This window comes from Elaeis guineensis, chromosome 5 (assembly GCF_000442705.2).
Source record: "Elaeis guineensis isolate ETL-2024a chromosome 5, EG11, whole genome shotgun sequence".
Classification (NCBI taxonomy): domain Eukaryota; kingdom Viridiplantae; phylum Streptophyta; class Magnoliopsida; order Arecales; family Arecaceae; genus Elaeis; species Elaeis guineensis.
Window position 1 is genome coordinate 28,433,178 of NC_025997.2, and position 72,089 is coordinate 28,505,266.

General features: G+C 35.1%; 1 protein-coding gene across 1 annotated transcript; it reads left to right on the plus strand.

Annotated features, from left to right (window-relative positions):
- Positions 1 to 6,958: 6,958 nt before the first annotated feature.
- LOC105045259 (nuclear cap-binding protein subunit 1) lies at positions 6,959 to 40,933 on the plus strand. Its single transcript, XM_073257811.1, has 19 exons — positions 6,959 to 7,168; positions 8,054 to 8,113; positions 10,534 to 10,590; positions 12,504 to 12,575; positions 13,146 to 13,208; positions 15,171 to 15,347; positions 16,122 to 16,247; positions 20,710 to 20,776; positions 22,462 to 22,661; positions 27,760 to 27,830; positions 29,200 to 29,284; positions 31,262 to 31,330; positions 31,979 to 32,097; positions 35,748 to 35,886; positions 36,626 to 37,126; positions 38,867 to 39,166; positions 39,776 to 39,954; positions 40,044 to 40,155; positions 40,645 to 40,933. The coding sequence occupies exons 1-19, from the start codon at positions 7,085 to 7,087 to the stop codon at positions 40,753 to 40,755; spliced, it is 2,592 nt and encodes an 863-aa protein (XP_073113912.1). The 5' UTR covers positions 6,959 to 7,084; the 3' UTR covers positions 40,756 to 40,933.
- The last annotated feature ends 31,156 nt before the right edge of the window (positions 40,934 to 72,089 follow it).

The following is a 72,089-nucleotide window of genomic DNA, read 5'->3' on the forward strand; positions in this document are numbered from 1 at the left end:
ATCACCATTGTGACTTGCAAGCAACTTACTATAATTTAGTATCAGACTATCTGTATTTCTATTATAGTGACGGAAGGCTACTGGGTACAGTCAAGTACTTGCGAAGTCTGTATGTGAGTCAAGATGAGATTGATCTCTCTGGATTATAGGAGTTAATGCATCACTGTATTTTAATTTAGTAAAATTTTGATCAGGATAATTCATTTGATGGATTTGAAAGGTTGAAACACAATGTGGATGACACATTCAGAGTTAACAGTTAAATCCTAAGTCGTCCTGAGCATTTAGGATCAAAGAGATGAATTATATGGTAACCATATGTCTAGATTCTTGAATGTTGCTTTGCAAATATTCGATCCATCCAGACATCGAAAATCATTGTTAGATGGTAACTTCGATTAGTACAGAAAATAGTTTCTATACTACCGACTTAGTGTTCAAACCTATGGAGTCATGTACAAAGTCAAACAATGCATAAAAGAATTGACCTAACGTCTATGTGTTCTATTTGAAAGTATGTGACTTGATTGAACAAATAGATTTACTTAATTGAGAATTAAATTAGAGATCATACAGGATTAAACAGTTGACTATGTCTAGCTAACACTGGACATGAGGTGCAGGTTTAATTTCGAGGATAAATTTGATTTGATCAGTGATCCCACAAATTTTTTGAGAGATTGAATTTGAGTTTTAATTATTTTAGATTAGATCTGATTTAATTGAGCTTAATTGGATTAATAATTCAAGTTAGACTTGGACTTGAATCCTAATTAGATTAAGATTAACAGCCTCTTCGAGTTTGGTTTGAATCAGGTTCGAATCAAATTCGAATTAAGCTAAATTTGAATCAGATTGGATTAGATCCATAAAGTCCTAAAATCCTGAGATTCTCTCTCACTGTTGTCGATCAAAGAAGAGAGTGGGACTGATTTTTTCCGCCCCATATTCCTTTTGCGCGTGTGAAGAGAATTCATGCACAAGGTTGGCATCATTCCTTTCTTTCTTAACGTCCTAGTTGGATAAGAATCAAGAGTCCTAATCCTTATGGGCTCTAATTAGATAAGGAGTGACACCTATAAGAGGGGAGGGTTGAAACACCGTTGGTTATGATTTTTTTTGTGCGACAAAAGGAGAGAAAGAAACATCATTGTGAGATTGAGACCTAGTTTCTGCATGGAGTTTGTTTTTGTGGGACAAGAGGGAGGTTGTGAATCAGATCTTGGTATGAAGATCTATTCCTAGGCATGGAGTTCTTTGGCACTTCTCCTCTTGACATGAGGAACATCTATCCAGGCCTTCCCTTGCTGAGAGATCAGATTTCAACCATCCCTTCTTCCCTTCTGAAGGTGCAACACCCCGAGGATTATCCCTCTTTCCTGTGGTGCTTGGTGTGCATGCGAAATAGAGGATCTGCATATCCAGATCTCCTGAGGCATCTAGTTTAAGAAACCCCCAGCATCTTGATTGAATTTGCTAAGCATCAAAGGTAAATATAATTGTTATGAAAATTTTAAAACAGAAATCTGTTCAAATCTTCCCTGGTGATCTCATCTAAATCAGATTTTTTCCTTCAAAATTTGTGCCTTGTCATCTAACCTCCTCAATATCTCTTACGAAGAAATAAATTGAATCCATATAGATCTTAATTATTCATAGTGCAAAAATCATTTCAGGATATGTATTTAATAATCCAGATATTAAAAATTCTATGGTACTTGAAACATTTCTTGCATTAGTAAGATCCTTTGATCAACTTTGCTCTCTAAACGATGTTGTTGTTGTTCAAGAGATAACAAATATCGTGAAAAGAGAAGAATTATTTCTTGTCAATATAATGACTATTAGTATTTCTCATCCCACCTAGTAATGAAGATCACAGTAAGAGATAAATTCAATTGTAAGTATCTCTGAAAATTGATTGTGGCCTTGCACCTTAGTTTTCTTCATACCCTCACAAATTTCAAAAGAAAATTTTTCCATACCCTCACAATTTTCAGAAGGACCCGCCTTAATGGTGACTCTGTACTTAAAATCTTGTAGTAACTCATTTGATCTAAACATTATTTGCTTCTAATGTGATATAAAATCTCATTAGCTTAACATACATAATAAATGTACAAACTCTTAAAAGTTTATTTTGATATTACTTGGGGATCCATAACATTTACCATCATACTTTTCGATCTCTTTCCTACACATAAAGATTTTTCTCTCTCAGAGAGACTCAACTGTATGATCACCTCCCTATTGCCCCGTCCATGCTCAATATCATACTTCTTTCTCTGTCTATAATACTCCTTTGTCCCGTAAGCCATGAGAGGATATGCATAAGAAACAACGACGGATCTATGTAAAGAAACTCAAATATCTTCATAGTACCATAACTATATATAGAACATTCCAAGCCAAATAATTAAGTGAAATAAATTAGGAATAATAATAAGATTACTTAAATATTATATAAAAGTTCAAATCTGAAGAAATGCAAGGCATCCTTGTAGATGTTTTACCTTTCCAAACTGCATCTTTAAAATATTTGAAATGAGAAAATCTAAGGTGAATTTTGCCCAATTATATGTACGAATACAATTGACATCTTCGACCATATTTAAGTAGGAAATAAGAATATCAGTCCTTGTGCTTGGGACAAGAAAGCTCCTATTAGTAAAAATATGAACTTTCTTTTGAAATGTTCATCTCCATTATTGCTATTTTTGATACATGAAATCAAGTAATTTATAATCTGTCTTGTGCCACTTACAACAGCATACATGTCCACTAGAACTTGATTGAGTTTATGTTTTTGACTCAATATCTCCTTTTCTTTATCACTCAACCCTATTATGCAATGTAAATCTTATTCTGTGATAGAAATATGCATGTTGTTGATCAAGATCGATCTTTTAATGGGATCGCATCTTTTTAACAATTAAGCCAAAACCACTGGATGGAGTATACCGCCAAATCCTATCTCTTTCGTTGCATCCTTTTGTGCACTATTTAAATTATCAATTATACTGACTAATCATCTCAGAGAGCACCTTATATCTGTTGCTAAATCAATATCTTGCATTAAACTTGTATCTTGCATGAAACTTATTTCCTACATAGTTCATAAATAAAGATTAATTTATTTTATACCATGATTCTATTGTGCAACTATTTATTGATAGAAATTTTAACCTAAAAATATCAAATTAGATGAAGATACCTGAAAATGTGCCATTTGAAATACATAATGTGTGTGTTGATGTGCCACTTGAAAATTCAAAATCCAAGAAACTCGTAGGCATGAAAGATTCAAAATCCAAGAAACACATAACGTTTATTTAACCATTTCATACCATCGCTCAAAAAAATTTAATTATTTAATATCTATGAAATAGTTATATTTATAGTAAGATGGAACATACAAACCAAAACAAAAAATAGGTTGCCATTTAAAATCTTCCTTTTGTATCGAATGCCACTTATTCTTTATGTATTTCTTACACAATTCTATTAAAACATTCGGACTCACACTTTGGGTTATACCATATTACTGGGCTGTATTGTAAGATAGGGTACTTAGCCTTTCTTAATTATTTATATTATTCCAGAAGTTTCTCTTCAATATGGCCAGCTGAAATTTTAGGAGCACCCCTTGTAATTGCTCTAATATATTCTGACATGTGGTAACTTTGGGTTTATGAGTATCTGGTTTAATTGGGGGTCAGTATCTCATTTAAGTGAGGGGGCAGCAAGTGACTTAATTGGCACAGTTATCCAATTCTACATTAGTTAATTTATGAAACTGGTTTGCTGTATAAACCATATAAATTTCTGCAAGTGGATTGAGTTATATTGATATTTATCAGTTTTCTTGCTCACTAGAAATATTGGAATCACAATTACCAATTTTCTTTTTCTATCTTGATTTTCCTACTTCTAGACAATCTTTGACAATATTTTGAATCATAAAAAATATCTTGGCCCTGAGTACCTGAAGATATGAGTTTGGAAGCTCAAGATCAAATTGACAAGTAAGAAATGCCTCTTCTTATGATTTGAGGTTAAAAAAAAAGGGTATGCAAAACATAAATTTTTCTTTTTTTTTATTTTTTTTGGTAAAGCAAAGGCATTTGACCACCATGCAAAACATAAAATAGATTCCCCTAAATCCTAGCATATCAGAAAAATACATACGCACCAAAATTTTGCACAGTAAGAGAAACAAAGAAATAGTAAGACTTTATACAAATGACTACATTTAGTACAAATAAATAAAACAGAATAAGATAAAAAGATCTATCAGCTGTAACAGTGAGTAAACTTCCAAGCTTAAAGCAGCAGGGGTGGGAGGTCTGAAAGGATGTACCGCATCTATTGCAGTCAACTAAAACAAAACCGCAACATATTCGCACAAAACAATTTCACTGCAATCACAAGCATCTTGAACGTTTTCTTCGAAATGTATCCAAGGATAGCAAAGATAGTGCAGGTTTTGTTATCCGAAACTCGGATGCCAGATTGTTGGTTGCAGGGGTTTTCATCTTTACGATCCATCTATCTCTGGTACGGAACTCTATGCTACTTGAGCAGGCATCATCTGGACGAGAAAGGAGCTTTGAGCGGAGAGAATCTTCGTGGAGAATGACTCTGCCATTGTTATTGGCTGGATTTGGAACGAGACGATGCATTCGGAAGTTCATTCACTACCTTGTGACATCTTGAGATTCCTTCGTATCCCTACGGTGACGTTTGTTTAGCACATTTTTCGGAAGGTGAATAGAGACGCGGATTGGGTAGCATTCTTTATCGCCGAACATGCTGGTGATTGGATCTGGCGCTAAGGTGACGACTGCCTATAGATACTTTGTGTTATATTGTATTTTGATTTTATGGGTTGTACTCATCCTAGACTTGTGTGATCGCCCATTTGTATCCAAAAAAAAGGTATTCAAACGATAGCAATTACATGAAGACATAAACTAGCCAAATAAATTAAAAGAATTTTATAAGAGACCACTTATTGTTTGATGAAAGAACTAGGGGAAATATTGGTCAGAAAGTGGCTTGGAATTTCATTGAATAGATGGTTTACAGAAAATAGGAGAGGGTATTCCTTGGATGATCGGTTGATCGGAATAGTGCTCAAATATGAGAAAAGATATCCTTTGGTGGAGAAGATCAATATGGCAATGATCTTATGAATTCATGACATTATGACTACTACCGCACGCCACCGACGAACACCAACGAGAAGATAGCATATCCTCCACAACCGCCAATAAGCACCAATTTTTGCTTCCCACAATCTGGCACCTCCTTTTAAATGCTTATCGGCAATAGGAGATGGAGAAGGTCCGGTCATGGATTGGAAAATGAGAAAGAAAATGAATTAGAAAATAATTAGAAAGTAAGAAAGAATGTGAGTTTGAAAATGCCCCTAACATTTTCAATAATTACTGCACCAACCATTCCAAATTTGAAAATGTCATTAGATTTTGAAGAAATTACGTAAAATTTCCAGTAAAACATCTCTTGCCATTCTTTCTTAACCGGAAGGTTAGAAATTTTTTACATAAGAAATAACGCAACTGCCCTTTGAAGCACCGTAGTAAAAGCCTTAGCATGGTCTTGGAGAATGATCTTAACTCTAAGTAAACTGCTATAGTTTATGACTTTAATCTAAACTTACCCAGCAACATGTTTCAGGTAGTGCTTTTGTCACCTATCATTAAGCCTTGTGAAATGCCTTTGTAAGTTACTATTAACCCTTGTAAAAGGATCATACTATGCATCCAATGAAAATCTTGATGAGGCTATATATATTTCAAATTTTCCACAACAAAGAAAGATTTATAATGAACCCAATATGGCTTATGCCTTGTTTGTGTGCAAGCATGCACATGCAACAGGTTTTAAATCTTCTTCTCGTTGTCTCATTTTATTGCTTTGCTTAAAATGATGCAACTTCTTATAAAAAAACACTCGGTAGCACAGTGACTGTATGAATGCACATTCTGACTTCTAAAAAGAATACTTAATGGATGACATATTTTATGATTTGAGAGTGGCAAAATATTATCTCCTTCAACTCAAATTGGACCAGAATATTAGCTTATCATTGTGACATTCTTAGATTATTGATGATTTGGGGGTGGCAACGAATGCAAAAAAACTCAATTATCCAATATTCTGTCAAAATTTATCCCTTTTTCAATCAAAATGATCGTTAAAGTTAAAGTTATGGGAAAGGGAAATGAAGATATACCCATGATAAATTATTTTTCATCCAAAAAATCAAGAATTTATCTCCCTAGGAGAAGAGAGGTGTGATCTTTGGGGCACTGCCTATTTCATAATTATCAAATCTGAGAAAGGATTGATGACTTTGGAGATTCAGGTAAGGAAATTTATTTTTAATATAAGCCATCCATTTTTGTTTTATTTTGTAAAATGTTATATTTTGGATTTTATTAGACTTATACTCTTCCTCTCGGATGAATATCGATAAATAAAGTTTTGTTGATTTCATTTTGATAATGGATGCACATATTGTTCAAGTTGAGATCACTTCAAAAATACTTTTATTTATATGGATAGGAAGATAATGGTGAGTAAAGTGAGAGAGTGTCCTTAGGAATACATGCTAAAATGGCCCATTATTACAAAATCTAGACTAAAGTGGACATAAAGAATTCAACTTAAACTAAAGGAGCCTGAAAGATAAAAAAGAAGAAAACTGAATTGTGTAATTGTCATTTCATCTGAAGTCCTCCAATGGTTAGCATTCTTGGTCTGCATCTACCCATAGTAATCTTTATTTTGCACAAGTTTGCAAAAAGGACCAGAGATTTCTTTCTTTCTTTATTTTTTCTGGCGCGCCTGGAAGGAATGCAATGAGCGGTATCTGTAGGACCCTTCTGATTTGGGTTTGGTTTCATGTAACATCCGAGCTGAACCCGGCCTTGCGGGGATTGGCTTTGTGGACTTACCTCCGCTTAGCCCTCTTTATAAGAAGCCTTCGGCGCCCTCCGGAGAAGCCTTGGTCCCCCCTCGCTAAACCCCTCCAAACCCTCCCCTTTCGCCGGAAGCGATGAGCACCTGGCGGACGCTTCTGCTGCGGATCGGCGACCGGTGCCCGGACTACGGTGGCACCACCGACTTCAAAGAACACATCGTAAATGCCTCCTTCTCCTTCTCCTCTTCCATTTTTCTTTAGAAGTTTTATGTTTTAGCCTTTGTTTGGTTCTATTCTTGCCCTAGTTCTTCGAAGCTGTGGATTGCGGTAGCTTGCTGCTTTCTCTTATATAGTTCCGCTGTTGTCATAGTTCTTGGATGCCCTAGGTCACGGGAGCTTGCTGTCCCAAATCTTGTAAGCCCTAGACTATAGTAGCTTGTTTATTTCTCCTACTATCTCGAGCACCATTTGAGGTGAAAAATTGGTGGCACAGAAGGGTTTGCTGCCATATTTCTTCTTGACTCCGTGCAAAGGGCTCAATTTTAGCGCCATTTTTGAAATACCACAAAATAAAATTGAGTAATAGCTTTTTTTTTTAAAAATAACTGACAGCTCTTCAGTGCGTGCGGCTTATGTTAAAAAAAAAAAAAGTAATCTTCGGCGTTGCTTTTAGTTTTGCACGACATCAATAAGCTGAGGATGTTACTGTTAAGGCCTGTTGTTTCAGATATCATCATTGCAAATATAATCGGTCATATGTTACGCCATAATTGGCCTCTGCATTTTATTGTACATTTACCTGTTTTCTAGTTTTTTTTTTTTTTTTGTCTGTTTCTTCCTTTAAAGTCTTTTTCTCTTGGTGACCTTGTTTACTGGGGAGAGGGGATGGGTTTAATTGCTATGTTGATTGAAAACCTTTGCAAATGGATCCTTTGTTAGTATTTAACCTTATTCTAACATAAAACCATGAATATTTCATACTTTCATTGTTATCTCCATCATGTGAACTTTCTGTTAGTCTATTGGCTGTATTATAAACTCTTTTTCTCGTGTTCTTATAGCAGTTGAATAAGTTCATGATTGTCACTCTCTCTTGCATCACAGGAAACATGCTATAGTGTAATATGGCGAGAATTTGAGCATTCCAAAGATGGCATCTTTGAGGTAATATTGATTAAGTAAAAAACTGTTTTCTAATGCATGCATAAAGACCTGAATTGCATCATTCTGTAGATTTGCTCCATAACTTGGAAATTTCCTTATCGTGCTACTTACATGTCTGCACAATTCTTTAATAAGAGCACATGTACTTGCTTACATAAGGTGATGTTGAGAAAAGAAATTAAGCTAAAATGTAAAATAATACCAATTAGGTGGAAAGTCTCAACTTCTAGGGTTTGGTTTTGGGAGCCTCCTAAGACATTAGCATGTTCCAGAAATCTGGATGGTACAACCATATTGAAGGAACTTTGCTTTTGAACTATATAACTAGTTCTCAATTCCCACAACTTGCATAGAATAACATCATCTTTTGTCTTTGTCATCTTTTGATAATTTGTTTTCAAGCAATTCATTTTCTCTCTTTTCATGCCATAGAGCACAAAATGCCCAAATGTCAGCGGTGCCTAATTGAATTAATTGGCCATTAGAGAGGCAACTAACTTACATGGTTAAATTTCTGAGGAAGCACCCGTTGAAAGCAAAATATGTTACTTTGAATGATCTTTTGGCTAGCAAACTGCTAAAACTTACTAAAATTGCAAACCTTTGCTAGATTTCTCACAAGCTTTGATTAGAATTCTGCAACAATATAGATTATAGATATTGGAAAACTGAGGTAACTTCATTAGGTGATGCCTATTATGCTTCTTTATCACATCTGTAATGGTTGGTGGTTTCTTTTCAAATTCATGCAAGTTTTCTTGGTTAACATGTCATGTTACTCTAATAGGTTGTCAAACAAATGTACATGTGTCTTTTTGGCTTATATCTTAGTTTATTTAAATTCTTACCTCTTTTTTTAGTTTTGTTGTTATTTTTATATATTTATGATTCATTAGCTTTTTATTCATATAATACAATTTGCCTTTACCCCACCTAAATGGCTGTCTTCTGCTTAACTATATGGCAGTGTTGTTAAAGGCCCTAGTCGCACCTAGGCGCTAGGGGTCCTTGGAGCCTAGGCACAAGGCGCAAGGCGTAGGCGCGTGCTTGAGAGAAGTCAGGCACCAAAAATAGAAAAACAGAGAACTAACTATAGGCAAGAATTCCAGCAAGTAAAAACTAGCATCCTGTTATTAAAAAGTAAAAATAGAAAAAGATCTAGCTATTAGACAAGAAGTCCAGCATGTAAAAACTAGCTCTAATCCAAAAACAATCAAATAAGTGCTTTCTAAATTCCTAATTGGCTAATCCTTCTCCTCATCATCAAGCAAATCTGCTTCATCATTTTCTTCTAGTTCCTCTTCAGTATCTTTCTCATACTCATCATCTGTCTCCTCTGGTTCATCTACAAGTTGCACTTAGGATGGTTTACTAGATTTTGATCTTCCAGTCAACCACTTATTGCAATCATCAATATTTTTTAATGGTATAGGGTCCATGTGATTTGTCTACCATATCGATGCATCAATGCTGATTATACTTAACGAACACCAGATGATTCAAACGATGTGGAGCAAGCCTGGCCAAAAAACAGAGCATAACATAGCATGTTAGAAGAAGAAGAAAAAGAAGAAGAGGAGGACTGGAGGAGAGATGACTTACATGGTGTTAGGCGATGAGATGAGATGCAGGTGCTTCTTAGGGGATGAGATGAGATGGAGTCTGATGGAGACGCTTCAGCTTCTGCCTTCTGATTTTTTTTAGATGATTCCAAGAGTCTCATGAGGTTTTTAAAATCCGTTTGACTTTTAATGATGCCTTTCCAATCCCTATTTACAATAACTGACCTTTTCTATGTACTATAACCGATCTTTCCTATTTCTTAAAAACTAAAACTTAATACTTGTTGGAATCTTGCGCCTTTGAATAATGCAGAGGTGTGCGCCTAAGCTGTGCCTGAGGGCTGTCACCTCACCTAAAGGTTACAGAGGCGACGGCTCTTGCACCTAGCACCTTTTGCACTTGAGATGCGCCTTTAATAACACTGCTGTATGGTCCCTTGGCCACTTAAATATTGCAACTATGTTAGATATTTCATTTCTACCATATGAATATGTCTTCTTTCAAATGTTACCAGCTTGCAATAGCTTGAGAAGAAAGTATTAGTGAAACAATTATGATGCCTCTGTAATGCTTGATAGCATGTATTCGAGTGTGGTATCTTTCTAGGTGTGATCATCCATATTCTTCATTGTAAAGTAGTTATCTCTCAACAAACATGGACTTAGCTTAAATCCACCAGAAGGTTTGATGTTAATAATGATTGCTTGTAATTTGTGCTTGTTGTCATGAATTTCAATCTTTAGAGAAACTGAAGTTCATAGATATGTTAATCTACTTCATAGCCTTTGTGTCAATAACACTATTCTGAAATTTGCTAACGTTTGAAGTACTAATATGGGTCCTGTGGATTCAAACAGCTCCTTCTTCAATGTGCTGAACAGCTACCGCACAAAATTCCTTTGTATGGAGTACTGGTATGGTATTCTTTTTGTTTTCTTTCTCAAGTGTTAGAAATTAATCTATAATGCTTTTTTAAAGATGCTTTTAATTATTTTGTTTTACATATATGCAGGCTTGTTAAATGTTGTAGTGCCCCAGGATATTTTTATTGCATTTACTTCTTTGAAGAGTATGTTATTTTAGCAGTCCCTTCATGCATGTAAGATTAGTGATTTTTTCCAATCAAAATATGCATCTTTGATGGTCCTTTAATTAACATGCAAGACAATCTGTTCCATAACCTTAATTATTATATTACATTGGGATCCTTAGGCTTGATTGTGCATTTAGGGTTTATTCCTTGATTATTTTTCCCCAAGTAGATTTGTTTAAGTGTGCAATGTGTTTAATTTCTTTTGTTGATTTTAGCCAGTTGTTGGTTTCAGTACTTAAGGAATGTCTCGTCTTAAATCTTTCCTTAGGTTCTTCTTGGACCTACCAGCGAGTGACTTTCTTAAAAGCAATTTTCAAGCAATCCTACTCATGATTATGGTTCTCCTCACTATCCATTTCATATCTGTGGGTATTCCAATGCATGTCTTTCATACTCTTCCTGCTTTGCCTGCTAAGTATGTTTGTTGTGTTTTGAGGCCCAAAGGTGCTTTCTAATTGCTGTCTAGTTGATTAGCCCCCTCAAACCATGCGACATTTGTATACCTCTCTTCTTGCACTTGCAATGTGTTTCTTTAGTTTGGAAATTACTTTACAACTAAAGCAAATAACCATCATCTAGATTTTCAATGGAACTTGGCCCCTGCCCATGTGGCTATGATCCTTCCATGTTTCTCTATCTAATGGTTGAACTTGTAAATGTTGGCAACAAGTTTTTAGGTGATAGAATATGTGAATACTAAAATTTAAGGCTAGAAAAACAAGTAGAAAATGCTTGATATGAGAATGGAAAACCTGTAATGTGCACTTCAGCAGAACCTAATTAAGCTTATAGCCCTTTGCATTTGTTGACGTGGTTATTAACATGATAGCTAAGTTGATTATTTATTATATTTCTACTAATTTATCAAGACTGTTACTTATTTACTGCCTTGATGCCCATGCATGTTTCTGCAGGTCATTACACACTTTAGTAGCTCATTAATGGATAATGATATGAAAATGTAATCATTTTTTTTCCATGATGTTTATTCTAATTTTATAAATTCTTATCAGAAGTCAGTTTTATTTAATCTCTAGTCGAAGCAAGAAACTTAAAATAATTACTTTGCAGAGGAAATTCAAGTTCTTCTTAAAGTAACTCTAGTCTCACCTTCTTTCAGGCATAGATGATTGGATTCTTGCTTAAAAATTTGGATTTTTAAAATGATAGATTAAGATAAGAGCCAGAAACACCTAAACCTGTTTTTACCTTTTCCTATATCTTATTGGTCTTAGTTGATATCCTTTTGTTCCTTTGTTTAGTAAATTAAAACTGTGGATTATGTTGTAAATGTGCTGAGGGGTTTGTGTGGAGGTGCACAATCCACTCTAACTGCATGAAATACATAAATTCAGGTAGTTTCTAGTTCAACTTCTTATATACATAATTTGCATACAAAATGCACCATGTTGAGGGCAATGCTGTAGTGTTTTGCAATGGTTTTCTCTGGTGTTGGTAGACTAGATAATGTGCCACTATTATGTTGGCATTGTGCGATTCAGATGTCACTGTACATTGTTTCAACTTGTGAACATTGTCAAAACTATTGATTGCTCATTTGTGAGAAATGCTTGGTTTCGCTGTCCTATTACAAAGGGGTTTATTACATGTTAACATTTTATTTGTGCAACTAACCTTCTTGTTTATGTCTGTATATTTATGGCAAGAGTTAAGTGTATGGCATAGCATACTAAGTTTTGTTTTATTTGCAAATTTTAACTTCTTTACCTTCAGGTTGGTTTGATAAACTTAGAAAATGAGGACTTTGCTAAGAGGGTGGTAGATACCACATGTTCTAGCTTCCAGGTAAATTTGCTGCTTCTTGGTATCTCTTACCTTTTGTAGTAAATGTGTGCTTCCATTTTTTTTCTTCCAATGATTGCTTCATGAAGAAAATTAGCCACTTGCAAAGAAGATTTGAAACCAGTGTGATTTCAGTCTAAGCATAAATTGTGCATCTTGATTGGGTGATTTTTAAAGATACCTGGTTTTACTTTTTTGTGTTTTAGTATCTCAGATTGAGCAATCCACAAGTGCTGCATTAAGATATGCATTATCAATTACATGAAGCAGCATAGTTACCAAGGTGTGCCATACTGTACGAAATCGGGTGGTATGGGGTGTACCATACCGCTTTGGTACTCATACATGATATGTGGGGGGGGAGGGGTTACTGACACTCGGTACGCCAAACTGCTACCGTATTGGGGGTACCAACATAGTGACAAGGTGGCACTAGTATGGGGCTTGATACTGAGATGGCTTACCTTGATAGTTACAGCTCAGTTCCATGTTTTTTTTAATGTATTTTTTCTCAGAAAAATTAACAAATATGTTAATTTTGAAATTTGGCAATTTTCTCTGCTATATTTCCAGGATTCATTATATTCAGAAAATTATAACAGGATTCGTCTTTTGTTGCGGTTTCTCACTGGACTGGTAGGTTCTCTGGAGCAAGCTATTTCTGTTTTGGTCTTTAACAGTAATTATGCTGTTGCTGATTGCCTGCAGCATTCCTTTCGTTTTTTTTCTTCTCCTTTGAATTAGCATCATGTTGCATCAATTTGCATCAACTAGGGTTTTTTTTTTTAACTGGTGGCTGTAACATGTTTTTTTTGTTTGAAGAAGTGTCGTACTACATTTTGTCTAGATGATTGTTTGGGTCCATTAAAGAAGTATATATATAGTTAAATGAAACTGTTTTTTTTTTTTCCGTTAGATTTACACTGTAACAATAATTGCCTTTGCTCAGCTGGTTATTGTTACGATGTCTTCTGGCTACTGCTTGGCTCTTTATTGCAATGAAATTGGATGTTTGTCTCTTACTTTTAGTTTCTTTTTTTTTTTCAGAAATTACTGTCTCATGTCTGTTTAACTAGAAAGTTTTGCTGCCTAAAGGGATAGATCCAAGTTTTTTTCTTTCCAGTTATGAGTTGCTTACTGATAGAAAATGTTGATGTCATCAAAACACCACTCTAAACTAGTTAGTTTGACCGGAACTATATGTACATTTTCATTCATGCATAAATATACGCATACACATACATATGCATGCATGCATTGTACATGTATTTATGTATGTATGTGTGATATGTGTATATATACATGTACATATATGTATGTATACATATATGGATACATATATATGTATATGTATGTATGTATGTGTGTATCTATATATGTATAGATAAATAGATAGAGAGAGATATATAGACGCATACATGCATGTATGTACGTATGCATGGATGTATGCACACATGCTTGCATGCATATATGTATATGTATAGATGCATGCTTACATGCATATATGTATGCATGCATGCATATATGTATATTCATGTATGTAAATAGATGGATCAATATAGATAGATAGCTACGCACACATGGGTTTCTATATTGAAACTTCTGGAAAAATGATGCAGTCCAGTGGTTCATATCTGGGACCATCTGGAAGTTTTCAGCCTGATGGTTCCCTAAGACATTGTGGATTGAGTTCTTGTGGTACTCACAGGCAAATTAGTGTCCAATCAAATCATGTCTGCAGAGATTTCATGACTTAAAGTGGATTTTTAATGCTTCCTTGTCTACCAATTTCAATTCCCATAATGACTATTAGTTATTATGTATCAGTTATTACATATTAGTGGTTGCTATCTACTCTATGCGATAAGATACAGGTAAAGAAGCTCGATGCAAATAGGGTCTTATAAATGCTTTAGGCGCATTATATTAATATTTTTGTCTACTTAAAATTATTTGCATGCCAGTTACATAATGTCTGTTAGATATCAATCAATGTAAATGATAACTGGTACCCTGAAAACCATTGTGCATTAGTACAGCCATGCTATTTGCTTTGTTCTTTAATTTGATTATTGTTATCTTTTCTACTGTTATGCTTATCTCACTTTTGATTGATTCTTGATTGCATAGTATGTTTACAAAATATTATACTAATCCGAACTCTTGTAATTTAAGTCAGTTTAATAGGACGAACCTGCTGCTGATTAAGAGAAAATGCCGGGCCAGCAACATTAGTAGTTTACTGCTTGTTTTGTTCTGAACCAATCTTGTATAAAAACATTTTGATTCTTATATTTCTCCTTCATTTTCTCTATTTTATTCTAATCTCTTCTGTGCGATAATTTCCAAACCAAGCTGCCAGTTGTAAACAATCTATTAGGAACATTTGCTGACTTGATTGAACTATGGGGCTTTAGGGATGTTCTCTTTCTTTGTTTTTTTCCTCCTTTTTTTTCCTTTTTGTCTTTGTGCATGTGAGCTATTTGGTGTCTTATTTTCTTATTGCATACATTTATGGTATTAATATGCTTAAGCTGGAAATTGCTTTGGTACCTTTTTTTTAAAATTCTATTATGACCATTTATTTTTGGAGCGTAGATGTGCAGCAAAGTTATCTTGCCTGGTTCAATTATTGAGGCCTTTGAGACACTGTTGTCATCTGCTGCAACAACAGTAGATGAGGAGGCAGGAAATCCTTCTTGGCAACCACGTGCTGACTTTTACATCACTTGTATTTTGTCCTGCCTTCCATGGGGAGGTGCAGAACTCATTGAGGTAATATTGATTTGGTGCCTGGAATGTTTTGGATCTGCATAAATGCTTCTAGGTTGTAGAGCCTTTTTTTTAAGCATAATAACATTATATTTTAAATTTTATATTTTTGATTACTCTTTGAGTTAGATTGTTTTTGAAAAATGTGTTGTGGTGTTCTCGAACTCCACAATTGTTAGTTGACTACTATATGTACGTCAGTTTAGTTTATCTGTCAATAATCTCTCTTTTGCGATTACTTATGATGACTATTGAATTTGTGAAAAATCTGGAGAGTTTTTATGACTCCGCTAAAGGTGTCTCTTTACTCCTGGCTTTTTTGTGTCTGGGCTCTTTCATGGTTAAATTGGATTCTAGAATTGTTTAAGTTGTATTGTGGGGTTAAATTTGGGAGCACCTTCCATATTTTGCGCATTAAAATGGTCGTTTGCTACACCCACTGTCAAAGGTGCTCTTGTGGTGAGCCATTATTCTATTAGTGGTCCACTCTCTTGATTTTAAGTTTTCAAGTGGCATTTGTAATTGATGGGAGAGATATAACGTTATTCCGCATATGCCTTCTTGAAATCTTATTATCTATAAGAAATGCTTTGTTACAAAAAGTATAATTATCTATTTGCTTCTTACTAAATTATTTTTTGTTTGCAATTAGGGAAAAAATATATCAATAGTCTACATCTTTGTTCTATTTTTTTATTGATAATACTATCCTAAACTTATCCCCCCAAAAAAAAAAAATCATGTATTAGAAAATGACTGTAGGATTTTGTATTGTAGCAAGTTCCAGACGAGTTTGAGAGAGTAATGATTGGTGTACAATCTTATATAAGCATCAGAAGGCACACGCAAGACATTGGTTTCACAGTTTTTGATTCTGATGAGGACAAATTGCTTGAGGAAAAGGTACAACTTTATAAGTCAACATATGATTGCAAGTTATTGTTTACTTGCCCCAATCTAATGTAGATGCTTCAATGTAGTTATTATTATTATTATTTAAATTATTGTGATTTCTAATTCTGCTGTCTTGCTTTTTTTGGATTTACATTATGTAACTCTTCCTGTTTATATAATAAGTAAGAAAATTTTACGCATCCTCAAAGTTGATTAGACTAACATTATCTTAATGGATTCCTAAGATCCATAATTACACATCAAGAATTTAAGACATTTCGTATAATTAAATTGGTGAATGAAAGGGGGAGATGCATTTGAGATGTTATGTGATTGGCAAATGGCTTTGACTGTCCACCTGAAAAAAATCATGGGACTTTAAAAATGCCTTTAATCTGTTCAGACAGTTGGGCAGCAACGAGTTTTGAGCACCTAAGTATGATAGAAATTAGAATGTTGAAGAGATGTTTGTACAATGAAGAACCATGGTTTGAGGGATGATTGCATGAGGAGAAACTTGTAAGTAGCACCAGCTCAACACAAAGTGGTAGAAAACCAAAAAGATGTTATGATGTGCATTTACTGTTGAGGTTTATGGGGTTCTTAGTAAGATATAGGTTTATATTTTGATTGAAGCATGGAATGCTGGACCGCCTCGAGCTAGGCAGTTGAGACGTGTCAAACCGTACTGCGACCAACTGGTGCAGCTTGAGCATTCAATTCGGAATGCCAGTGAAAACGTATAAAGGGAGAAGGAAGGAGAGGAAGATAGAGATAGAGGAGGAGAGGGAAAGGCTGGTGGTGGCCCTTCGAGGTTGCTGTGGCCATCGGACGGTTGAAATCGATCTTGCATACACTGTGGGTTCGAAACAGTGGTGACATTGTATTTTTTTAACATGATGCCCCTCTCTCTCTTCATCCCCAGCTCTCCCTTGTTTCTGTGTCAGTTTGGGCCTGGTACGGTTGGGTATGGGGGTGTATTGACTCATACCGCTGGCCAGCCGGCATAGATCCAGTTCCGAGTCAACGAACCTTGGTTTGAAGGGTTAGGATAGAGAATGTAAGGCCAAAGATAAAATTATAGAAATTGGAAACATTACAGCAAATTTAGATCCTAGTGGGAGCATATGGAAGAATAATCTGTAATAATATGGATGAGTGATGAAGATGATGCAGTAAAGCTGGGCCGAATGGATGGTATACAATGGCTTAGTCACAAGCACAGGACTGTTGAAAAATATTATGTACATGCATGCATTCATACTAGCACATCTAGCACATCGTATAGCTACTACAAATTGTTGTCAAGCAACATGGCTTCAGATCTGTGATGATTCTGTCTTTTCAGTATTTGATCATAGGCAAAAATCTTCCACATTATGTAAACTGATAAAACATACAATAATGAATATTATCTCTCAATGTTGTTATCAAAAGCTGAATTCTTGTGTGTACTGGCCCTGTACATGCCGGTATGTACAGGAATGAGTTTGAGCCAGTATGATTGAGGCTGGTATGCACCACTTTTTGGTGAATTGAGCCCATATCATGCTATATCAAGGTGTACCAACTCTTCACCAGTCTGGTACCACTCAATGCTTTTTCTTATTTTCATTTTTTCTCATGATTGTGGCTAGGCGTATCACCCCCATATCGCCCTTGTACCAAGTGTTGTACCATATTGACTGCCATCTCTTTGATACTGACCCTTGACATTAAATCCTTAGATATTATGGTTCTATAGGCAAAATTAATTGAGACATGCTTTAAGACAGCTGGTCTTGTGTAAGGCACAGCTACTTTGCATTTGACATCTTTGTTGATGAATATTGATGCAATCAGCACTGACATGGTTCAGAGATCAGGGCTTATATTTTTCAGTATTCATCAACAATCTTGTCTTAAAGAAGTAGAATATGTATAATATAGAAGTCCTATAAGGCTATGCATGGGCCGGACTTGGTAAAATTTGGTCCTTATGAACTTGCTTTTCATGTTGCAAAGTGTTCCCATTGGACATAGAAATCAATTCTCTCTATATTAGTAAATAAAATAGATTATAATATTATTCTTGATATGTTACTGCTCTTTTGTGTTATCTGGGCATTTATGACGAACTCGTAGAATCTGTTCTGGATGCGTATCCAAATAGGATACATGTCAGACACTTGGATACTTATCAATTTTTCTTTAGTTTCAGCTTAGTCATTGATTAGGAGTCAGACTCGTCAACAATTAGTTTAACCACTATAATAGTGTTAAAAGTAAGCTTTTGTTCGTTTCAGATATTGGTCAAGGATGTGGGTATCAAGATCACTTTGTATAATTCCAAATTTTATCCAAATCCTTTAGCTACCTAGGAAGTTTGCATGAGATATATATGTCAGGAGACTTTACAAGTAATATCTTTTAGTGTTTCTTAAAATATTTAAATTTAAAATTATAATAGTTTAAATTATTTTTTTCTATGTTATCCTCTTGCATCCTTTTTCCCCTTTTGCCAAGTCAGACAGTTGGATATATGTCCATCTGATTCTAATGACCAGGTCCATGCAACATTATTGATCTGGCTGTTATCAGGCATTTGGACACAGAACCAATATATTTTTTTATTTTTTTATTTTTGTGTTTTCTTGACTATTTTTGCCTAGATGTTATCAAGGATTCTTTTTCTTTATTTCATAGTGGACAGGATTTAGTTGTTGTCATATGGCAAGAATGTAGCAGCATGTTACTAATGATAGGACTCTGACATCAGTTTTGATGCCTCGTGTTTTATTGTCCTTGCATGAAAATATCTTTGGAGTTTACAGTTGGTTGAAGAATATAAAATCCATCAGTAATTTATTTTTTTTAAAGGTGAGAAAGTATGTCTATCAAATGTTTATCTCTAAATTGTGTATGGTTGGATCTTGGATGTTTGACAAACTTCAATGTTCAGTATCAAATTGATATTCTTATCTTTTGTTTTGTGCTATAATCATATAATTTATACAGATGGACTATTAATGGTGAAAAATTTGATTGGAGTTTCATATTATTGTAAAAAAAGGATGCTCCTTTTAGAAGATTGCTTCGGAAATTCAAGCCAGTTTTTCAGTTAAACTTCTACCATATGTTTATTCAAATAAAAATTTTTGTGAATTGGGGTGTGGAATATCATGATTCTTGTTGGGAAGCCGGTGTATGCAATGAACTAGTCAAAGCAAGAGAGTAGGCAACTAACGAACCCAAAGAAAATTTAAAATAAGGCACCCATCACCTACCACTGGTATATTGTCATACAGAACAAGGTCTCCCAATTGTATGGTGTTGACTCGATGAATCAAATTTTGGTGAATTACTGACACTGTGGATGCCAATTCTTGAAAATGGGTACAATTGTATATCTGAATTTTTATGAAATCATTAGATCAGTGGAAGGGAGCTTCTGCCAACTTGATACCCTTCTTAATTTCTTTGGTGGCTTAGGATTGGAGCCAATATAACCTAGAAGATTGATAGTAATGCAGGGAATGAGGAGACAGCGAGAGGTGTGAAGGGAAATGCTAAGGGAGGAAGAGGTTAATGTTTATAAAGAGACATCAATTTGGAATGAGGGGAAATCAAGTACTTCTGCATTACATTCTCATTTGAAATGTTGTCCACTTTAATTAGTTTTTTTTTTTTGGTCCAAATCAATCTCTATATTCTACCGTAATTGAAGCTTCTCCATCAAAGTTTGTTAAGTCTTTGCTGTCATTTTGATTTCGGTGGCTCAAATTTAGGATGTGTACCATGCTTTATGTTAAGGGAATTGAGTTACTTCTTAGCAACATATGATGTGCCTACTGTGTTGTAGCATATTGACTGTGTTATCATGATCATGTTTCTTTACTCTCTTTTAGTTTTTGTGATAGCTTGAGCCTTATCAACCACACTTTCTTATTTTGATCCTGTGCATTGTCTACTTTGATAAGCTTCTTGTTGCTTGATAATTATATTTATTTAAGCACATAGATAAATCCTAAATTTGCTTCATAAAGAGTCTTTGCTGTTGTATTCTCTTCTATGTTTTTATAATGCTCCATCTTTAGCAAGTCATTGTTTTGTATTCATGTTGGATAGGAGCATTGGAGCTTGACTTTAACTTCATCGATATCTTTTTTGGTCACCAGATATTTTAGAGCCTACCAATATCTCAAATTGCTTTGGGCTGTCAAAGTTTCATGGAAACTTTGTTATGCTAATTGTAGTAGATGTTTCATTATTGTTACTATAGTCAAAAATTCATGTTGTATTAAGCTGAAAACAGTTCATGCTGGAGGGTATTATGCGTATCCTTTTGTTTACATATGTAAGTCTGTAAGTTTATCTGCACATTATTTAAAAAATTTTTCAAATACATGGAAACACTGACATCTATCTCAGCATACAAGTAGAAATAACTTTGCCATTGTTTTATCATCATTCTACCTATTTATCTATTCAGGATTTTTTAGAAGATTTATGGGACCGTATACAAGTTCTTTCGAACAATGGATGGAAAATTGATAGTGGTATGTGCTTTTGTTCTTTCTTTTCTTAATATCATCTTAAATTTAACAACAATTTTTATGTTAAGGTGTTTCATTTTTTTATTATGGTAGTTGAGTAAAAGGCTTTGTGATTGTCTGCCTAATAATTGTGCTAGTCTCCTAGTTAGTATTGTTGAATTGGACTTTTTTGTAGGACTTGGTTGTTATTGAGAAGTTCCACTATATTGAAGCTAAAAAAAATACATATTATATTTTTTATGTACATATGTATATTTGTATGTATACATGCATATACATTTACATATATGCATGTATATGTATATATACACATGCATATGTACATGTATACATATGTATGTTTGTATGTATACATGCGTATACATATACATATGTATTTGTGTATGTATACATACATATTTGTACTACATATATGCATAGAGCATGGATATATATGTACGTGTGCGTGCATGCAATGCATGTATATATTTGTATATATAGGGTGCACAAGGGTCCGGTTGGCCAAATTTGATGTGTGGTTCTTGTTAGGTGAATTGAGAGGTGGGGATCCAACACTAACCATTCGAGCTGTTGGATGTAATCTACCACCTGTAAATTGCTTATAGACCAAAAATCTGGTGATTTGGAGCCTCTTAGCCTATACATACATGTAGGGAGAGGGTGGGTTGCTCATGGACGTGGTTATCACACTCGTGTACTATATGTAATGGGTACTTTCTGGACTGGGCCATGCAAAGTTGGATTCCAGCAGTGAATCCCCATAGGACCCTTGTATTAGTTATGCTTGATCCCATAAATATGATACTCTTTTTCCTTCTTTTAAAGAAAACATCTCTCTCTCTCTCTCTCCCTCTCTCTCTCTCTCTCTCTCGTACAGCAGCTTTCCTTTCTAGAAATATCTCTAGCGAACTTCTCTCTCTCTCTCTCTCTCTCTCACACACACACACACACACACACAAATACGCTCTATCTCTCACCTCTCCATCTTTTTAATATAAAAATACCATGCATTGCACTTGCAAAATACTAATTATAATGAATATATGATTATCTGTGTGTACAATGCATATGCTACAAATCTTTTAAATGTGGGTATTGTTAAAAATGATAAACTAACATCACACCTCATGAGAAAACCTGAAACAATAAGGGTTATGCCTGTTTAGAGATGAAGGATCATGTGCCTATGTATGACGAGCAGTTCTATGCGCCCTAATTCTGATTTGCTTAGCATTTATTGTGAATGTTGATGTTAGTTTGCATGGCCCTTATATTTATACAGGTTTAGGTTATTGAATTTTTAATTTAATTTATATTCATCATACTTATTTTATTGTTTATGTTACTTTCTCTACTTCTTTTTTTTTTTTTTTGTTGGGTATATGTATGTTCCTTGAGGACTCCTTATTTACTGAATGGTGATATAACCTAATTACAAATGAACATATGCTTGTCTGTATCTTTTCCTTCCAGTTTCTCTGCACACAGGCATTTTTTTATGTTTACTTTTTTCTTGGGGGGAAGGGGGTTGTGGCATTGAGTTTCCAAGTGTGTTCTGTCTGTCTGTTTTTATCTTTTGAGTACATTAATTGAATATTTCTTGCAATTCTGCTGACTCTTTCTATTTGCTTATGTTTGGTGGTTACTAATCTGGTTACTAATCTAGTTTCTCTTATAACCTCTTCCAGTTCCAAGACCTCACCTATCTTTTGAAGCACAATTAGTAGCAGGAAAATCTCACAGTCTTTCTTCTATCAGTTGCCCTGAGCCACCTGAACCCTTAGATATACATTATACAGCCTCGAGAGGAAAAGAAAAGCATCAAGCCTGGTTGAAGTATCCTCAGAGGCTTCGCAGGCTTAACATATTTTCTTCAGATAAAACTGAGGTAACTTCCTTGGATTTATGAATGTTTTGTCGATTGTCTCTTGTATTGGACAAGAAAATTTTCTTTAAATGAAAAACCTTACTAGAACCTTACTAGTTTTGAGTTTTCATTTCCCCTACATTCTTCTCTATATCAAGTGTAGTTGAAGCATAAATTGGTCAAATAAGGTGTGGTTTTTCACTACCATATTTTCATAGCATAGGAGTTGTGCCTTGAGGTGGAAGATGTCACTTTACCATGTGATCTGAGATGGGAGTTCTCAGAGTTGTGCTTTCATGATAATGTATTTGTTTGGCAATACTTGCCATATGCAATTTGGTTCTTCTTTTATAAAGTTTTGTGAGCAAATATAAGCAGTAAAGCTATTAAATACATTATAAGTAAAAACTCATGCAACAGTGCTAACTAGTGTGAAGAAAATTAGGGGTCTCATGAGACATGCAAGAATAACCTGTTAGGATCTTCCTTGACTTTCCCTTGGACCGTGGCTCGCTAGAAACCACCAACAAGGGCTGTGGAGATGCGGAAACACCAAGGACTTGTTGCTGAAAGTTCTGGACGGATTTTTAGGCAGCAGCTTTTATAGATCTCCTTGTTTTTGTTCCCAATCCTTATAGGATTGATGTGGAACGCCTCCTAGACCTCTAGGACTCCTTGGAGATCTGAAACAACACCAGCAATTTGGACGTCCCCAATGTCCAAGAATAACCAGGAGATCAGGTTTGTGGCTGCAAGGCTGTCTTCTCCTAGTCCAAGTAGGACATGGTGATTGGCAGCATAAAGGAGTTTCCTTCACTTGGGCGGCACCTAGGGTTTGGAGAGAGCCCCTAGGATGTGGAAGAGAGGAGAGAGAGAGAGGTTAGGCTTTGGGAGAAAAAGATTGATTCGTTCCATCCTAAACCAGATAGCATATACAAGTATTTCTATACCCCGAACAATGGGTCTAAATTCAACTCAAAAAAATTTTCTAGGCTAACCCATACATGAAAGCACTCACCTAAGTCCAAGACTTGCATGCTCTTATCCCCATGGACCTAAACTTGATCTAAACCATGGATTAGCCACCCTTGGAGCTCATAAACTTGGGCCCCAAGCCCCTAGGATCAAAGTGCAATCCTAGAACCCATGGAAGAAGCTGTTCTCGTGTAAACCGCTCCTGATGGTGCTGGCTCCCTTGCTTTAAGATACCTTCACCTAAGCCTCTTCCTTGGTCTCCTAGGTCTTGCAAACGCTGCACCTGAGCCTCCATCAAATTTCATAGAGGGCTGAACCTCCATCCTAGCTTATGGCTACGCCTGTCATAGTGAACCTGGAGCCTATAGAACCGGCTCCACCTGTGGTCACCTCCAAGGCTATGGGGCACCACAGAATTCCTACAATCTCCACCTTGGTGCTTCCAAAGCCTTGGCAAGTACCGCTTTGCATCGAGCTTTGATCCTCTGCACGATCTGGTCAATCTGGAAAGAAGCCAACAATGCAGATCTCTTCGCCATCGTAGTATATTTCAGTTCTGAAGCTGTTCGGGAGACTGCCACCGCCTTACGGTTGAAGATCTCATTCTGCATTTAGATACTCTCATGTAGATCCTGTCATCAGTGCTTGTGCCCATCGTTGATCCAGTTGCTACTCCCGCTGCTACCTCTGCGACTCCATCTGTCACGCCTCCAGCGACTCCACCTACGACTCAATAGTCGCAGCTCCAGTGACTCTGCTCGTCGCTGCTCTAGTGGCTCTAATCACCATTGGCTCAACGGTTCTGACCACCGCTGCTCCTGTGGCATGTTTTGCCGCAGCATCGGATAATCCAGGAGTGACTGCGGCTCCACTCTCCTGCTTTCGATTCGTCGAAGCCTTCTCATAGGTCTCTAGGTCCTCCCTGCATCCTGTCGCTTTCATAGCATCTAATCCCGATGCATACACCTGGAGGCCCTCTTCTGGTGTCCGTTCACCACTGCCCGAGCGATTGGGAGACACCTCTCTCTGCACCTCCTTGTCTAGAGCCCGTGCCATGGCCATGGTTTTCATCATCATCCGTGAAGGAACCTCTCTCTGATGCTCTTCCACGTGTGGACGCACCTGTCCCTGGTGCTCCATCTCCTTGTGATTCGGTTATCCAGCAACATGCAGATCCGATAAACACCATTAGCTATCCAATCTGCACCGATTGAACCTTCTGCTGATCCTCCATGGCTGAAACAATCACCTCAGTCTTTTCAGACAAAACAGATCCCTCATCTGGTACAGACAACTCAACCTTCTCCCTCTCATCACAATCCTGTCATCTTTGGAGACATTCAGCACCCCTGAATTGCTTCTGAAAATGAAGTCTTTTTCTCCAAGTGTTCAAGTGATATTACGCTCCTCAGATCTGGTACATGATGCACATCTATCAAGGTCCGCACCCTCTCGTCATACATCTTCAGTTTGATGGAACCCACTCCTGCTACACTATAAGAGCTCCCATCTCTTAGTATCACTCGCTGCCCCTCACCCACTTGTGTGTGAGAAGCGAACTACGCCTGATGAGGTGTATAATGATAAGAGCTAGCAGGGTCTAGTACCCATCGATCTGTCTCCTCGTGTTTAGTCGATAACATCAGAAGATCATCTGATCCATCGCTCTCAGCCACTGGACTGGATGACTCCGATCTGGAACCTTCTCCCTTCTCTCTTCCTATGTGGACAATCTCTTCATGTGCCCTAGCTGCCTGCACACGAAATACCTTACCTCCCTGATACCCCTTGGGGACCTTTGGCTCCCTACTGCCTCGCGTCTATCCTTCTTCCTCCTAGGCCTTTCATTGGCCACCATGGCATCCTGTGGAACCCTCGTATTACTACTCACCATTTGTTCTCTCTGCTCATTCGTCTGAAGGACCAACATTATCTTCTCATAGACTAGTATCTTCTTCCTGTACAACAGAGTTGTCATCAGTGGATCGAAGCTTCCGGATAGTGAGCACAGCAATAACAGAGACTTGTCCTCCTTATACCACACTCAAATTGAGTAAATCAATACTTAGCTGGTCGAACTGCTGAACATGTTCTAATATATCTCTATCTTTTTCCATCCGAAAACTGTAGAGTTGCTTCTTCAGCATCAGCTTGTTGCATATGTTCCTTCCCCTGTACAGGGTGTGCAACTTTTACCACAATCCTTAGGGTGTCTTCTCCTCTAACACGCCATACAGCATCGAGTCCGCCAAACACCACTTATTCAGCGAGCAGGCCTTCTTCTCCAGAGAATTCCAAGCCCGATCTGTCGTCCCCTTTGACTTTTCCTCCAAAGCCAGATCAAGCTCCTGCTGAACCAACAGATCCTCTTCCCTCATCCTCTACATCGAGAAGTTTTTCTTTCGGTCAAACTTCTAAAAATTGATCTTCATCCCGCTGCTCATGATGTCTTAAAACCACAACCACAAACAACACAGATCTGTTTGAGAAAAATACCTTTGACAGAAAACTTTGTTGAAATTTCTGCGCGATAGCCTTTCTGAAACATCTTTGTTTCCTAATCCACCGAGGATTAGATTGGGGTGAAATCAAAATAGTAGAGGCTTGAAGAACATGAGGACCTACTATTTTGACGTTTAAAATTAATGGGACTTAGGCATGGAGACCAGCAACTCGTAGAAGGGACGTCTAGAACCCTTTGCAGCAAATTTCAGCACCTGAAGATCTTCAACCTTTGGCGTCTCCTTCCTTCTCCACGCAACTCGGGCTTTGATACCAATCGTTAGGATCTTCACTTCCCCTTGGAGCATGGCTTGCTAGAAACCACCAATAAGGGCTGTGGAGATGCGGAAACATCAAGGATTTGTTGCTGAAAATTTTGGGCGGATTTCTGGGCAGCAGCTTTTATAGATCTCCTTGTTCTTGTTCCAATCCTTATAGGATTGATGTGGGACGCCTCCCAGACCTCTAGGACTCCTTGGAGATCTGAAACAACACTAGCAACCAGGTTTTGGGCATCCCCAATGTCCAAGAATAACCAGAAGATCAGGTTTGTGGCTACAAGGTTGTCTTCTCTAGTCCAAGTAGGAGATGGTGATTGGCAGCACAAAGTAGTTTTCTTCCTTCATTTGGGCGGCACCTAGGGTTTGCAGAGAGCCCCTAGGATGTGCAAGAGAGGAGAGAGAAAGGTTAGGGTTTGGGAGAAAATGATTGATTTATTCCACCCTAAATTAAGTAATATATATAAGTATTTATATACCCTGAACAATGGGTCGAAACCCAATCCAAAAAACTCCCCTAAGCTAACCCATGCATGTTAGCACTCACCTAAGCCCAAGACTTGCATGCTCTTATCCCTATGGATCCAAATCTGATCCAAACCATGGATTAGCCACCCTTGGAACTCATAAACTCGAGCCCCAAGCCCCTAGGATTAAAGCCCAATCCTAGAACCCACGGGAGAAGCTGTTCCCGTGTAAACAGCTCCTAATGGTGCTGGCTCCCTTGCTCGAAGATACCTTCACCTAGGCCTCTTCCTTGGCCTCTTAGGCCTTGCAAACGCCACACCTGAGCCTCCATCAAATCCCGTGGAGGGTTGAACCTCCACCCTAGCCTAGTCATGGAGAACCTGGAGCCTATTGAATCGGCTCCACCTGTGTCACCTCCAAGGCTATGGGGGCACCACAAAATTTCTACATAACCACCATTTCTATGAACATGATAACCTTTTTTATCTAAATTGTAAAGGATATCGTTGGAATTTCCTGTAATTTGGATGCTTGGGTCATATGTTGGACCATTGGTAGTGAAATGGAACTTTAAACTTAGTATACCTGCGGCTGTTTGTATTTCTTCTCTATATACTTCTGAGTAGAGGGAGGATCAAGTTTGGTTGGGTTATTTGCTTTGTCATTATTTTCTTCATGCCTTTTGTTTCACATAATCTTTTTATAATCTCTGTGTTGCTTATTTGAACATTCAATGATCTTTAGTATCTTCTTAGTTGATGCATTTTCTGGGATAACAAGCACATGCTTTGCCTCATCAATTACAATATTCTATCCTTTTTTTTTCAGTCTTGAATTATAATAATCATATCTTCTCTTTTTTGGTTAATATTAATGCTTTTTTTTGTGGATGGCAGGACATGCAACCAATTGATCGTTTTGTTGTTGAAGAATATTTGCTGGATGTGCTTCTTTTCTTTAATGGATGGTTTGTAAATACCACTTCTTTTTCATATTTAACACTATGGCCTATGCTTTCACTGAAATTTTAATTTCCATCTCAATTTTGACATGTTAGCTCTAATCTTTATTATTGGTGTACAAAATAATGCTAAATTTTATAGTCAGATCATTGTCAGCTAAATACTTGATCAATAGCTCTAATCTTTATGAGTACTAATTGGTGCACATAATAATGCTAGATATTCTAGTTGGAATTCCTTGTATATATTTTAGGTACTAAAGAGTTTTTATTTTGTTAATTTTCTGAGCGCTGCTACAGTTGTGACAAATGATATGAGGCTGATTTTGCTTAATGGCCCTGATTGACATGAACAGAATTTCAAGGAACATGCCCTGTTGAATATGGTTTATTTCATATCCCAAATACTTCCAGCACATGTAATGCACATTCAAGGAATTTCTCTTCTGCCTTGTACTTAGTTGTTAGAATAGGTCTTTTCTGTAGTTCCTACACCTGGCTCATCTTGATTTGCTAATTTGGAAACTGAAGAACAAAAAATAAATATAGACAGGAAGACTTCAGAGTCCAGCACACATGCTGGACTTGGGAGTTTTCCCATTATATGTAGGGATAAATTGATTGGTTTTTTTACTCGTTGATTTCTGGTTAGAGCTAATTGCAATAAATGTACCATACTGCGACACAAGTCTGATTTTGTATATGCACTTGTTTAAATTTTTATTTCTTTGGGGATCATTACCCATCTTTTTAACAGACCTAAACAGATGCTGTTCAAGGATTTGATATCTTGTAGAACATTCTCTTTTAACTTCATTTCACCTGCCACCATCCATATTTTAGTGGAAACTTTGTCTAGGTTTAGCTCTGCCTGACAACTTAGGTTAACATCATTTAGAAATAATGTTTTTGTACTGTGAGGTATGCAGCATTAGTTGATGATGCATATTTCTTTAGAAAATATATTTGGTGTGTCATTGCAATCTCTCCCACTGTTTCTTTTATTTGTCATGTTTAGCTATCTACAATTACCTTTTCAATTCCATAAATTTTTGTTTTATTTCTTCTACCATAGGGATGTCACATGTTTCCTGCTAGTGTGAGAATATTATTAATAATATCCCTAGTAGCCTATCATGAGATGCCAAAACAATGCGGGTGGTAAATATCCATGCTTGAATTGGCATGACAATGTGATGCATCTTCTTGACCATCAATGAATAGCTTTAATCCTTTGGGGCTGAGTACCAGCAATATCACATTTCATCGTGGAACTTATATTGTTCACTTTTATTTTTTTGATGAGTTGCTGCAATACATTTTATGGATACATATAATTTAAACCGTTGTAATTATCTGCTTCTTGGAAAGATAGCCGAAAGGAATGTGCTTCGTGCATGGTTGGTCTGCCTGTACCATTCCGCTATGAATATCTGATGGCAGAGACTATTTTTTCTCAGGTACATCTTTGTATTTTCTCATATTTACTCACTTCTAGACGTGGTTCTTCAATGTCATTGATTGCCCAAAACATTTCTGATTTCTGTTTATGTTTTTAGAAAATTGTCTGTTAATTTTCTTAGAAAATTCATTTTAAATGCACCATATCTGTCTCTGTCGCAAATGCAGAAGGGTTAGGACTGCATTACCACTTCATGTGCCTAGTGAAAATAGAAGAAAATCAAATATGGAAGAGGGAAGAATGAAGTTAAGAAACAGAAATAATAAGAAAAGTGTTATTTGCAGATTCAAATACAAAATAAGAATTCATTGTGGCATTACCTTAAGGAAAAGCATGCTATGTTTTCAACTCAATCAATGATATAACATAAGGTTGTTGTCCGTAGTTAGGGCTATATCTGTTGATAGCATTCAGGTCAATGTTCTACAAGAACTTGACAGTGTGCCAGGACTTCTTCAACCTGTACTGGCCCATAAGAAGACTTGCAACATTAAGAGAGTTTTATGAGGTTGAGAACATTAATAAGAGTCCGGCAGCTCTTTTCCTTAACCTTCCTCTAGCAGAGAGGATCCTAACTAGTGTCAAAATTGGTGCAAAATCTTAGCTGCCTGTCAGATATCAAGCTAGATTTTGAGGTCCATTATTGTGAAACCGAGACTTGCGACTCTTTAAGTTAGCTTCGAGATTGCTTCTTACGAGCTAAAACTGATGTATAGATACTAGATCAGTCTCTAGTATGGCAGCTAGCTTATTTTCATCAGTATTCCGAAATTTAAATTGCATCCACAGAATTGTAAGAATAAGCTTGAGCACAATATTATAGTCAGTTTTTGAATAATTAGGATTATGGAAATTGTTTCATACAAATTTATTTTTTTTTATTTTCCATGATATATGATTAAACCGGTTTTTTTATAGTATTTGACCACCTTTTAAAACCGAGTGTGTTATTATATTTTACTGATTTCCATATATGAAATAACTGTAAATAGCGAACTGTAGTTGAGTATCACATTATCCAGTTTTCTTTTACTGTTAGCTCAAATGATAACTCATATTTTGGCTACATAAAACTTGGACCATGCTCTGAGAGGCCCTTCTCATGATAATATGATGGCACAATTAGCTGTTTTTCTTTTTTTTTTTTTTTTTTTTTTTTTTTAATATGTGATGGATTGAGATGATGAGAACTGTCTTATTGGAGGAGATGCTTGATTAAGTGATATTAACCTCCTCTCAAAGGAAATTTTTCAATATCTTCCTATGGGGCCAATCCCCTGATGCCTGGTTTGCACAGAACATTTGGCTTCCTTAACATCATGATTTCTTTTTGAGAGCTATAGCCCATGTACCAAATAATGGAAACCAACTACAAGAACATGAATGTTGGAAATAGTGTATTTAGAGAGAATTGATGAAGAGATATTTTGATGAAATTGTTTTTTTTTTTTGGGGGTCAACTAAAGGAATGGACTAAACAAAGAAGCCATCTTTTTTGGAGCAGTGCCTTCTTTTAACAGTCAGTTTCCTTTTTTTTTTTTTTTGAGCCCTATGTTGAATGTTTCTGATTCTTCTCTTCATATTTAACTTGACAAAATTATTCTCAGAAAAGACAAAAGGTATTTGCAGAAGATGCTCTCTAGTAAATATATTTGCCCCATATGCCAGTTCAAGCATTCCATTATCCATTTTGGGATGGCTGAAACTTCAAATCGTTCTTTGATTTGTATTTGACACATATTAGGATTAGATATGTTACATTATGAGAGTCTCGGTGACCAAATACAATAATGTTTTTCAACTGTGGAATTTATCCTGCATTGCATGTATGTATGTATGCATGCATGCATCCTGTCCAAAGCATGTAGGCATGATAACTGAAATCCTCACTGATCTGGATAATTGTATTTTGTGCATGCTATGTTAGTATTACATGTAATTTTGAAACTTATTGTTAAATCTTGTCATCTTGCAGCTACTATTGCTGCCGCAGCCACCATTTAAGCCAATATACTATACACTGGTTATCATCGACCTTTGCAAGGTAATTTTATGCTTAGCAAGTTTTTGAGACTATGACATGCTACTAATCAAAGTTTTTGGAACTTCCCTCAAATTTGCTTTGATGCCCATCTTTCTCACTTCTGCTTTGATTGGTATAATGTAGTGGTGCGTAACCCCTTCCAAGGAATACTTTCTTGAAAATTTTTATATTACCTCTTCTCTAAATTCTTTACTTGATTACCGACCTTGGCTCATAATTTTAAGCAGTTTTCTCATTAATTTACTATGTTTAATGATTATGCTCTCTTCCATGTGTTTTTGTTTGCCTTCTCTTTTCTCTTATCATCTTTTTATTTCAAAAAACAAAATCCTTATGATTTCTCTATCTATCTCACATGCTTCACCTAACTATTTTTCTTATAAATATTGCACCTTTGTGGTGTGTATCCTAGCCATTAAGTTGAATTTTCATTATTATATTATTATCAAGTGTTTCTTTTATAATGCTACCAGCGTGGGTCAATGGACACACTGTGGGCTGAAAATTATTTTATACCATATAGTTCTTTATCAATGACTAGGCTTTTTTTTTTGCCTTTTTTAGATATTTTTTGAATTATAGTCTGTCTCATTGGGGAACTTTTGATACTCAAAAGGTTGATTTCTGTTTCTTGTGGTATTCTTCTAGGCGCTCCCAGGGGCATTCCCTGCTGTTGTAGCAGGAGCTGTACGTGCTCTTTTTGAGAGAATTGGTGATTTGGACATGGAGTGCCGCACTAGGCTCATTTTATGGTTTTCTCATCACTTGTGAGTCTGGTTTCTTCTTGAAGCATCTAATTTGGTGAATGGCATTGGAAATAAGGCTGAATTGTATTTCATTGTGGGAAAATAATCGAGGACCCTTTCTTTTTGATTCTTATGCCTTATATTTCTTTCATTGAGCAGTTTTTGAACCTGTGTGGTAGATATGTTGTTTTGTGCATGTGTATTTCTTTTTATTTATTTATTTTTTTTGCATATTTGGCATAATAATTCATAAGATATACACAGAAATAAACGAAACTATGATTTTGCTAGTATATGTTGTAGATTATTAGCCATTATCTGCTACAAATTTGAAAATGTTGGTTGAGGATCTAGTGCTCTCACTCCTTGCTGCTTGTTTTTGATCTAAACTTCCAATTTAATGATGACAATATTTGTAGATTTTGTAGTTTTGTAGGATGGTTACGAGTTACAATATGATTATATGAAATGTGCCGACCAATTTTTTGCCATTTTCTCTTTGTAAATTTGTTTTATCTATTAGAAGTTAAACTTATAGGTAATAGAGCTTTTCTTATTCCCAATGTTACACTTGTGAGTAGAAGTTACCACAGGATTTTTTGTCCTCACAATGTTCATCGCAAAGCTTTTGGTTAGTTGGCTTGTTACAATTCCTTGGCAGCATGATTGCAAATATCTTTCTCAAATAAAGTTGGAACCTAAATTAATTTTCGCAAACTTAGCTATCTAAATTACTTCATCATTTGTGCCATTACTAGCAATTTCTATTTACTTTTTCTCACTATTAATGGGTCTCATCCATAGTCAAAAGTTCAGTATTTGGGGAATGATTCTGCGAGGTTGAGAAATTAGGAGTTTGGTGAGAATCTTAGAGTCGGAAAATTCAAGATAGTCAAAAAAAATAAAATTTAAATTATATATGTGTGTGTGTGTATTAGAGCTAACATGTGGGCGTTCATGCAATAGCCTAAATAAGGTTAGTCTTGATTGGATGACCGGGGCCCCAGGATTCATGATCAAAGCTATTGGATATGATCTATTATCTCTTTACTATTTATAATCAAAAAATCATGTGATTTGGTGTAAGGTTTTATGTCCCAACGAGATAGGGGCATCTCGGCCCTCCTGTCTTGTTTAGGGCTGGGACTTCGAAACCCATCCATGTCGGGAGGGGGGGTGGAGGAAGAGGAAAGAAAGAAAAGGAAGATGAAGAAAGGGACAAAGTGAAAGGAAAGAAGAAGAAGAAAAAAGAAAGAAAGAAAGAAAGGGAGAAGAAAAGGAAAGGATGGAAAGAAGGAAGAAAGGAAAGAGGAAGAAGAAAAAAAGGAAAAAAAAAAGAAACAGAAAGGAAGGGATAAGAAAAAAAGAAAAAAGAAAGGAAAGAAAAGAAAGTAGAAGAGAGAAAGAAAACGAAGGAAATAAAAGAAAAAGAAAGAAAAGGAAAGAAGGGGAAAGAGATGGAGGATGTATCAGGATGCATGACTAAGATTGCTATTGGGATGGATAGTGGGGCAGCCCATTCCATGGAGATATCGGGACACCTCCGTCTCATAGGATTTAAAATCTTAATTTGGAGATCTCTAGCTTATGCATCCGTGGACAAAAATATGCATTGTTTGTGTTATTTAAATTGTTCATTTTTGACCACCAGATGCATAAGTGATGCATATGGTAGGGATCACAAAATTATATGATTTCTTAATAGTAAGCAGTTTAAAGATAGTAAATCATGTCCAGTGATGCATATGCTAGGGATCACAAAATTATATTTCTTAATAGTAAGTAGTTCAGAGATAGTAAATCACATCCAACAGTTCAGATTATTGATGTCAGGTCCCTGTTCATCTAATTAGGATCAAACATATTTGCGGTGTGTGTGGGTGTCATTTATTAGTTCTATTCATGTATGTATATATGTACATATACATGTATGGATGCATGCATGTACGCATTGGATGTATGTATATATGTATTTATGCATGTATATATATGTGTATCATGAATGCATGGATGGATATATGTGTGTATGCATGGATGTATGGATGCATGTTTGGATGTATGTGTGTATGTATGGATGTATGTGTGTATGCATGGATGTATGCATGCATGTATGAATGGATGGATGGATGGATGTGCTGTAAACAGGAGTTAGATTTTTAAAATTTTTGGTTGTTGGGAAGAAAAGAAACAGGATGTAGACATCTACACATCAGGAAGAAAAGAAATATGGGGAAGAGGGCACAAAAAGACAATGAGAGAGATTCAATTGGAATGGTCCCTTGGTTTCCCATTCCAGGAAAAAGTAATTTTTTAATATATTTCTAATCCTAATCCATAAGTTCAAAAATCCTGTGCCATAAAAAAAACTCTATATGCAGCCTGCTGCCTCAAGGATTGAGGGTGCATGGAGTTGTGGTGCATGAGCTTCTCTTGCTTGCACCGAGTAATTCACAAATCCATGAATTATTCACAAATGTTGGGAATTTGATGACATATCAAATTTGATTCCCAACATATAGTAATTGGTCAGTTTACAGAGTTTCCAGGGTAACTTGCGAAAAATTAGTCGCAGATCATTGAAAATATTGGCTTGAGCATGGACTATCTGGTTTATGTTGCACAATAACTTGAACGTTTCCGACTCCAAGGGACTGCTGAATTTGCGAAACAGGAAGTATATCTCTCTTATTCCTTTAATGAAAATTAGAATTCAAGTTGAGGATAATTGTTTTTAGAAAAACAGGGACAAGTTGTGATGGAGGTGAACTTGAGGAATCTCGTTCAAATAAATAGACAGCCGCCTAATATTAAGTTTCTAACTCAAAAATATGAACCTCTCCACTAATTGATCAAAGACTTCTCATACGTGCTTTCTTCCAAAAGAAATGAGATAAACTCCTGTTCTCCCAACCCTTCGGGGCACTTTAACTAACAAACTATGATAATGAAAACAAACAAAAGTCTAATTCCTATGCAGCACATACAAGGAGGCATGTAAAAAACCCCTGATATACACTTTCGGACTACAGGAAGTGCTCTAACTCAACCTGCAAACTTAATTATTAATTTCAATGCTGCCTGGTGAAGATGGGATCCCAAGATCAAACATTATAATAACTTGATGTGCCCTAAATTTTGTAATATAGGAATCCTGATTCTATTTAATTAATTAGAAAGTATAGGGGTTTAAAGCTTAGAGCTCCTTAGAAGTCAAAACTTTGCATGGAAGTCTCATATGATTAGACTCCTTTTTCAAGAATTCCTATGCGAGCAACTTCTATGTGGAGATAGTTTCCTAATTTCTTGTGTGATGAATTTGGCAAAAGCTCTGAAGCTGCGCAAGCTTTTTGATAAATTTTGTGAAAGCTAAGAGTTATTATTATTGCATATTTCTTGGATTCTACATTTTCTTCTTTTTGAGTTAGCTCCTTGTCTGAAGAGTATTACAGTTATTGATTGGCATAATAGGCTTTATGAAATTTGATTATGGCTTGTTTAATTGTTCTACAAGTTGTCAATGAATCGGATAGTGTTTGTAGGGTTGCATTAGACAATAAGGTGCAGTTAGTCCACTTGTTCTGAAAAGTTACTGCATCTTTTATTGTTTTTAGTGTCAATGACTGGAAATTTGTGGGTCACTCTCTTGATTTAATAATTTCATGGTGCTGCAGATCAAATTTCCAATACATTTGGCCATGGGAAGAATGGGCGCATGTTAAAGATCTTCCAAAATGGGCCCCACAACGGGTTTTTGTTCAAGAAGTATTAGAAAGGGAAGTTCGTTTGTCATACTGGGACAAAATCAAGCAGGTAATTTATCATTACTAAATCACTTGTACCAAAAATGACAAGTTGGTTCATGTTACAATGTGGGAGGTGGCCACTCGAGTAAGGTAGAGTGCTGCTGGAATTCAGAAGCCATTTGTCATCTAAAGTAATGCCAGTAATGTATTGACAGCAGTCTGTAGATAATTGCACCAACCTTAACCCCTGTTTTATATTTTTGGTATGTCTGTTCTGATAATAGTTGCATTTTCGATGTTATTCACAGTCATCTCTATCATGTTATTCAATTTCAGCAATTTATCTTGTTTTGGCAATGCCACTACCTGTATGTAAATTTGATGCACCTTCTGTATCGTTTAAATGACTGCTGAAATCATTTTACATTCATGCTGTTTGCTGGTCATCTAATTGCTATCATTCTATTCTTGGAGCTGGTCAATGAAGTTGTTACAGATTGGGATTCTATGTTTTTGCCATATTGGCTTGTATGGCTTGTATTTGAATTATGTCCATCTGTTAGCAACATGTGGAACACTGGTTGGTCTGTCTATGCAAGGATGAAACCATGATTGCAATTTTAGTTCCTATGACTCTGGATTTATAAATGTTCGGGATCCTTGCTTTTCTGGTTTTCAACTACTGACAGTTGTAGAAAATCAGATGTATACCCATGCATTGCACCTGTATCCTTCTGTTTAAAATTATCAGGCACTGCCATGGTGTAAATGTACTTTCTCTTATTATATTTTCTTATCTTTTTCAGAGTATTGAAAATGCCTCTGCTTTAGAGGAATTGCTTCCCCCAAGGGGTGAGCCTAACTTCAAGTATAGTACTGAAGATAGTCAAGAAGGCATGGATGGCTCCACACTTTCTAAGGAGTTTAGCAGCATGGTTAGGGCAAGGAAGACTGCTCGTGAGATTACTTTATGGGTAGAGGAGAATATAATTCCAGTGCATGGCTTTAATGTTTCACTTGAAGTTGTCATCCAGACTCTTCTTGATATTGGTTCAAAAAGTTTCACTCATTTAATCACAGTTTTGGAGAGATATGGTCAAGTCATAGCTAAGTTATGTCCTGATCATGATAAGCAAGTTTTGCTAATAGACGAAGTCAGTTCGTACTGGAAGAACAATACTCAGATGACTGCTATCACTATTGACAGAATGATGAGTTACCGACTCATATCCAATTTGTCAATTGTTAGATGGGTTTTTTCTCTTTCTAGTGTCAACCAATTCCATATTTCAGATCGTCCATGGGAGGTATGCTTTGCATCTTAGTACTTTTATAATCTGTTACAGTTTATTGGTAAGGTTCATGACTTTGTTGCATTTTGTCATAGAAATTGGCCAGCAGTATGCTGTAAGTTTAACAACCATTGATCACCATGATTTCCTTCAAGATTTGCTTTGTAATAATTTCCACTCAATAATAGTCGTTTTCCCCAAATCTTTCTGCTGTTGTGTTTGGACCCATTACGAGAAACCATTGTAGTTTGGTTACATTAAGAATGTTTATTATTATTATTATTATTCAAAAACCTTGCTGAAAGTGCTAAGCTGAGTTGTTTAGTGATGTGGACTCACCTGATGTTGTCAGTATATTGCCTGCCCAGTAGTTTTTAGCTTAACACTTGCATGAAAGTCTTAGCCAATTTGTGATTGTCCAATGTTCACATTTTTTTGGATTTTTTTTTTCTTTTTCGTGAAGTTAAGGGAATAATATTTGTTTGATAAAATAAGTTCTATCTGATTGAAGCTTGTTTTTATAAATGCAGATCAACTTCAGGTTTTGGACATATACTTGACTAAATGTAAGAGAACTATAGTATATTTTGGAATTTAATTATATTAGTGCTAAATAAAAAAGGGGTTTGAATTTGTTTCAAGTTGTAATGAGTCAAACTGGAAACCATTACTACTAAGGTATTTACAGGCATGTAACATTTGCATGACTTTCAGTTAATGAAAATTAACACAATTCTTTGGTGTAGTTCTAGTAAATTATCTCCATAGTATATTTAATTCAAATGACACTAGTGTTACATGTGTGTGGGTTCACAAATCAAATTTAGCATGATTCTTTTCTATAGTTCTGGACTTCTGGTATATCATCTTCATACTTACCATTTTTTTTTCAATTCAAGATATATTTGTTTAATATATATTTGCTTGTAGTATAAACTTGGTTCGTTTCATGTCATATTGCCTGAAAGTGGGCAAGATTGTCCCTTTTTTCTTATATATTTATTATTTGTAATATTGTCATACTTATCATCTTTTTAATTCAAATCATAGTACAATACCTTTTACTGATTAACATAAGATTGATCTTTCATGCTGTCTTGGCTGAAACTAGCCAAAATTTTATCTGGAAGGAGAAAATGAAAGTAAACACTATAGGTTGGTGTGGCTCTCTCTTCCCTGAATCAACAACAGCCACTATGTTTGTAAACAGTTTCATGTTCAAACACTTACTGTCCTGCAGAGTAATTTTATTAACATTCTGCTTAGTTTATCATTTTGAATAACTATATATCCTCATTGTCTATTGTACTATTTCAAATTTTGTTGTTGGTAACCATCTATTCTCCTTTTTCAGTACCCATACTTTATGATATATGTATTTCCTGCCTGAGTAGCTTTGTGACATAGTATCTTGAAATATACTTTCTGGTTTATATTTATCATGTCTTAACGCAAACCATGGTCAAGGGTTATTAGGTGTACTTGTAATGAAAATTGACCCAATGATACACCTTATATTGGTTGATTGTTTCTTTGCAATATTTCTCTCAATTGCTTGTTTATTTAAATTGTATTTACTGTTTACTGTGGAATTTTCTTGATCTTCTCAAAAGTCATAGGAACTTATTTGAATCATGAGGCGTGCATATTTTTGGCTAGAATACCTTTTACTTTTCTTCACTTTTCTAGTCGAGATTTTAGGCTAATTTACATCACTTTGAAACTCTCATCGCTTGCTCTCTTTTTTCCTTCTAGATTCTTAGGAATGCCATCAACAAGACGTACAATCGCATTACCGATCTTAGAAAGGAAATCCAATCACTCGAAAGGAGTGTTCTATTAGCTGAGGAAGCCACAAGAAAGGCTATAAATGAGTACGAAGCTGCTGAATCAAAGCTCGAGGTTGTGGATGGTCAACCTGTACAGTCTGAAAAACCAGGAAGGTTAAAACGACTTAAAGGATATGCGGAGAAAGCAAAAGATGATGAGACATCTATGCGAGAATCTTTGGAAGCTAAGGAGGCTCTTCTTGCCCGAGCTGTTGAAGAAAATAAAGTATGTTATTGTTTTACAATTGGCTTCTAATTATTTGCATGAACTCTAAATGGTAGTTTGCAAGTGGTGCTTAAAACTTCAGTTAGCACATAAGCTAAATAGGGGAAAGCATATCGACTTGGAAAAAGACATTTTATCAATATTGGTCATCTTGACAATCGCATACTCCTAATAAATGATTATAGTTACTTTGATAATACTATTGTTAGTTATATGTAATCAGTGGTTAAACTTTGTAGCAATCTCTAAAAATAAAAAACCCATACTGTTTTTGTTCATTGATAAGTTCCGGACACTATTGTTATATTTTTGCATTATTAACATTGTTATTTTTATGTTTTAGTTTGTGTGCATCTTTTGAACTACCAGTAGCTTTGGTCATTATGCTCTTATATGCTGTCCCCTAAACCTTCTTCTCTTCTCTATTGAAAAGGATATTGAGAAATTGTTCGAGCAGATCATATTGTGTAATAGCAGCAAATGTGCAATAAGCCTACCAACTTGCAAGTTTGAATGGAATATAGTCAATATAGGAAGTATGCCTTTGTATTTCATAACCTGGTTTATATCTTTTCAGTCTAACATATTGACTCGTACAATTCTTTACAGGTGTTGTTTTTGTCATTATACAAGAGCTTCAGAGATGTGCTTATGGAACGCCTGCCTCCTGTGTCTGCTGATGGAAAATTGCCCAAACTAAGGACTGCCAATGTTGATTTGATGGCTGTTGACTCGGAGGAGCCATCAACTATGGAGGTGGACCATGACAACGGAAGAACTGATGCTAGGCAAGTTGATAATCACAAGCATCATAGCTCCATATTTGATTGTGATTTAATAATTTTCAAAATTATTTTTTGTCACACTATATGGACAGTCAATCAAATGGTGAAGGAGTATTTCCTCGCTATTCCACTGGGGAGCATGAGCAGTGGTGCCTTTGCACGTTGGGCTATGTCAAGGCATTTTCGAGGCAATATGCAACTGAGGTTAGTCTAGCACTCCAAAAACAGAAAAAAGTTTTGCTCGAGGTGTACAGTGCTATCTAAGGATCATAATGTGATTTGGTATGGGCACAGATAATTGTTGGGGTTTGTTGGGTTTTGGTTGGGGTGTGGGAGGTGGGGGACCATCCTGAGGGTCTCACACAGTTATGTTTTGAATTCTCGGGTGTTAGCACTGCACACCTTGAGTGGTTGTTTGTAACGGCTATTACTGTTTATGGGGGGAAAAAAAAAAAGGAGGCTATAGAATTGTCTCAGAAGTCATGTCACTGTACATTCTGACTGCTTACAAGGCGGTCAATAGACTGCTTGATATCATAATCTATATGTGTTGGCCTCCCTATCGCCATGACCAATAAGGATCTATTATTAACCATAGATGCAAGATCTGAAGATCTTACTGCAGTTTTTCTTTTCCCCTCTTATCTATATCTTTCTTACTGGTGCTATTTTGCTATTTTCCATGATTGGCAGATCTGGGCTCATATTGAAACACTGGACTCTCAAGTCTTTGCTGAAGACGTCCATCCACTTTTTCGCAAAGCTGCTTATGCAGGTTTATGCCGACTTACCACTGAATTGTGATATTCCTTTTTCAACTCATTTGTGGAACCGCCGTTGTATGTTCACAAGTTTTCTTTTGGCTGATTATGTAACATTTATATGTTTATGTTTCCCCGGTTATCAAAGTTGTGTTGTTTTGCAGTGCCCTTTTGTTTTATCCCAAAAAAGAAAAAAGTAAAAGAAAGTTGGCATTGGGAAATATGCGTCTATATGCTTATGCAGGCAATAGTTCCTGTATGACATCTTTGAAGCATCTTGGGGATAACCTTAGGTCTGAATCAGAGATTTGTTTATGACCTCTGGATTAATGAAACGGCCGAAATATATAGAAGGTGACAAACCAACAAATATATGTACCTTCAGATGTATAAACAGGCCCTTGCTGGTTGATGACCGGTCCAAATACTTGGAGAAATTCCTAGGCTTTTATGTAGGGACAACATGCAGCATTTCTCCAAGTTGATGTTTTATGTGATTTCTTTCTATATTAGCAGGTTCGTGTTTTTATGTCTCAGAGGCCCTAGATGGCATCCATTCCAAGCTCGATGGAATTCTTATCTTGCTTTTTCGAAACTTGGTTCGCAGCAAATCAACCCTCACCAAGGACAAAAACTAGGTCAAAGTCCTATGAAGCAATAGATACATGATACATCCTTCTGAATTGAAAAGTTTATCTCATCACTTAAAACCATCCAAAAATGCGGAAGTATCTAAAGCTCTATATGTAGCGTGCTATTTGATTGGATGATGAGAGGGGTTTATGGCTGCTAGCTGGCCGTGGTAGCCTGAGAGTTATAACAAGGGGATCTACAGCAGCACATTCTAGGTCCAATCTCTATGGAGGACCTTAAAGCCTACTAACCCTGACGTGAGATGCCTCAAATTCTTCTTAGAATAATCCACAGTTGAAGAATCTAGTGGTGAAAAATATACAGCTACATTCATGGGAGCATTAAGAATCAATAACCTTCTCCTGGATCCGGCCTTCGGTCTAAACTATATTTATTTTTAGTTAGGCTTTAGGTAAGGTTTATTTAAAATTGGATTGTTTTTGTGCTCAAGCCTTGCTTATCATCAGCTTTAATCATTAGAACTTTGGAATCAGAATTAAGCACTTATTGAACAATTCTAATTCAAGTATGCCAAAATTCTTGAGGTTTACTAAATAATATCCGGCCAAAATAGTAATTTGCACTGAGATTGAGAAGACTTGGAAATTTCAAAATTTGCAATATAATCGGAGCAAAACTTGTGTTGTTCTTACTTTACCTTGAGTACACTTTAGAAGATTAATCCTCGAGCCAGTTGCCATATTCAAACTATTACTTGAGCTAGCTATCAAGCCGGCTGGAACATGCGTTAACTTTGGGTTCCTGATCAATTAGATAGTTACATATCAACTTTTCTTTTAGGACGATTAACTTTATGTCTTACCGAATTAGAAGATCCCAGGTCCGCTCGATGTGTAAAACCAATTCAACTCTCTCCTATGATAACTTATCCAAGCCTCCAAAAACCAATATTTCTACTCGATGTTATATATCACCAGCATTAACAATGGCAAAAGACCATTGGTTGACTCATAAACCTAAATTTCAACTTTAAATCTAACACATCAAACAAACTCTGATAAATATAAGAAGGATCTATTGATTTTGTCCAAAGGGCAATTTAAAATTATTAGAGATCCATCCCATCAAGATACATGCCCTATAGCATCACAATAAAATCAACTCATCAATAGAAAAGTACTCCTATTTGTATTATCGCAAATATATTCATATATGATCCACATATAGCTTCAACCCCTAAAATAGACTAATCTGATACTATAAAACTCTTTCTTAGCCCACACCTTGAACAACTTTTTTTTAATAAACCCTAATTTTGCACCCAAAATAATTAAGAGCAAAAAATAGAAGAACAATCATTGTCTGCACCCATATCAAATTTGGGCTTCTGAAATCACTCAAATAACTAATGAAGCATACATTAGTATTCCATGGCCGATCCTCTTGCACTCTTCCTATGTCAAACTTTAATAATCATAACCGGACGCACAAAGCCCTTCTACATTCCTTGAAGCCACTTTGAGATGCATGATTGAATGTGGTCAAGCTTATATTATGTGTCGCGCGGTTGTGCATGCATGGACCGTAATGGTCTTCACATGGAAGGCCTAACTTGCTGCTTGATCTACTACCTTTCGAAATTATAATTAACAACACGAATTAATGATTAACTATACTAAATTTTTTATTGAATACAATAACTTACTAAATTCAAGAGGGTTCTTAAGTATATAATGCTATTACTTGAAAGTTAGATCTATTTAATGATCCAGTCTAATCCACACCAGGAATGGGCCACATTTTTCAAGCTCAATTTGATCCCGATAGCTCTGATTCAGATTTTTTGAGTTTATTTTTCTACTTAGGCCTGGGCTTGAAGCAGGTCAATCCAATCACTGCAGCTCTAAGTTGGCAGCTTGATTCTAATAGTTTTGGTTCAAATCTGATCATGATTATTTCTGGTCAGACTTGGATTGGAAGCATATCCATCCAAGCGCTTGCCAGCCCTTGGCAGCACGTAGAAATTGGTTTTCCATTCATTTTTATGAGGTTGTCTTCCTTGCTGAAAATTAGCTAGTCTAATTCCTAGTGTTTCCATAGGTTGTATTTTTGAGACATAGAGTCCCTCTGTGCAGGTGTTGAAATTCTGAGGGTTTAGACCCAACCCAAGAAGAAAAATGCTCCATTGCATCACTATATTCCCCATTAATGATTGGTGGAATGGTATACAGGACTCAACTTGATACTTAAATCACCCCTTGTATCATGCCAATCCTCGATTATTGCTGCAAATAGGGCTGCAAACTGATCAGGTCAGGCTGATGCGTGTTTGATCTTGACCTCACCTGATTTTATATTCGAGTCATGACTTTGGATCTGGATCAACGTCTTTGGTGTCGAGTCGAGTCAAGTTGGGTTCATGTGAAGGATTTTTAGACCCAATGTATCATTAAAATTGGAACGGGTTCAAATATGACCCAATACAACCTGAAATATTTAGGTTCAAGTTGAGATCAGATTGGATCAGAATTTGAGTCTGAATCAAGCATCTAGTTATTCTTTTGTAGCTAAAACAAAATAACTAACCAAAAGTAGAATTTTCATTCAAAAAATTAATTTTATTCAAGTAATTGATTATTCTTAAGTTAACAAACTAAAATTTGTGTATATATACATTGATATGTCTAATGCATTATAAATGAGAATCTGCCAAAACAAGCAATCAAATATCAACGTCTCCATATAATTAAGAGAAACTAGACAAGAGAAGATGGGGTTGTTGAAATGAGAAAAGAAGAATTGGTTTAAATAAGAGTTCATGCAATGATTGAGAAAGATAAGTGAAGAAGGTTTATATGATCCAGTTATTGAACTTGAGCTGGATTGGATTCGGGTCAAAATAGGCCCCATTTTTGTTGTCTCAAATACAAGATTGGATCGGGGGCGATCGGATCAGGTTGAAAAATACAAGATTCATGCCTAACTTAGAATTTGACTCAATTCATAGATCTTCAAATACGGATCAGATGGGGGTCTGATTGGGTCACGGGTCAACCGGACGGATTTGCTGACCTAGCAAAGAGGGAATGCAGCTCTCGGCGGGTTGGTGGAGTGGTGTGAGAAGTCCAAGAATCCTCACAAGTCCCAGCCCACGCCCCAAATTTTCTCCAGGAACACGTACAACCATTTGAAAATTCTGAAGCACATCGAAACCATGAACTCCTATGATGGAGGTACAAACCACCTGGGCCATGCTCGCAATGTGCTAAAGCTGCAATTTGTCTCACAAAGCTGCCACCTTGTCCATCATGTGCACCTCTTTAACCCATCAGTCTCAATGTTTTGTTTGATTTTTTTTTCCTTTTTGTTTTTTATTTTTTTATTTTTAATCTTTTTTTTGAAAAGTTTGTCCAGTTCATTTGCAATCTTACTAGCATGCAGTAGAATTTATACCCGCAAGTAAAAATAGTATCATTCTATTTGCAAGTATCCACTTCAACACTCATTTTTATTTGGATGCCTGCGGTTAATAATCAGATGAATAGTTATTGCATTTTAGTTGTCCAACACTAAAACATGTGTAATAATTTTGCAAACAACTCCGTAAGATTTCACGCTTTGGAAATAGTGAACATAATACACTTTGATCAGTCTATCAAATTGTTTAAATAAGTAGTATTATCTATTGTATTATTAGTACAATGTACTGTCATATTATTGTAATATATTTGTTTTGTCTTACGGTAGCATGTTATATGATGTATTCACTGTTACACTGTCCATTATGTGAAAACAACATAGTAATATGCAAAATTACATAGCATGACACTATCAATATTAAATATAAGCAATTTTGATAACTGTGATAACATCAATAAATATGATAAAATGATATCACATGCAAATAAGTAAATATACTTCATAATATGAGATGTTAATTCTTATATTAAAAATTATAGTATAGTGGTAATATTAATACAATATTATATTAATGGTATTTGAGAATTATCAATAATCTTATCATATTGTAGGATATAATTTTATTTATTTTTTAGTTACAATTTTAAGGTACTCCGATGATCATGATAATACAAGATTATTGCATTATCAATATTGTATTGCATATCATGCTTCTTGTATCATACTTAGTTTTATATTCTATTATTATACTATTATAATTGCAAGTGTTGGGCGCAAGAAAAAATATAGGTAATAAGATGCAAGATAAAGAACTTTTTAATGGGAAGCATGGAGAATTTTCGTTACAGTAGTTTGAGATGCTTTCAATGGCTTGCCTTGCTAAAGGTTCTAGATCTTTATTCATAGATACAAAAGTAACTCTAAGACTATCTCTTATGAATACAAAAATGAGATATGACTCTTAGTTTATTTAAGATGACTCTTTAATCTCCATAATATATTAAATACTGGAGTTACATAATTCTTTGATCTCTGCAATATATTAACTACTAGAGTTATGTGATCCTTGAACTTGCTAATAGTAATTACAGACTTAATTACAAATTAACTTCTAACACTCCTCCTAAATTTGTAATTCTCATGATATCTCTTGCTTGTTAAAATTTTTCACTTATAACTAGTTTGGTGAAGACATCGACCAGCTGCTTATTTGTATTGACAAACTCCAATAGTATATCTCTTTTCTCGATCAAGTCTCAAATGAAATGATAATAGATGTCGATGTATTTTGTTCTGCTATGAAATACCAGATTTTTTATCATAGCAACGGCGAACATATTATCACATTGAATAATTGTTGGATCTTGTTCATTATGTTGTAAATTAGAGAGAATTCTCTTGAGCTAAATTGCTTTACATACTGCATTAATTGCTAAAATATACTTAGCCTCCATAAATGAAAGTACCATGATCTTTTGCTTCTTTGATGTCCATGAAATGACTTTTGTTCTCAAACAAAATACATGACCTGAAGTGCTTTCGTAGTTGTCAAGAGAGCCTGTCCAATCACTATCTGAATATCCAACAAGCTTGTTAGAATCTTCCTTTTCATATATCAAGCCTAGCTTTTTAGTACCTTCTAGGTAGCGAAGAATCCTCTTAGCTATTGCACAATAAAACTTATTTGGTTGACTCATAAACCTAGATAAAAGCTAACAAAAAAAATAATATTCGACCATGTATTTGTTAGATAAATAAATGAGCCAACTAGACTTCTATAGGCTATGGCATCAATATTTTTAACGCCATCATGTAGCTGAAAATTGTCATTTTTGGACATTGGAGTTGCCGTAGGCTTGCAGTTAGACATATGAAACTTTTCAACAAGTCTTCAATATAATTTTTTTATGACATAAATATCTTTCCTTTTAATTGCTTAACTTGAATATTAAGAAAATACCTTATGAGACCAAGATCAGTCATTTCATACTCCTTTATCATTGCCTTTTTAAATTTTTTTTACCATGATGGTATTAGAGCTAATGTAAATAGGGTCATCAATATATAAACAAACAATCAAAAAATCTCACATATTTTTTTTCATTTTGACATTTAGTGATGGCTTACTTAGACTTCTTTCAAAATCATTATGGTAAAAATATTTATCAATCTTGCTGTTTCATGCATGAGGGGTTTGCTTTAAGCATATAGTGCCTTTTGAAGTCGATAGATTTTATTCTCTCTCTATTTTTTTTATAACATAGTCTTCCAGTTGGTTCAACATATACTTCTTCTTAAAACTCTCAATTTAAAAGTACCAATTTTACATCAAGTTGATAGACCAGCAATTCTATTTGAATTGCTAATACAAGAATAGTCCTTATCATCTCCATACGAACCACTAGTGTAAATGTCTTTGTGAAATCTATACTTGACTACTGAGTATATCCTTTTACGACCAAACAAGCTTTACGCTTCTTGATGAAACCATTATCTTTATATTTTGTTTTGTAAATCTATTTGAGTTTGATGATGTTGTCATGCATCGGCCCAAGGATTGAGTCGAGTGCACGACAGACAGCCACACATCCTTAGGGTTTAATCCCTAAAGACATGTAAGGCCTGCCTTCACATTTAAAAATATTCCATTAAATCATACTTAGATAGTGATAGTAAAAGTAAACTTCTAATTTTATTGATTCAAATAAAATACAATTCATTAATGTCTCATCATAACCAAGATCAATATTTATTTAAAAATAAACTAAACAAATATTCTCTAAGATCCTTTGTTTCTCACTACTCTATCCCAAATCTCATAGAATTTTTTGGATTTAAAATAAAAAGATAAAAAAGAGAGAGTGAGCTTTATAATCTCAGATTTATTAATATCTCTGAGAGATCAAGTATAATTAAATTTATTTTTAAATAATAGCAATTGATAATAATAGATATATAAGTAAACATAATTTTGATTTTTAAAATATGCCATTCATAACAGTAATATTTAAAATCCTCTCTCAGTCTTTGGTGACTACGGCCACGATCAACCCCATGACAAGGTCAGAAGAGACTAGCTCTGAATATAGAACATGCGATCTATCAGCATCTACTTGTAATCATCTTATTGGTTAGGCCTAAAAAGAAATTAGCTCTGATTCATACGGTCACGATTAACCTAGTGGCAAGACAAAGAGATTAGCCCTGAAAATAAATATGTAATGTATTAGTATGTATGAGCGATCAGTTTCGACTGACTAGGTCTAGAAGAATAAACTTTGTCAGCGATCAGCCCCTACTAACTAGGTCTAGGAGAAATTAGTTTCTGACATATGGCCAACTATCAATCCGATTGGCTAGATCCAAATCATAGTCTAACTAAATTTTTTTTTTCATAATTTCACTATAACTAAATAATCATTCTTATTTTTATAATAATATCAAATCAATTTTTTCACATCTCATTTTCAGAAATAAAAGAATAATTTTATCCAAAATTCATACAAAAATAAACATGCATAATCTCGTTTCCAAAGATCATTCAACATTAAAATAAAGAAATTATTTTATTTTAAATTTTATAATCATGCTAAGATGACATCATGCTTGATCCAATATTTTGACTTACTTTTCATGCATAAATACATACTTTCAAACTTTTATAATTTTTAAATATTTTAATATTTTTATGTATAAAATATAATTTTTAAACACATGAATATGTACTAAAAATCTAGAGATAAAAAAAAACTTACAGTTAGTCAAATTTAAAAATCACGATCTTTGGCACATGGCTTGATCCTTTGATCCGTGCTTCTTTCAATGTAGATCAAAATTCTGGATAAAATCTATTTTATTAATTAAAAAAATAGATTAATTAGGCTCGATTGGATCAATCAGAAGAGGTACAAAGAAAAAAGCAATCAATGTCTGATCTATTTGATCTGACTCGATCAACATAGGAAGGAGAGATGCTCGATCTAGATTAGTTAGATTTTTGGACTGGATTTACCTGATTTAGGTCCAAATCAAGGGTCTCGCTCTAGATAGTCTATGTTAATCATCGAGAGATCAATTTAGATCTAATCGAATTGGATCTTGGTTAGGTTCTCTCTCTTTCTCTCTCTTCCTCTCTCTTTCTTTCTCTATTTTTCTTTCATTCTTTCTCTCTTTCTCTTTCATTCTTTGTTTTTCTTTCATTCTTTCTTTCTCTATCTTTCTCTTTCTTTGATTCTTTCCAATCCGTATAAGGGTTTCACTAAGGGGAGGGTAGAGGGGAGAAGGAGGGGATGGGGTTCAACCATCATGCAACCAGAGCGACTGACAGTGGTAAGGTAGTCGGAGTGCCAGAGATAATGGTGGCTTGGTCATGCATAGGGAGGTCAAGAAAAAAGAAAAAATGGGGATGCTATCCCTTGCCACCATAGTAGCGGTACCCAAGGCCAAAGGAAAAAAAAGGAGGAGGGCTTACCAAAGATGGTGGCGATGGTGGGGCTTGACTGAATTGACGAATTTTGATGGGTGGTGATGAAAAATAGGGCAACAGTGGTTTGAGGAGAAAAACTAGTTTTGGGAGGGTGGCGACACTTGGCAAGGGCATGGCGGCTGTGGAGATGAGGAGGGAGGAGGGAGGTTGGGGAGGCTTTGATGGTGGAAATTGATCGAGGGAGGAGGGGTTTAAGAAGAAGAAGATAGAAAGAGGATAAGCCCGATAGTCCTTGGATAAAGTTGGACTTCATCGATGTATTCCATCCAAATGGCCTTCAGTTGTTCTACCATCGATGCATGACTTTTATTAGGCCACTCTCACAGAATCAGATCTATTTAGATCGGTTCTTACATTCTCCCTTCTCTTAAAACAAAATCATTCTCGAAATTAAAAAAATCTAGATCTTTCGAAGTTAAAAAGTGCTCAATCCAAAACTTATATGTACCAATTTGGTGGATTGGTATTTCTTTCAAACTGAAAATATGATCACATTATTAAAATGCCCACAAGCCACCTGACCCCTTGGGTCAACCATAATGCTCATACACAATTCTATACTAAAGTACAAACTTTTTTCAAGAATGCTTCACAATTTGATACCTACGCATTAATTCTAGAATTTTGCCCCATTGATATACAAACAAAGATCTCATCTCTCTTTGATTAAAATCAGTGTGATCAAAATCTTTCTATCACATTTAAGATTAAGAAATAAACTAATAAGATTAGCACTAATTAAGTGATCAAGACTCTGAGATTAAGATAAATGTATATTCACTTAAGATTGAGTTGGAATCAATTGGATGCAAAAATCTTATAGCAAGATCGATTGTTAGAATCAATTGTATTTAGAATAAATCTTGAAATGAATTCATGATCGCTTACCGCAAACAATCAAAGATAAAAATTAACTCTGATTTAACTATTGAGTAGAATAGCGTGAGTCAGACGTCGATTCCAAAGGGATCAAAAGGCTATGTTAGTTTAACAAAATAAAAATTAAGAAAAGTAAGAAAGCTTTTATGAAAAGTTTGTATTTGGAAGATATCGATGGTTGAAGAATATTAATTAGTTAAGAAATAAAATTAAAACAAGGCATATGATAGTGAAAGTTTTAGAGTTTCGATTTCATCTTTAATTACAATCTTTATATTTTTTCAAAAATAATCTCAATAATTAATTAAGATATTTTATGATCAGATTTGATCAAAACTCATCTCATCTGAGTATAAATCGTATCTTTCGATCACGATCTATCTTCCTAAAGTATAAGTTATTTAAACTTAAATCATAAAAGATCTTAAAAAGAAGACAAAAGAATCTATGAGTAAATTCTTAAGATAGTTTATTTCGCTTGAGCACGGACCATATCTTCCAATCATGATCCATCCCTACGAATGCATAAGCTATTCAAAGATTAACTAAATAAGCATGAAGTACAAGAACTTAAAAGTAAATATAATATTTATTGATCAAAAAAAATTATAAATTTTTCTAATTGCAACAAAGATAAATATAAAAAATATTCAAGATAAAATACAAGACTAAATTTAAAGACTTATTTTACTCCTCTGAAGACTTGAGCTTCTAGCCGCATATAATGTCGATTCCGCTCGCCATCGCTCCCTTCATCCTCTTTTTTACTGGAATGCTGAAGAAGAGGCTTGGATTTATTGGATGATTCAATGGATTCTAGGTTGAAGCATTGGGACTTATTTATAGGTGTAGGCAGCATGAGAATTTATTTGATTAGGTAATATGGGATTAATGGACTAGAGATAGATAGCTAGGGTTTATTAAGTGAATATGTTAGGGCTCTTAAGGATGGAGGGTTGAGATTTGTTATAGGGATCAAGGAACATTAGATGGTGAGAAGAAAGAAAGCGTGAAAGAAAGAGAGAAATGAAGAGGGGTGCTTGTTATTTGGCAGTGTTTGTGCGTGAAAGAATAAAGCGTGAAGAAGCAAAAGAGTTTAGGGCATTAAAAAATGAGAGAGGAGTAGTTTGTTGCATAAAGGTTTCTTAGGTGCCATGCTAAAAAAAAAATAAGAGGAGAGAGGGCATGAGGTTTCATGATGTGGCACATGCTAAAAAGGGGAGAGGGCGTTGGATTAGTTGGATATGGAAAGAAAGATGGCATCTCCTAAAAATAAGGAGGGAGTTAGGACATTGAAATTATGAGTTGGCACAAATTTATTGGAGTGTTGGAAAAGAGAGATGGGAGAAGTTGTTAGGTTTTTAACGTGAAGCAAGGAGGAAGCATGAAAGAATTCTTAAGAGAGAAAGGGGTGAGCGCAAGTTGGGGCACATGGGATTCTTAAGAGGCGGAAAAAAAAATAGAGAGGGAGAAAAAGAGGCATGGCATTGGGATATGGCATTGGATATGCATGAGAAAAAAAAAGAAAGTGTGATGTTCTCTTGATGTGGCACCTCCTTTCTTGGCCCTTGATCAAGAGGAGCTTGCTTCATATCCCGTGTATCTTGGTATCTCTAGGATTTTCATGAATTGGCATCATAAATCTTGATCATTGAGTGGAGCTATACCTTTAAGCCATTGGATTACTTTCTTATTTGATCAGCCCTTCAAAGCTTTTAACCTCTTGATTCTTGAATTTTGATTGGGTCTGGATCAATTTGAGTCTTGATTAGTCCAATCTCTCAATTTCTTATAAAAGAAGACAAGAAGTATCAAATTCTATATAATATAAATTAATAAGTAATTTAATATTTGTATACCCTAATTAATGTACTTATCACACCTCTCAACTTGAAACTTTACTCGTCCTTGAGTAAAAGAAAAAAATATGCCTTATTTGCAGGATGAGTTGCAAGGTTTATGAAGAATATTTGAAGGTGCTACCCACTTACTATCAATGTCATATATATGCTTGCTTTGACTTAAAGAAAGTTATTTCAGACATTTTATGTAAGCAAAGGATATCCCGTTAGAGAATTAGTAAAATATGTCATTGAGATATTAATATTATCCAATAAAGTGGTTAAGTAAAGAATCCAATGTTTTTCAAAGATATCTCTTTTACCTACTCCCTATTGTTATCTCTAAATTATCTAACTTCAAGATATAATGAGGTATTATCTTCATGCAAGTCCGTTCTCTTATTTATTTTTATTGTTATTTTTATATTTTTTATATAGTCAGTGCAATATCTTAATCTCTTAAGCTTTCTATCTGACCTTTATTATAAGATTTCGATTAATGACTCCCAAACCAGTTGGCTTTAGGGTATTAGGTGTATAACACCCCTCCTACTTACTGGCTCGAATCAAACAGGTTTCAAATTAAGACTAGCTGTATAACAGGCTTCTTCACATTTTCTACTATTTGACGCGAACACTTAATGCTTGTTTAGATAAAGAAGCCTGGTTACTAGATGAAAAATGCTTAAAGCTTTTATTTTATTTCTTTTTGAAAAGAAATAAACTTTTATTTATCAACATATTACACCCATATACATCTAAGAAGTAAATTCTTCTTTGATATTAATAGGGAGGGTTAGAGTTATCCAAAAATTGATTTAGTTCTAACTTAACCTTTTTATTAGATTCTATTAATATGTCATCCCTCAATATTTCAAAAAACTATCTAGATAGTATATCAATTACTTATCAAAATATATGATTAATCTTAAGTTCGAAGCAAGTATAAGAACATGAAGAAAGAAGGTAACTCCTAACAATCTTATTATGAAACTTATTTTTTTTAAATGAAATATAATATGGTATATGGAAATAAAGGCACTTGAAAATGAAGTTTCTTCACTCAACTTCCCCCCAACTTAGCCAACATTATCCTCGATAGAATAGAATCCCTACAAAAGACACCTAAATAAGACTCAATTAACCTAAACAAAATATAAAAAAATATGAATAAAAAAGTAAGAGCTGGATTGCCTCTCAAAAAGTGCTAAGTTAATAGTTTTCAGTTAAACTAAACTTTGATAGTCAATAGCTCAACAGGGGGCTCCTACCTTGGTTGAGTCCTCTGGTCAGTAGTTATGGATATTTCATAGATATTTTCAAATTCTTGATTGAACCAAAGATTGAAGTTGAAATTTTTGTCACTGAGATCAATGGGTTCATAAATATTATCTTGGATCAGGTTCACATCTACGAATTGGTCCATTTTATTATCTAGATTGAAAATATTGAGGTCAATGGATACGTTTTCAAAAGAGAGCTTCATGAGTCCATTACGATAATTGATTGTGGTATTGGTGGTAGCTAAAAATAGTCTATCTAGGATGATCGAAATGTGATTTTTGGGATTTGACACATGTCCAGTCTCTAAGATCGCAAAATATACAGGATAAATGAAATTACCAACTTTGATTAACACATCTTCTACCACTCCTTTTGGGACCTTAACAGATCGATTTGCCAATTGCAAAGTCATCTTAATCGACTTTAATTCTCCTAATCTTAATTGCTCATATACTGAATATGGCAATATGTTCACACTAGCCCCTAAGTCCAACAAAACTTTATCAATGGTGGTTTCCTCGATGACACATAAAATTATAGGAGATCTTGGATCTTTGTATTTAATCGACATATGGTTCGAAAGGTATGAGCTCACACTAGCCACCAAGAAAGCTTTGTGCATAAGTTCTTGAGGAATTTGGCATAGGTTGGAACTTATTGGATCATATCTAGTAGAGAGATGTTTACTTTGACTTGTTTAAAAATCTTTAAGATTTGATCTAAATGGGTTGAGTGTCTATTGGACCTAAGTCTATTAGAAAAAGAAGCTACAAGATTGGTGGGCTCTGCGAGGGGGTTAGGTGACTCATCAAGTTCTGATGACTAAGGTTTCTTAGACTGATTCTGATCAGTAGGTTGTTCAAGAATTGACTCAGAAGATAAGTCTTTATGATTTTCAGGTATACTCACTTTATTATCCACTTGTTTCTTCGACCTTAATGTGTAGATTGCATTCACTTGGTTAACTTGATTTTTTAACTGGGATCTTGGACCATTCTGGGCTCTAGGGTTGGTTTCGGGTTGGCTTGGTAATCTATACTTTTTTCTTTCACTAATGGCAGTGGCTAACTAACCCAACTATATTTTCAGATGGATGATGACTTGGGTGTTTGCTGTTAGGAGTTGGCCCGTGGTCTGCATGAAGCTGTTCTGGATGGTGGTGGTATCAGAAGTCGATTTCACTAAGACTTCTAAGCCCTTCTCTAATGTGTTGAGCCTCTTTTCATTGTTAAAATCAGACGGATTGTTTAGTGTTTGGTTAGGTCGTAGGTGATGTTGATTTAGGTTAGGACTGCCTGAGTTGGTGCCTTGTGATCAGAAAAGAGTGGATGATTCCTCCACTCTGAATTGTAAGTTGGTGCATAGGAGTCATTAATAGGTCTATGATAAGCTGCGTTTACCTCTACATAACCATTCTCAGTCTGGTTCATTAGGATAGGATATTCTTCTAACACATGACCTTGTTCACCGCATCCATGGCACATGGATGCTGATGTTTGGTTCACTTGGATGTATCCTTGCAGTTCTAATGCCCCTATCCTACGGATCAAGATTATGATCTTTGCTTCTGCAGCTAATGTGGTTTATACTTGGTGCATTCCATCTCTCAAGGGTATGGATTTCTCAGATTTTTTAGTTGTTTTTCACTGTAAATTCCTCTAAACTAGGTCATCTAAAAATTGCCATGTCTCATTTGGCTCCTTATGCATAAATAAGCCCTTGGCACATTGATTCTAGTATGGTTCTAGAGTTAGAATCTAATCCCTCGTAGACAATCTGGCATAATCTCCAAATTTTAATTCTATGGTGTGGATATTGGCTCAAAAGATTCTTAAACCGATCAAAGCACCTTTAAAAAGACTCACCAAGTAATTGATAAAGTTGTTTGATTTCGTTCCTGAATCTCACTGTCTTATGTTGTGGAAAGAATTTCTTTAAGAACACTTTGACGAAACCATCCCAGGTTATGATTGACTGATTGGGCAGACTTTATAGACATTTCTTGGCATTGTCCTTAAAAGCAAAATTGATAAGTCTAAGCTTAATTGCATTCCCTGAGAGTTGTTGAAGCTTCATGGTTGCACACACCTCTTCAAACTTCCTTATAAAGATGCATGCGTCCTTAATTTCACTGAATTTAGGAAGCATATTAATGATTTGGGGTTTGATCTCAAAGTTATTGACAGTGGATTGGGGCAACCTAATACATGAGGGTTGGGCTCACCCAATCGGATAACACAAGTCCTTCAGGATTTGTGGTTGATTGATTTCGCTCATGGTGTCCTTAATATCTATTGGACTTGATGCAGGATTCAATTCGGTTCTAACCAGTCATCTAGATATCCTTGTCCAAGAAGAAAGTTGGGAGTTTTTAGTTATTTTTGTAATTTTTTTAATTTAAAAGTAGAAAGAAAAGGAGGAGAATTTCAGAAATGAGGACCTAGGGAATCCTAAATCTAAGAGATAGATGAGAAGAATATATATTTTTTAATTTTTTTAAGTACAAACAAGTTTCACATAAAAGCAACTTCTAATTAGGGTTTAGTCTAGACTTAAATAGCTCCTAACTATTTCAAGGTCACCTTCAGGAACTCTAAGTTCAAAATTAACCAACCAAATTGGTTAGATAAGTGTAAGATTGGTAGGAGACTATCTGTGTTTTCGCAATGGACCTAATTAACTGCTATTTTTCAGGACTGAGTTCTGAACCACTTTTCTAAACACCAATTGGTTAGTTAAAGTCAAATCCGATCCAACCTTTCGATTTTCTTATCCTATTAAGCTTGAATTCCTTAGGACTGATGTCTAAATGATTTTATTAGGGCTAGGGTTATGCAAGATGAAAGAAATTTGTTTGTGGATCAAGGAAGTATGATGAAATCTCTATCCTATTTTGTGTTAAGATTTGTGCCCTTAAGATTGATTATGAGAATGCAATGCAACAAACAAGATGTCCAAGTAATTTTTTTTTGTTTCTAATGTCACTATATATATTATGAGATTATTATTATTATTATTTTTATTTTTATTATGTTGAAACAATCATGCTAACGATCCCGAACAATGGTGTCAAAATTTGATTGCTTGTCACAAAAAACCAAAAATAAAAATTAACTCTGATTCAACTATTGAGTAGAATAGCGTGAGTCGAGTGTCAAGTCCACAAAGATCAAAAGGCTAAGTTGGTTCAACAAAATAAAAATTAAGAAAAGTAGGAAAGCTTTTATGGAAAGTTTGTATTTTGGAAGATATCAATGGTTGAAGAATATTAATTATTAAGAAATAAAATTAAAGTAAGGTATATGATAATGAAAGTTTTAGGATTTTGATTTGATTTTTAATTATAATCTGGATATTTTTCTTTGAAGTAATCTCAATAATTAATTAAGATATTTTATGATCAGGTTTGATCATAATTTATCTTATCTAAGTATGAATTGTATCTCCCGATCACGATCTATCTCTCTAAAGTATAACTTATTCTAACTTAAATCATAAAAGATCTTAAAAAGAAGATAAAAAAATTTATGAGTAAATCCTTAAGATAGCTTATTTCACTTGAGCATGGACTGTATCTCCTGATCACGATCCATTCCCTATGAACACATAAGCGATTCAAAGATTAATTACATAAGCATGAAGCATAAGAAATTGAAAGCAAACATAATATTTATTGATTAAAAGAAAAAACTTACAAATTTTTCTAATTGCATCAAAGATGAATACGAAAAATATTCACGATAAAATATAAGATTGAAATTTAAAGACTTATCTATTCATCCGAAGATTTGAACTTCTAGCCGCACATGATGTCAATTCTACTCACCATCGCTCCCTTCATCCTCCTTACTGGAATATTGAAGAAGAGGCTTAGATTTGTTGGATAATTTGATGGATTTTAAGTTGAAGCGTTGGGGCTTATTTATAGGTGTAGGTAGCATGATGATTTATTTGATTAGGCAATATGGGATTAATGGACTAAAGATGGGTGGCTAGGTTTTATTAAGTGAATATATGATGGTTCTTAAGGATAGAGGGTTGAGATTTGTTATAGGGATCAAAGAACATTAGATGGTGAGAAGAAAGAAGGCACGAAAGAAAAAGAAAAATGAAAAGGGGCGCTAGTTATTTGGTGGTGTTTGTGTGTGAAAGTATAAGGCGTGAAGAAGTGGAAGAGTTTGGGGCTTGTTAAGAAATGTGTCCTAAAATCAATTGGCTTATTGTAAATAATTGAGCTTTGTATATAAATTATTAATCAATGAATAAAAGTTGTTTTGACATGTTTATCATATTGACATCTTTCTTATAAAAATTTTAATTTTATGATGATATCCTTAGAACTATAATACAACCGATAAAGGAGGATTTATCGAATAGTTGTTAAATATGTTCGTGACTAAATGATATATTATGAATAGGATGATGACGTTTATCAAGTATAAGTCATTATGTGCCATATAGGTTAGTTGTCCTTATAACCAAAGAGTGTGGAGATGCTAATATGACATACAAGTGAGATATTGGAGTACATCATTATTGAACCAGTGACTCACCTGCTGAGTGCTCTGCTGTCAAGGATAGCTCATGAAGGATATGTGCATAAGTGTCTCTCAGACTTAAGATCATCATGGTAACTTACAAATAATTTACTATGCTTTAGTGCCGGACTATTTATATTTCTAATGTAGTGATAGAAGGCTACTGAGTACAATCCAGTACTTGTGAAGTTTGTGTGTGAGTCAAGATAGGATTGACTCTTCCAGAATATAGGAGTTAATGCATCATTGTATTTTAATTTCTTAAAATCTTGATCAGGATAATCTATGTGATGAATTTGAAAGATTGAAATACAATATGGATGACACATTCAGGGTTGACAATTAAACCTTAGGTCGTTCTGAGCATTCAGAGTCAAAGAAATGATTTATGTGGTAACCATATGTCTAGATTTTTGAATGTTACTTTATAAATATTCGATCTATTTAGACGTCAGAAACTATTGCTAGATGGTAACTTCGATTAGTACAGAAAATAGTTTCTATACTACCGGCTTAATATTCGAACCTATGGAGTCATGCACAAAGTCAAGCAACGTAGGAAAGAATTAATTGACCTAACATTTATATGTTCAATTTGAAAGTATGTGACTTGATTGAATAAATAGATTAGTTTAATTAAAAATTAAGTTAGAGGTTATACGGGATTAAATAGTTGACTATGTCTAGCTAGCACTGGACGTGAGGTATAGGTTTAATTTTGGGGATAAATTTGATCTGATCAGTGATCCAAAAAATTTTTGAGAGACTAAATTTGAGTTTTAATTATTTTAGATTAGATATAATTTAATTGAGCTTGATTGGGTTGATAATCCAAGTTAGACTTAGATCTGAATCCTAATTAGATTGGGATTAACAACCTCTTCAAATTTGGTTCAAATCAGATTCGAATTGAGTCAAGTTTGAATCAAATTAGATTAGAATCAAAAAGTCTCAAAATCTTGGAACTCTATCTCATGAATAACCGACCAAGAGAAGAAAGGGAGTGATGAAAATTAGCACCCCATCTTTTTATCCGTGCGTGAAAAAGGAGGATGCACACATTCGCATCCAATCTCCCTTGGCATTTCCTCTTGGATAAGGATGAGACCTGATTCAAATTTGATTTGAATTAAAGTCTTATTCCATGGGGATTTGATTAGATAAAGGGGCATCACATCTATTTAAAGGGGAGGGCGCTAATCAATAAGAGATCAGAATAGTTTGTGCGATAAAATAAAAATCAGATCTGGTTTTTAGCATGCAAGTTCCTCTTGGTGTGGAGTTTTCTGGGGTGCTCTTCTTCTTGGCGTCCACCATCTTGGCATGAAGAGTCACATCCGAGATCATATCTCCTCCCTCCCATTGCTGTCCTTCTGAACGAGCGATGCATCTAGGATCATCCTTTTTTCTTATGGGGCTTGTCTTGCGCACGAAGTAGAGGATTTGTATTTTCAGATCTCATGAGATATGTAGTTCAAGAAACTCAAAGAATCTTGATTCCATCTCCACTGCATATCAGGTAATCATAAAGGTTATGAAAATTTATGCACCCTAGCAATCCGATCTTGATTGGAGTTTTTTCCTTCATTTGGGGCATTGAAAATGAGAGAGGAGTGGTTTGTTGCGTGAAGGTTTCTTAGGTGGCATGCTAAAAAAAATAAGAGAGAGCGCATGCGGTTTCATGATGTGGTGCATGCTAAAAAGGGGGGAGGGCATTGGATTAGTTGGATATGGAAAGAAAGATGGTATCTCCTAAAAATAAGGAGGGAGTTAGAGCATTGAAATTATGAGTTGGTGCAAGTTTGTTGGGGTGTTGGAAAAGAGAGATGGGAGAAGTTGTTAGGTTTTTAATGTGAAGCAAGAAGGATGCGTGAATGAATTCTTAAGAGAGAAAGGGGGGAGTGCAAGTTGGGGCATGTGGGATTCTTAAGAGGTGCAAAAAAAAAAAAAAGGAGGGAGAAAAAGGGGTGTGGAATTGGGATATGGCATTGGATATGCATGAGAATAAAAAAGAAAGCGTGATGTTCTCTTGATGTGGCACCTCCTTTCTTGGCCCTTGATCAAGAGGAGCTTACTTCCTATCCCTTGGATCTTGATATCTCTAGGATTTTCATGAGTTGGCATCATAAATCTTGACCGTCGAGTGAAGCATTGCCTCTTAGCCATTGGATTATTTTCTTATTTGATCAGTCCTTCAAATGGTTGCTCTTAACCCATTAGTTCTTAAATTTTGCATTGGGTTTGGACCAATTTGAGTCTTGATTAGTTCAATCTCTCAATTTTCTACAAGAGGATAAGAAGTATCAAATTCTACATAATATGGATTAATAAGCAATTTAATACTTCTATGTCCAAATTAATATACTTATCAATTCGATATAAGTACTATGATAAAGTTTTGATCCTATAAAAGAAAATGATCAATCTTGAAATAATCAGATGATTGTGAAGGTGATCATGATTATGTAGTAATGGCTTTAGGTAATAATGATCCATAATGATTATAGAAATGATCTCAAAATTGAATCATAAAAATTAAATATGAGAAGATGAAGTATCAGTATCATAATTCCTATGTGAAAGTTGAGATCATAAGGATGGAACAAATTGCACTAGATTTATTCAAATACTTGATAAATAGATCAAATTTAATTAACAATCAACTAATCTTAGGTATTAGATGTCAAAACTTTGTACAATCAATATAGTCACATCATGACTAGTCTAAAAATCCACAGTACTTACATTTTTTTTATGAATAAAAGTCTTTTTTATTGGAGAATCATATCTTCTATCATAATATATTTCAAATCATAATCAATATTTTTGATCAACTTTAAATGACTCAACCACTACACTTTCACTATGCAACTCTGATTAATATTCTCCAAAATTTCTTAATTATCTCAGATTAAAATTTTATAAAATTCAAGTAAAGATTTTGTTATCTAGGTATATCTGATTATAATTATTTCTTAAGATAATTGTCATGTTTGTATCATTGTATAATCAAGATATTAATTTCTAAATTTGATTTGAGTCAAGCTAACTATGGATTATCTTGACAATTTAATTAGATAATTCAAAATCAATCTCTCTCTTTTAAGAAACTAACTTCTAACTTATCTATCATGATCTTGTAAATTGCTAGAGCATCGTAATGAGATGAATCAACTTTAGAAGATACTCTAAACATCAGATAAAAGAATTATTCCTAATAATTATTAATTAGATGCTCTTCCATTATCTAGCCAAATCTTGCCATGATCATAAAAGTCTTCCTTACTCGCAATATCTTTGAGTAATCATTTGATTACCTTCTTTCTATTTTCTTTATCAATAAAAGAACTATAGTCTTCTAATTCAAAATAACTTCCAATGAATTCAAGATTGCTATCACATTCTATAATCATATCCAAATTAGATATCCAAAATAAATCTAATGCTAACACAACATAATATAATCTATCTATATTACTTAAAATATATCTCTATATATCAATTGTTTAGTCATGATAACATTCTTCCTAAAACTAAGCTTGGTGCATTTAACCAGAATTTTAACAATATAAATCTTCATACTTATCCAAACCAATGTTCTAAGAAACTCAATTTATATCTACAAAATAAAATCAAATATTATGAAACAATTCATTGAATTTCTAGTATCGATAATTATTTCCAAATATTCAATTAAAATCTTAATTCTACTCCACTCTTGCTAATCTAATTTTTTATGATCTTTAACCTAAGCTCAATACTACTTAATCTATCATATCCGGACTCGAGGTTTGAGCCGAGTGCATGATAAATGGCTACATGTCCCTAGGGTTTAATCTCTAAAGACATGCAAGGCCTGCCTTTACATTCAAAAATATTACATCAAATCATACTCAAATAGTAGTAGTAAAAGTGAACTTTTAATTTTATCGATTTAAGTAAAATATAATTCATCAATATCTCATCATAATCAATATAAATATTTATTAAAAAATAAATTAAGCAAAATGTGCATTAAGATCCTATGCTCCTCACTGTTCGCTCCCAAGTCTCAAAGAATCTTCTGGATCTGAAATAGAAAGATAGAAAAGAGGGAGTGAGCTTTATGGGCTTAGAGTTACTAATATCTTTGAGCGATCAAGCATAATTAAATTTTTTTCAAACAATAGTAATTAAAAATAATAGATGCATAAGTGAACATAAATTTGATTTTCAAAAGATGTCATGCATAATAATAAGATTTAAAATTCTCTCCAGTCTTTGGTAACTATGGTTCTGATGAATCCCATGATAGAACCTAGAAGTGACATCTTTGAACATAAAACATGTGATCCATTAGTATGTACTAGTAATCAGCTCCACCGCTTAGGTCCAGAAGAGAACTAGTTCTGATTCACATGGTCATAATTAATCTCATGACAAGATAAAGAGATTAGTCCTAAAAACAAACATGTGATATATCAGCATGTCTCAGCGATCAGCCCCAACTAGCTAGGCCTAGATAGACTAACTCTATCAGTGATCAGTTCCGACTGACAAGATCCAGGAGAAACTAATTTTTGACATGTGGCCAACGATCGGTCCCATTGGTTAGATCTAGATCATAGTCTAATTAGAAAATTTTTCTCATAATTTTTTCATAACCAAAAAACCTTCTTGTTTTCACAATAATATCAAATCAAATTTTCCACATCTTATTTTCAAAAATAAGAGAATAATTTGATTCAAAATTCATGCAAGAATAAATATATATAATCTTGTATCCAAAGATTATGCAATATTAAAATAAAAAAATTATTTTATTTTAAATTTTAAAATCATGCTAAGATGATACCATGCTTGATCCAACATTTTGAATTACTTTTCATGCATAAATGTATACTTTTAACCTTTTATAAATTTTAAATATTTTAATATTTTTTATGTACAAAATTTAATTTTTAAACACATGAAGATGTAGTAAAAATCTAGAGATAAAAAAAATCTACTGTCAGTCGAATTCAAAGTTCACGATCTTCGACACATGGCCTGATTCTCAAATCCATGCTTCTTTCAATGTGGATCAGATCTATTCCATTAACTAAAGAAAAATTAGACTAATTAGGCTTGATCTGATCAATCAATATCTGATTTATTTGATCTGACTCAACCAACATGGGAAGGAGAGATGCCTGATCTAGATCAGTAGGATTTTGGATTGGATCTATTTGATTTAGGTCCAAATCAAGGGTCTCGCTCTAGGCGATCTAAGTTGATCATCGAGCGATCAATTTAGATCTAATCAAATTGGATCTTAGTCAAGTTCTCTCTTTCTCTTTCTTTCTCTCTCTTCCTCTCTCTTTCTTCATCTCTATTTCTCTCTCTCTTCCTTTTCAGTCTTCCTCTCTCTCTTCTTCTCTTTCTTTCTTTATTTTTTTTCATTCATTCATTTTTTCACTACAACAAATTAGGTTATTAGCAATAAATTTTTTTTATCAATAATAATCTATTTTCGTGTCTAATACTTATTAGCGATAAAATTTTCATTGCTAATATTTTATCATAAATAATCACATCGTTGATAATATTTTATGATGAAAAAATATTTCATCGCTTATAACATTTATTTACGATGAATAATTTTCATCGTTAAAATATTTTGATGAAAAATTTTAATCATAAAAAAATTATTTACGATGAATTATAACATCACTAATAAATAAAAAGTTAATAATGATAAAAATATTTTTATTACTATTAATTTAGTTAAAATTTTTCTAAAATAAAAATTTTAAAAACTTTTAGCGATAAAAAATTTACATCGCAAATAATATTTTTTGCAACAAAAATTTTTCATCATTATTAATTTAATAATAAATTTTTTGAAAATCAAATTTAAATAATATTAGTGACATAAAACTTACATCATAAATACAATAATTTTTGATAAAAATTTTCATCACTAATAAGTATTTATGATGAATAAATTTTCATCGTTATTAATTTTATATAAAATTTTAATAATTTCATGTTTATTAAAAAATTAAATTATCATCCTAAAATATTTTTGGCAACCAATATTTCATCAAAAATAATTTTATCACTAATAATTTAAACATATTTTTTATAAATAATTTATAAATATATATTTTTAATTTATATTTATAATATTTTTATAAATTAAAAATAAAAAATAAAAATAAAAAATTTACATAATAAACTCATAAATAAATTTTATTATTTTATTATATTAAATTAAAGTTATAAAAAATTTAAAATAAAAATAAAAAATTACATGAAGGAGCCGTCAAGTATCGGCATTTGGAGAACGAGCTGGGGAAGGAAAGTGCTCGAAAGAGCTCGGACCAGCCTGCTGCTGCCTCATCAGCTGTATCGTCTGCTCCATCTATGCCATCTACTCCATCATCTGGATCTGAGCTGCTGATACTCATCGATGTGTGCAACCAACTCCTGAGCTCACTACTCAGCCCGCTATCAATTTTTGACAGTCTACCTCTGCACCTTTGTCAGTCGAGCCTCGTAGGCAGAATGGATGTCAGCCCTAGATGAGCATGAAGATGAGGGAGCAGTGATCCCATACCCTAGATTTCTAACATAACAGGATCTCGTACCAAGCATCTGATCACAGATCTCATCATTTGTGGGTGCGATCGATCCCTCAGGGGTAGGCTGGGATCTCATATCTGTCATAAAATCCTAAAAATTAAAGTTATAGCTATTTTAATTTTATAATAAAAATCAGACTGTGAATGAAAAAATAATTAAAAAAACTTACAAAGAGCTCTTGGCTCCCCATCATCCTCTCTCCTGACCATCGCTGGTGGGTCTGCTGGTAGATATCGATTCTACCAGGAAGCTCGCCACTCTCAGCATCTCTCTGTAATTTAAAAATAATTAATTAAAAAAAATTAAATAACTAGAAAAGTATATACTAATTAAAAATTAAAAATTACCTACCATCTACTCCATGTGACGAGCGAATGACCTCGAACCCCCATAATACGGTACGGTCTGTCTCACCTGATTCGCGACGTTCTGGGCACATCTTCTCTGCACAGTTACCAGTCAAATTAGTAGATAATAAATTTAATTTAAGAATAAATGATTCAATCATTAAACTCTAAAAAAAAAGTTTGGATGTGTAACTTGATATGCCGGATCCTCGTAATGCCGGTATATGACAGTCCAATCATCCATAGTAATACTGTCACAGGGCTGCTGCCATGCTGCCTCCTCCCCATGATCCTGCACCATATGGTACCAATGCTGATGCATGTGATGGCGATAATTCTTGAAACATAATGATAAATGAATGTCTACAGCTCGCCGCATGCGATCCTCCTCAAAATCAATGATGTCGAATATACCTTGCCAATAATAAATATTAGAAGAATACTATGTAAATTAAATTTTCATAATATAATTTATTTTACCTATAAGTGGGTGTAAAAAATCTCTCTCTGAGCTGGTAGAACGTGATGCCAATCGAAAAGCGTCACGTGGGCATAACTGCGGCATATGATGCCTAGCTCAGTCTGTCACGGCTCGCACCATCCCCTAATGGGCTTGGTGTAGTCAGATGGTATCTCGATACAGAGATGCTGTTTCAGATATTTGCATCTCCAATGCTCTAGAGCGAGGTTCTTCGATGGACCTCACCTTCACCTCACTACTGATGAAGACTGACTTGAAATAACAATAAATAAATCATTAGTATGATAGCTATTCAAATAAAAGAATTAAATTTTATTTTATAAAAAATATAATAATACCACTTGGATCCATCTCATTGGGACCCACCTCACTGGGACCTGCCAATGCAGGATCCTTTGGCAATGGAGCTGGTGCGGCAATGGAGATCGATGGAGGTACCTTAACCTCCATGGTAGACTGTGAACGTGAACGTCGTCGTTTGTCTCCAGGTGTCATATCTATAATTTTTGATATATAAATAAATATAATATTGAATAATAATAATAATAAATAAATTATATTTTAATAAATATAATTATATCACATACCATTATTGCAAGAGAAAATTGAATGAAGAATATAGTTTTACTCATCAATATTCGTATCTTCCTCGATGTATAGATCCTCCTCTGAATCATAATAATCGATATATGTGTCATTTTCTATCTCATCATCATTTATGAATTGATCGTCGCCCTCCGACTCATCAAGATTAAATACAAAATCAGCTTCAACTTCGTTGGACAGCAGATCAGCCCTATTCAAAGGTGCCGTTACAAGTTCTTCATTAACAGAAAGCTTGGCTAATGTTTGTTCTTTTTGTTGAAAAACTTCTTCTTCATGTAAATCCAAATTTTCATCCATCTCTAATCGGTTGGTATGTTATATACGCCTCTAGGTATTATTTTTTGTACAACATGCCAATTATCTCGATACTTTAGATCCTTCAAATATATTACTTGTTTCGCTTGAGTTGCTAATATATATGGCTCATTTTGGCATCATGTTCATGCAAAATTTACACTGATAAAGTATGGATCAATATGAATATCGATCTTTTTATTACTAATATCTCACAATTCACATTAAAATAAGAATACAGAATTACTGGACCCATACTTCAGTTCTATGATATCGACCAGTACACCATAATATTCAATCTCTTCTTCTCCTTCATATTCTATTATAGCAATCCCACTATTCTGGATCTATCATTGCATCTCAAGCTCCTTTATGTGAAATCTTATTCCTTCAATGATACAGGATGCATAGTGATCAACCCTTCGATCTGGACCACATGCTAAATCATACAACTCATCGGTCGCACCCATTTCTTTATTAAAATACATATGTTTCATCTACACTATAATATAAAAAAATTATGTTGATTCAAATAATATTATTTATAATTAAATAAATAATATATTACTAATGCAACTTACAAGATCACCAAACTATTTTATAAATTCTCTCCTATATCGATATCAGCATCCGTATTATTCTCTTTACATAGTATACTCTTGTGCTCACTGCAATAAGTTATGATTTTTAATTTTACATCGACATAAAAAAATTACTTAGAATATTAAATAGTATGTTAAGATGGTACTTACTCAATAAAATCTTCAATTTCTTCATAATTATTTAGAACATAAAAGTGTGCCTTGGATAGCTCGTTCACGTCCATAAATTCATATCTCCTTGCACCAAGAGGTTGAACCATTTGTTTAAATATAGATAACATTGGTTCATTATCACCCCATTCACGATCAGCATTACGATCTGTATGATTGAATCTTGTTTCGATATCGTCAAGATACATCGAGGAGAATATGATACACTCCATAGCTATATATGCTTCCGCTATAGACCCTTCAGGCTTTGCTTTATTGCGTACATATTTTTTTAGGATACACAAAAATTTAAAAATAAAAATAAATTTAAATTTTAAAAATATATTTATATATTATAATTGATATGATAAAGTACGTATAATTTTTTTATCTTTCAATAGGATACATCCATTGATAATGTACTGGTCCGACCAAAAGAGCTTTCTTTGAAAGATGAACAGTTAGATGCACCATAGCATCAAAAAATGATGGTGAAAAATTTTTTTCTAACTTATAAAGAATGAGTATGATATCTTTCTTAGATCTCTCAAGTAAGTTAATATTTAATTTTTGACAACACAGTTCTCAGAAGAATACTCTCAGCTCAATCAATATAGTTTGAACATTACCATCCAAATAGCCACGCATGATCACAGGAAGCAAATATTACATCGTCACATGGGAGTCATAATTTTTATGCTAGAGATATTACTGTCATTGTTTCCAACACACCGCGATACGTTTGAAGCGTATGCATCATGAAACTTTACAATTTTGAACCATCTACAAAATTTTTTTTCCTCACCAAATAGTGAATAATATGTAGGTGGCATAAAAAATCTCTCACCTCGACGAACTAAATGCAACTCCGACCGAATTTTCATTTTTTATAATCAAGATGAGCTTTTGTACCATCTTTTATTTCTTTTGGGATGTTCAATACAGTACCGATGATATAATCATAAATATTCTTCTCAATGTACATTACATCCAGATTATGATGAAGTAGTAGCTGCTTCCAATACAGTAGTTCAAAAAAGATGCTTCGCTTTGTCCAATTCAGCTCAGCTACAATACGCTTCCACTTGCGAGTACCCGATGTTTTTTTAAATTGGACATTTTCAATGACTTCAAGTTGTTCTAAAATTTTTGCTCCACTTAACTCCTTAGGTGGCGGACGCAGGTCGGACTTACCATCAAAATATTGGTTATAATGGGTCCTCCAAGAATGATTACCAAGGAGAAATTGTCGATGACCCATGAAGCATATTTTCCATCTGTGCTTTAAATATAAGGAGGATGCATCCCTATTGCATATTGGACATGTCAGATATCCTTTGGTGCTCCATCCAGATAAGTTTTCATATGCAGAAAAATTATTTATGGTCCATAGAATCGAAGCATGCAACTTAAACTTACTTCGACTCACAAAATCATATGTCTGTGCTCCGTTTTCCCATAGTTCTTTCAGATCATCGATTAAAGATCGTAGATATACATCAATTTTATTACCTGATGCTTTCAGATCTGGAATCAATAGTGATATAAAAATAAATGGTTCTTTCATGCACTTTCAAAGTGACACATTATTTACAACTAGCATCATATGCCATATGCTGTAAGAAGTACTCAGATTGCCAAAGAGATTCAATCCATCTGTCGCTAGACCAAGTCGGATATTGCGCGGGTCACTCACAAAGTTCAGATGTTTTGCATCAAAGTCTTTTCACACTAAAGAGTCGATCAGGTGGCTAAATATGTTCTACTCCAGAACTCGCTGCTCATAATGCCATCTCATTTTTTTAACTGTCTTTGTAGACATATACAACCTTTGAAGTCTTGTAATCAATAAAAAATATCTCAAAATCTTTTGAGGTATCTTTTTTGCTTTTCTATTATCGATTTTGTATCAAGGCTCATCGTATTTCGGACATTTAGTTGTTTATTTGTTATTCATATAAAATAATATACAGTCATTTTTGCAGGCATGCATAGGAATATAGCCAAGTTTCAATTTTCGTATGTATATTTTTGCTTTAGAATATGATTTCGAAAGTCTCTCTCCATCGAGAAGAGCTGCTTTAATCAATGTCAAAATTTGATCAAATAACTTCTGACTCTATCGGTTCATGATTTTAATATGAAGCAATTTTATCAAAAACTCTAACTTGAAAACTTTGTACAATTTGGATAGAGTGGCTCTCGTGCATCCCTTACAAGCTTTGCAAACTGTTCAGAAGTCCCTTCTACCTCAAGCCAGATATTATGTTCATGATCAGAATTGCTTTTAGATGCAGTAGTACTCATGCATACATTTGAACAAGCATCATGATGTAAATCATCTAATAATTCTCCTATACCACTATATTTGACAGGTCCAGCAGCATCACTCTTATCTTCAGTATTGTCATCATCGCACACCACTTCATTCGGATCACCCTCCCCATACCATATCCAACAAGTATACTTCTTATCCATACCATAATGTAGCAGATACTCCTCAACAAGTATTATGTGATGATATACCATATTGATATATCTCTTGCATGGACACTTTATCCGACTAGCACTGTCAGCCTTAGCTGTGCAAACTCCATAAAATCTCAAACTTTTTTTTGATATTTAGGTAAAAAAATATCTCTAGTATTCATCCAACTTTTGTTGATATCTATCTAACAACAAACAGAAAATTATTAACAACAAAAAAAAAGTCAGTGGTATTCATCCGAACTGGATCTCAATCCAAATTTTTGATTGAATCGCGATCTGAATTCTGGCCAAAATTTCGATCCAGATCCAGACAAGGATCATTTTATACAAAACAAGATATATTAAAAAACATAGACTGAATAGTAACACAGAAAATATCCTTCTCCCAATTTAATGAAGTAAAAATACATGATCCTATCCATTTCAAATCATTACTAACAGGTGTGGCTCTATCTCTTATAGAAAAGTAATAATTTTATTATTGTTATTAGTGGATATTTTATCTCATTATTATGAAAATTTTGATAGTATCTCTCCATGGTTCTCCAAGTATACGATGTGAATATGGTGCCTACGCATCCTATCCATCATATATCCAGAGCACAGTGGACAGATAACTACCGAATATCATATAATAAAATAAAATATCAACTAATAATAATAATAAGATTATTACTTTTTTAAAAAGTCTAAATACAGAACATCCAAGAGTCGATTTTGATGAAGATCGACTTTGGAACGAAAATCTATGGCTCAATACAATTTAACTACCATCTCTGAACATATATTCGAAGATGAATTTCTAATTTATCAAAAAAGAGTAACTCTATATTGAAATTTTTTCATCAAAAATTTCAATAATTTTTTTTAAAATAAAAATATTTTTTATATTTAATTATAATAAATAAAATATATAAAATAGTACATAAAATAATTAAATTGTAATAAGTAACAGCAATGCGCATTGTGTTAGTGGAACAAAAAATAATTAATCAAATAATTAAATAATTTCAGCAGTAACACTAAAAAATTTATGCAATAAATATAATTAATTAATTAATTAATTAATTTTATTAATCAAATAAATTTCTCCCTGACCTTGTCTCCATCAACCGTCGGTCGCCCCCTCCCCGGCCCCGTCTCCACTGGCTGACACCCTCCCAGGCCCCATATCCCCCGGTCGCCTGTCGCCCCCTCCTCAGCCCCGTCTCCGTCGGCTGCCACCCTCCTCGACCTCATCTCCACTGACCGTCGGCCGCCCCCTCCCCGACCCAATCTCCGTCGGTCAACACCCTCCCCGACCCCATCTCCCCTAACTGCCTGCTGCCCCTTCTCCGACCCCGTCTCCATCGACCGACACCCTCCCCGGCCCCATCTCCCTCAGTGACCCCCTCCCCGTCCCCATCTCCGCCAGTAGGCCCCCTCCTCGGCCCTATCTCCTTCGACTGCCGGCAGGCCCCCTCCCCGGCCTCGTCTCCTTCGACCGTCGGCCGCCTCCTCCCCGACCCCATCTCTGTCGCCGCCGACCACCCCTCCCCGACCGCCAGCTGCCCTCTCCTCGGCCCCGTCTCTGCCAACCGACACCCTCCCCAGCCCCATCTTCCCCGACCGCCCCCTCCTCGGCCCCATCTCCACCGGTCGACACCATCCTCGGCCCCATCTCCCTCGGCCGCCCCCTCCCTGGCCCCGTCTCTGTCGGCCAACACCCTCCCCGACCCCATCTCCCCCGACCGCCAGCGGCCCTGTCCCCGACCCCATCTCCTTCGACCGCCGGTAGGTCCCCCCTGGCCCGATCTCCCCCGACCGCCGGTCGCCCCCTCCCTGGCCCCATCTCCGCCGGCCGACACCCTCCCTGGCCCCGTCTCCATCTCCGTCGGCCGCCCCCTTCCTGGCCCCGTCTTTCCTTTTTTCTTTTTTTCTTTTTTCTTTTTTTTCTTTTTTTCTTTTTCCCCTTCCTTTCTCTCTCCTCACCGCCCCCTCCCCACCACCGCCACCTCCCCGGCCCCGTCTCCCCCAACTGCCGGCCGCCCCCTCCCCGTCTCCGTCGACCGACACCCTCCTCGCACGGAGACAGGGCCGCCGGCCACCCCTTCCCTGGCCTATCCCCCACCAGCCACATCCCATCCCAAACCCTCCTCGGCCCCCATCTCTGGCCCTAGACCCCATCCCTGCCACCTCGGGCTCAGTCGTTGCTAGCCCCATCTCCACCGCCACCGACTGACCACTCTCTGGCCCCCGGGTGGCCCGATCAACACAAAAAAAAAGAAAAAGTCCTGAAATCGTTATCTCCTGCGGATGCGGACGGTGGGAAGCGACGGCGATGGAGGGGAAGCGACGATGGCGGGAAGCGACGACGATGGCGACGGGCGGCGGGAAGCGAGGGTGGACACGGACGGTGGTGGGAAGCGACGAAGGGGAGAGGGGGGAGAGCAGAGAGGGGAAGGAGGGAAAAAAGAGATTTCACGTGAAACGGGGGGGAGAAGAAGCATTACGCATGAAGAGACGTGATGTGACGTGAACTATTAGCGACGAAAATTTTCATCACTAATAACATTATTAGTGATGAAAACTAAATTTTTATCGCTAATAATTTAGAAAAAAAAATTTCAGTAAAAATAATTTTTCATCAAAAAAATTATTTACGATGAAAAAATATTTTATCGTTAATAACTTTATTAACGATAGAAAATAATTTTCGTCGCTAATAATTTCTGCCAAAAAAGATTCTCCATTTTTTCACTAAAAAAGTTTTTCCATCA

Bases quoted from the DNA above. Each gene is read 5' to 3' on its own strand.
- LOC105045259 (XM_073257811.1), top strand. From the start codon at position 7,085: ATGAGCACCTGGCGGACGCTTCTGCTGCGGATCGGCGACCGGTGCCCG. The intron at 7,169-8,053 runs GTAAATGCCTCC...CTTGCATCACAG, and splicing joins CCGACTTCAAAGAACACATC to GAAACATGCTATAGTGTAAT. The intron at 40,156-40,644 runs GTTAGTCTAGCA...CATGATTGGCAG, and splicing joins CGAGGCAATATGCAACTGAG to ATCTGGGCTCATATTGAAAC.